The sequence below is a fragment of the Globicephala melas genome, chromosome 6 (assembly GCF_963455315.2).
Source record: "Globicephala melas chromosome 6, mGloMel1.2, whole genome shotgun sequence".
Taxonomy (NCBI): Eukaryota; Metazoa; Chordata; class Mammalia; order Artiodactyla; family Delphinidae; genus Globicephala; species Globicephala melas.
The window spans coordinates 90,775,791-90,847,879 of NC_083319.1; the positions used below are offsets into that span (position 1 = coordinate 90,775,791).

Sequence of the window (72,089 nt, forward strand, 5' to 3'; positions counted from 1 at the left end):
AATTAGTAAGACCTCTCTAATTATATAACTATATGATATATTCTAAATCTTTGGGCCTTAAACACAAGATAAATCTAAAAAACCTTATAATTTAGATAAAATACGTAATAACAAAAACAATAGCAAAGACAAACATTCCTATAGTTCCTACGATTTATCACACAATTTAAGAACTTTACTAATGCATCTATTTGACGGCAAACAAAAGCTTAACACTGACTCTTTCTAGTGTTATTACATGTAATTATTTCTCCTTATACTTTTTTGTTTTGTGCAATAATTTTGTTAACAAATATGTTACTTTGGGGCTGAAAATTTTTGCCTTTTATGCCTTTTTTCTTTATTTTATTTTTAAGAAGTTACTTTCTGTTTTTCCAAATAATTGTACCAGAGTGGGTTTTTCATACATTCTGATATTCAGTGGAGGAGATTCTCATAGACAAATGTTTTTTAATGATTTTATCTTAAAAAAATCTTATAGGATTTTTTAAAATTTGAAATATAGTTATTTATTTCTAAGTTAATCTCAAGAGAAAGTCAAAATAACTGCAACTATAAGATGTAAGAAATAGGTATACATGAAATGAAAGAGAAAAAGAAATTCTTAAAATCAGCAACTATCAAAAAATCTTATATATTTACTTATACCATTTTCAACATACATATAATCATATGCCTCATTTTATGGAAAAAGTTGGCAAATTATATATAGTAAAAATGTAAAAGCAGCAGCGAGTTCAATGTGAGTCTTCTTTATTTATAGAAAAATTTCAATGAAATGATTTCAATCTCATGATCTATCCCTTTAAAGAGGTTCTCTGGTACCACCTTATCCCCACCCCCATCTGTATATGTGTGTGTATTTGAAAAAGTTTTAGATTTTTATTTGGAAAAAATTAAAATGGTGTGATGTGTCTCTCTAATATGGGTCTCGTTTTTCAGACTTTTGTATACTTCAGTCTGAATGCAAGAATTAAGGTCACTGGTGTTATACTTTAAGGGTTTGGGGGCTTATTTTTGGATAACTGTGAGACTGGGCCCATTTTCACATTAGCAGTGACTTGAAAATTATTCCACTGGGTAACAGACATATTCAAAAACCACAATCAATAAAATTAATATTTTAGATACGATCATAATAAAATCTTATTAATAAGTGATTAGGTGTGGGGGGAAATATTTTATGTGCATTTTGTTAATAAACAAAATATAACATGCATTCACTTTTAAGTGAATAGCCGATAGCTCAAAGTACTGCCAGTATTGCAGTTTTGAAAGAAGAATTTCCCTTCACCAAATAAATGTTAGTCCTGATATATTTCCTGAAACAATCTAACTTTTTATTTTCCAAGTTAGGTTTTTAGCCTATGAACTTCAGCATATTTTTGAATGTTTCTTTCTTTTTTAAAAAAAAATTTATTTATTTAATTTATTTATTTTTGGCTGCATTGGGTCTTCGTTACTGTGCGCGGGCTTTCTCCAGTTGTGAGGAGCGGGGACTACTCTTCCTTGTGGTGCGAGGGCTTCTCATCGTGATGGCTTCTCTTGTTGCGGAGCATGGGCTCTAGGCACGCGAGCTTCAGTAGTTGTGGCTCGCGGTCTCTAGAGCGCAGGCTCAGTAGTTGTGGTCACGGGCTTAGTTCCTCCACGGCATGTGGGATCTTCCCGGACCAGGGCATGAACCCGTGTCCCCTGCATTGGCAGGAAGATTCTTAACCACTGCGCCACCAGGGAAGCCCAAATGTTTCTTTTTTTTTTTTCAAATGTTTCTAATAATGGTGTACCGTGAACTAATTCAACACCAATCATTTTCACATACTGGATTTTGTTGTTTCAAGCAATGAAAGCCACTTAACCACAAGGACATCCTTTATTGAGAAATAGGATACCACTTAGAAATGCATCACAATAGTTGCAGAATATATATTATCTAATATTCACTGGGCTCACTGTGAAACAGACTTGAGCTAGCAATAAAACAACCTATTTTATTAATTTTCATTTACTTAAGGGTCATTTAGTCCAAACTAAATATAAATTATCATTAATTCATTCAACAATATTTATGGAGCACTGATTTAGGGGCAGGTCCTTCTCCAAGCTATGGAATTTCTGTAAGTTTCCAAAAGACATGAGTCCTAAACTCATGGAGCTCAGTCCTATAAATCTTAATTACATTAAAAAGTCTTTTGTAAAGAACTTTTGTTGTTGTTTCTAAAACAGACTCAATTCAAAGAATTAAAGATAAATTATATACTCATATAAAATTTCAGGTTGATTTAAGTTAAGAAAAAAAACAAGAGAGAGAAAGTATATCTTTCAAATTTCAAAAACAAAATTATCCATTTCTCATTAAAGCATTTACCTTGTGTAAAATAAGGATGCTTCAGCTTTTTCTCTCACTTCCATAGGAAGGGATATTTCTTCTTTTAAGAGAGAATTTCCTGGCATTTTCCTTTTTTTACTAAAAAGAAACTATTCTTATATGTTTTACCGGGTTTTCACAGCACCAGGACCCGGGGTAATCAAAGTCATTCACCAGAATGACCGTGCATTGTAACAAGGCCTTCTACTGCGGCCGTCTGTCAAGAATGGAATCTTTTTTTTAATGTAGAGAAGCCAGGAAGAAATAAAATGAAATGTCTGCCCTTTAACATTTCAGAACTGGGAAACTGATTCACTCTGCCCTATTCCAGTTAACTGTAATAGATGTACTTGTTCAAACCACAGAGCTTCTGATGGGCATTCTTTTAAAATACTCCTATAGAGAGAATATATTCTTCCTCTCTGTTTATTTTCTTTGGAATGGCAGCTGCCTCAACTTAATGAGATTGAGACCATTTCTCTGAGGATCAGGTGCTAGTTCAGTGAGATTAATGAACAGTATGAAAGCTTAGTTTGATATTTGAAAAACTTATTTGTTTACTTATTTATGACCACTACTCATGGAATTCTGCTCCATAACCAGTGAATTCTAGTTCCTCAGGCCTGATTCAGGGTAACGTGTAGACTTTAAAATATGACCGATACTATCCTGATGATATTTTGACATCCTTGACTCTCTAGTAGAATCAGTAGATTTTTAGCAACATTTATTATTTGTTCAGAGATTTAGAGTTCATTCATTTGCATTATCTGTCTTATCACAGTGCCTGAGTGAAGAATGATGGTGATGGTTTCTATAAATACACATTCTCAGTTGAAGGAAACATTTTTCTAATCCTTTCCTATGGTCATTAAAAATATTTTGAAAGTAAATATTAAATATTTCCAATACCAGTTAAAATTAAAGTATTATATCTCTGTGTATCTATTAATATTGTAATTGCATCGTAGTAAGCTGAAAAATGTCTTCCCCCAAAATATTCACAACCTAATCCCTGGAACCTGTGAATGTTACCTTATATTGCAAAAGAAACAGGGGTATTTGCAGATGTGATTAAATTGAGATCTTAAGATAGAAAATTATGTTGGATTATCCTAAATGCTATCACATGTAACCCTATAAAAGGGACTCAGATTTTACACAGATGGGGGAGAAGGCAACGTGAAGATGGAGCAGAGAGATACTTAAAGACACTGGAATGATGGGGCCACATTTGACGGGATGCCTGCAGCCACCAGAAACTGGAAAAGTCAAGGAAAAAATTCTCCTATAGAGCCTCTAGGGGGCCATGGCCCTGCCGCCACTATGACTCAGATTAAGTAATACTGACAGAATTGTGAGAGAATAAATGGAACACATTTTGCTTGTTTTAAGCCAAGTATCTGCTGAATTGTTACAGAAACTTTTTATGACTTGGAAAAATTATTCTTATGTTATCTTCTTGATTGAGGGCTTAGCTAATTTATTTCTTGGTTTTTAGTTAATTCTTGAAACATCAATGTCTTTCTGAGAACTATTTTTATCATATTATATATTCATCAGCCCATAATCCATATGGTTGCCATTTAAGCAAATTTAGTGAGATTTTTCTTAGTGCCCATATTCTATGTCTGTAAAACATTATAGATGTTTGAATCGATTGAATGTTGTTCATATCGTAGACACATATATTATAGGTTAATATATAGAGGGGTATGGATAGATACTTTTTAATATCAAGTAAAACCAAGTTTTATTATGATATAATTCCTTCTTTGTTTTCTCCTCTTAGTTTTTTGCTTGCTTTGCTATATTTGAACAAAACTGTTTTCTATTGACTTATTACTTACACATGTCATACAGTTTGTAATGATTTCCTGTGAATTTAAAATATACATTGTTATATCTTTAATTAATAGACCTTTAGTTAACCAGTTTCTACCTATAGGTGATATGTTGTTTCACCTGTCATATAAGGTCTTTAAAACTGGCCTTAAAATGCCCTAAGGCCAACATTGTCACTGTTTTTTTAGCTAAAGACTTTTGTCTTGTGGTGGAAATAAAGGGGAAGCATCAGGATGCATATACTTGTCCCACCCACATGGCTGTGTTCCCCTCTCCAGTCTGCATCACTAATAAGCATTCCTAGTTGATCTTTCAGACCTTTACTGTGAGAGACCAATGGATTTAACGAAGAAAGAGTCCTCCAGGGCAAGCAGACTCCCCCAGTTTCTTCAGTGCAGGGTTGTTTCACATGGCATTCCCAGCCTGCAATTAACCTTCCTCAAATGTCTGTCCTTCTAACTAAATTCTTCTTACCAGCTTCCTGCTGTGTCTACCAATTTTGTTTACTTTTGTGTTGTTTTAAGAACTTGTTTTATCTGTATGTAACAGTACTATTGTAACAGTGAAGAGCTAAATTGGACTCCAGGTTAGATCTGTTTCTTTGAATTTAACCTTTGCTTTTCGTTGCTTTTCTTATTATATCATACATAATGGCCTGCCTCAAGGAACACGGCCCCTCTGCCTGAATGTTAAACTAAACTGCCTTTGTTCAGCTCCCAGGGAGCCGATCTGACCCTGCCCGCTTGTGAATGGCTGCAGTTAAGAAGAAATTAACACATCTCCTCCTATTTTGCAAGATAAATGGCCTTTTTTACTTTACTTCTTCACCTTCTCTCCCTGTCTGTTCTGTAAAAGAAACTGGCATCCAGACCCCGATAAGTTGTTTTTTTGGGAACCCCAATCCGACATTTTCTCGGTCTGCCGGCTTTCTGAATGAAATCGCTCTTCCTTGCCTCACCACTTCCTGTCCCGATTTATTGGCCTGCCGTGCGGCGAGCAGAGCGAGCTTGGACCCGGCAACACTATTGCATTATTTGGAACATTAGTTACCTCTTAGATGTCATTTTCTAAGAAAGACAGCGTCACATCTGACACTAACAAATTGTAAATTCTTAAGTATGTCTTAACTGCTAGAATTTTCTATTTCTTATTCCACTTTTTAGAGTATTTCCCTCATTCACATGCGTGTTATATTGTGCAAGTTTTACACACTTATGATGTTTCTCTGTTCTTGTTTATCATAATTTTTACTGATATAAAGCAAACCCCTTGATTTTTAAAGCATTTTTACCGTAAATTCTATTTTGACTGAGATTTACATTGAAAATCTTGTTTTAATCTTGCTTAAAATTTCCAGGTCTATAAATGGAGATACTTTTAAATGTCTTAAATTTTGCTTTTGATTTGTCTACTATAAATAATATAGTGATAGAATTTTAAGGAGTCAGTCTAGGAAAATTTGTCTTTTAATGCAAGCTTTATATCAATTCACAATTATTATGATCCATAATATACTTCATCTTATATCTGGTTTTCATTGAAATTCTTTTGCTTTTTCCCTTGTTTCTGCATTTTCTTGTATTCCAATTTAAAAACTTTTCTAGAAATAGTTTGTATTTTATATTTATGGTTCTTATTTTTCTCTAATACTTAAAAATGTCTATCCTCTCTTTATAAATGGTACATGTGAAACCGAGCAGGGCCCTTTTGAGGCTCCCGGGCACGGAGGTCTCTTTTTTGTCCCCTATTTCTTGTCGGCGAGACTCCAGCCTCCTTGACCTTCCCTGAGTTCCAAAGGGCAGATTCAAACAGTTGCTAATCAAGGGAGGAGGAGCCAAAAAACCACTTGAGGCAAGATTAAAGGGAGCAGAGAAGCTCATCTAGATTAGGAGACCCGCCACTGAGACCCTGCACACACCCTAATCTTGTCAGCAACCCCACCCTTGGGAAGCATTGTTATAAAACTCCTTATCAAATCCTCCTGGGTGGGGACACACAGTTTTTTGAGGCAGAAGCCCCCTGTGTCCCCCTTTGCCTGGCAAAGTTATAAAGCTATCCTCTTCTATCTCATCCAAAGCTCTGTCTCCGAGGTTCGATTCAGCACTGGTGTATGGAGAAGCTGAGCTTTCGACATCACAGGTAACTGAAATGACCGTATCTAAATGTAAAACAACTTTAACTGCAGCATAAACATCTATGTATATATCCCTGGTAAAACAAACAAATAACAAAAATATCACTATGCATAACTTCTCCTATAACATAGCAATACATTTTGCATGGAATTTCTTGATCCTTCTCCCCTCCCTACCTCTAAACCCAAGGGTTGGTCCTGCCATCTAAAATATCTCTTCTTGTTTATAAGTTTTTATATATACAAACAAAAACAGTAAACAACATGAACGTTCTTAAATGGTAAAAATGCTGAATAAATGATAGTACATATAAATACAGAAATATTACCGTTTTTATATGTGACTTTATGTCCGTCCTCACATGATATCTTGATTGATGTTTAAGTGGGAAATGCGGGTTTCAGAGTACTGTCCATAGTTTGCTTCCATTCTTTATAGAAGTAAACAGCAAACACATCTACATACGTGTTTGTGTGTATGTATGTTTTTGTATGGGTGCGTGGTATTGAAGCCGAATCCAGCCTCTGTACCCTGACACCGAATTGAATCTCAGAGACAGAGTTTTGGGTGAAGTAGAAAAGAATAGCTTTATTACTTTGCCAGGCAAAGGGGGACACAGCGGTATAATGTCCTCAAAACTCTGTGTCCAAAAAGGGAGGGGGGGTTGTGAAGAGCCTTATAGTCAAGGGGGCAGGGTTGCTGATAAGGATCGGGCTGTGCATTCCTTCAATCCAAATATCATCTGGCATCAGGTGGTGATGGGCAAACTGTTACCTTATCTGGAATGAAGAGTGCTTCATCAAGTAGTTAACATCTTCCATTTGGTGAGGGGTTTAGTTCTGCAGAAGAGCTCAAAGATATTGTTATGAATATCCTTTGCGGGGGGTGGGGGTGGGGGTGGGGGGGGACCAGGACCCTGCCCTCAAGGCTGTACTATTGTTTCTAGACTGCTCCTCCCTTGTCTCTGCATCCCCCCGTCTCCTGATTAGCAACTGTTTGAACCTGGCCTTTGGAACTCAGAGAAGGGGATACAGAAAGGCTTTTGTGCCCAGGAGCCCCATAGGGTCCTGCTGGGTTTCAGTATCTTTTTAAATTCATGAGGAAAGATGTAATAAGTTATACATTAAAAAAAAAAAACTCATTGCTTGAAGGAGCTAGAAAATGTTTTATTTCTGTGATTGCATTGAACTTGTATTATTTTGCAATACAAATATTTAGTACTTAAATTGCATTACATTCCAAAGTAGTGTTGTCAAAAAGTATTTATGTTTTAGTCAGTTTTCTCCAGAAAAACAGAGCCTGCAGCAGATATAAAGATATGCAGAGAGAATTTTTTTATGAAGGTGACGTGATTATGGAGGCTGAGAAGTTCTGCGATCTGCAGTTGGCTTGCTGGAGGCCCGGAACACTGGTGACACAGTTCCTCTTCAAACCCAAAGGCTAAGTGGAGGGGAGCCAATGGCGTAGGTCCCAGTCTGAGTCTGAAGGCCTGAGAACCGAAATCATTGATATCTAAGGGCAGAAGAGGGACCTCCTGGCTCCAACAGAGAGTAAATTCACCCTTTCTCTGCCTTCTTGTTCTATTCAGGCCCTCAGTGGATTGCGTGATGCCCCCCTCCATTGGTGAGGGCCATCTTCTTGACTCAGTCTACTGATTCAGATGCTAATCTCTTCCAGAAACACCCTCACAGACATACCCAGAAATAATGTTTCACAAGGTATCTGGGCATCCCTCAGCCCAGTCAAGCAAGTTGATGCATAAAATTATCTATCACAATTTAGCATAAGCTGTGTTTTGCTATTTACATATATATGTACATACATATATAGTTTTTTATATATAAATTTATTATCAGTTTTACTGACCTTTTCTATGTGATTAATTTTCTTTTTCTGAAAAAAATATGTATGTACTTTATTTTTTAATTTTTATATTTCTTCAATATATTTGTTTTTTTATACTTGGATAATTAGTTACAGAGTTGTTTTTGCAATATCTTTTTTTTTGACCACACTTGCACATGTCGCTATATTGTTTTGGAGAATGGGGTCATCTCTCAATACATGTTTTATTACCTCATCAGATAATAAAGAAAATGTGACTGTTTTAAAGTGTAAATATTCCTTTTCTCTAGGAGTTTGTAGCAATTTATTATTATTTTGTTTGTTCATTAATTTTGTCTGAATGTTTCAGATGAAAGCATCATCAATCTTAACAGGGTTTTGGGGGGTTGTTTTTAATTCAGTGATATGTTGTACTATTTATTTATCTAAATACCTTTTTCTCTTATATTCTCTCTATCCCTTAGTAGGATATATGTTACTGAGGTTGCACATGCATTTATTTTAAATTCCTAAGCTCCCTTAAAGAAAAGTTTCATATTCATATTTTACAGGAATGCTATCTTCTCAAACATTACTAAGCATATTTATGAAGTTATTTGTCTTTATTTTTCCATTAATTTCTTTCCTTAATAGATAGTTCTTTCATTAGCTCCAGCCAGTGTTCCTCTTCTATGTTCCACTCAGATATTTGGTCATTATGGATTTTTCTGTGTAAATTTATAACAGTAGTTAGCATTGATCAATAGTAGTTGTTTAAGTGGCTTCTTTTTATTCACTCAGCACAACACTAAATATTTTTCTTTTCCAAACAGCAGATGCACTTTTACTTTATGTGATTTCTAGCTGTGATTGTAATTATGAACTTGAGTCTGGTCTGGTTTTTCTGTTGAACAGGAAGAAATAGCCTTTTCTATGGTGATGACCAGAAGTTTTCCTCAGCACACCTCTCAGCTTCTCCTTCCAGCTTCAACACTCTGGGAACCTGCCATACTTGATCTCTTTGGAGAGGTATTCTGGGACAAATCCTCTAGATACAGAAAATGTTAAGAGGTAACTGGCACAGAATTAACAGCTTTCATACTTGGCTACAAGACAGTCTTCTCTAGTTTCCCATATATTTCTTGACCTGATGCATTTAAGGACGTTTGAAATCACATTATTTTGAAGTGTCTTAATTTTGCTTATATTGGGTTGTGGAAGTTTCAGATTAGGTTTATCCTCTCAAGGCAATCTGATCTTATTGGCTCTGTATCCTTCAGAAATAACTGAATAATTGATTTACTAGGGACTTCTCTTGGTTTTTTAGGACCTCCAAGTCTTTAACTATTTATTTACTATATTTTGTGATTTCTATAATCTCAATGGGATTTTTGAAGGAAGAAGAGATTAAAACATGCCCTTAGTCAGCCATTTTGAAACCCCAAGTTTCTTTTTTTTAGGTAGTATTATCACAGCGAGGGAGCAGAAAAAACAGTTAATACCAATCAGAGTTTAATACAGAGTACGGTTCTATGAGTTATACATGGACATATAAACAGCAGTTGAAATCTAATCCCTATTAGAAGGAAATGCACGTTCTTAAATGTGATTATTTTAACTTCATTATAATTAATTTTAATAAAATTACATACAGTTTTCTGGAATCCAGTTTATCATTAATTAAAATGAAAGGTACGATTAATACATCCACATTAAAAGTGTTTTTAAAAATTAAGCAAGAAAAAAATACACTAATAAAGTAAATGTGAATTTTATTACTAACTAAGGAAAGTTAATTGGTTTGAAATAATTAGAAATAGACATATCCTAGATTTAAATTGGGTGTAGAATAGAATGTATCCCACAGAGAATGTAACTTTAATTCAAAAGGTAATACAGTGAATTTTACAAATCATAACTTGAGTGTGGGTGGAAAATCACTTCAGTTTCTTTTTTTGTTTTTGTTCTTTTTTTGCGGTACACGGGCCTCTCACTGTTGTGGCCTCTCCCGTTGCGGAGCACAGGCTCTGGACGCGCAGGCTCGGCGGCCATGGCTCACGGGCCCAGCCGCTCCGCGGCATGTGGGATCTTCCTGGACCGGGGCACGAACCTGTGTCCCCTGCATCGGCAGGCGGGCTCTCAACCACTGCGCCACCAGGGAAGCTCTCGGTTTCTTTTTAAAGTGTGCATTCCTGGTCCTCATTTCCAAATATCCTAATGAGATTCACAAGAAACTAAATTCCTAACAAGAATCCCCAGGTAATTCTAATGAGAGACACTGTTCCAAGAGAGTACGTACTCATTTTACCACTCAATAAAAGAGCTCAACAGAAATAGTTAATCAGATTTGATAATGCTGCAGCAATGCTAACTATGAGAGTAATAGTAATAATTACAATTACAAGAGCAAACAAATTAATAGCTTTATAGTTGTCAGTCTGCTATGAACTTTCTTTTAATGGTTTCTACCAATCCTTATAAAAATCTGAGTTCCTACAAATTAAGTTTATACTTCTGATAAAGAATTTAGTCTAAGAAAAGAGAAGCTATTTGTCTATGTCCTGTAAGTAGCAAGCATCAGCACTCTCTCACAGCAGAGACTTCTCCCATACTCCTCCCTGCTAGGCACTTCTATTTAAAATCATAATTTTAATAGTGCAAGTTGAAAACAACATGTATTTATATAATTACTATGTACCATGTTAATGTATCACATGACTAATAGAAAGACACCTTTCTGATGTTGATTCTTCCCATACAAGAACAAGGTATTTACTTCCATTAGTCATATCTTTTTTGAAGACTCTCCATAATGCTTCACTATTTTATCTGTTGAATTTCTAAAATGTATTGAATGAGTTATTTCTAAATATGTAAATTTTTGTTCTATTGCAACAGAGTTTTTTTTTTCTTTCTATGATGTTTCTTATCAATTTTTATTAGGAGAAGTAATTTTGGTATATGATTAGATCACCAATTTAACACATTGCTTATTTTAATTTTTTGTTACATTACTAAAATTTTCTAGGTAATGTATCTGTAAATTGTTAAAATTTTATACCACTTATGCCTCTCATATAATCATATGATAATTGAAAAAATGCTTATTAATCAAGAACTGTGTCAAGCACTGCATTGAGTGTTGGAGTGAAAAAAACAAAAAGCAAAACCTTGCCTCATTAAACTTACAATTTACTGGTAATCTCAGGCATTTGCCAAATAATCATACAGAAATATAATTCCAAATTGGATAGGTTCCATTAAGAAAATACAGAAAGTTTTTTTTTCAATAAATTTATTATTTTATTTATTTAGTTTTGGCTGCATTGGGTATTCGTTGCTGCACACAGGCTTTCTCTAGTTGCACGCAGGCTTTCTGTAGTTGTGGCGAGCGGGGACTACTCTTTGTTGCGGTGCAAGGGCTTCTCATTGCAGCGGCTTCTCTTGTTGTGGAGCACTGGCTCTAGGAACGCAGGCTTCAGTAGTTGTGGCTTGCGGGCTCTAGAACTCAGGCTCAGTAGTTGTGGTCCACAGGTTTATTTGCTCCGCATGTGGGATCTTCCCGAACCAGGGCTCAAACCTGTGTCCCCTGTATTGGCAGGCAGACTCTTAACCACTGCGCCACCAGGGAAGCCCAAGAAAATACAGAAAGCTTTTAATGTATGCCACGGGGCATGTGATTAGCAGTTCAGATTTTAGAGAAATGCTGCAGTTAACTAGAAGTGTTATACGGAATATTATTTTACATGGGTGGCACTATTTGAAAGGTCCAGACATGAGGGAAAACAGGGCACAATGGAGAGCCTAGGGCCTGGTGACTGAGGCAGAGACCACAAAGGGGAATGAGATAGGAGAGTGTATTATCTACTGCTGTGTAAGAAATTACCTAATTTTAATGGTTTCTAACAATAAAAATGTATTTTCTAACAGTTTTTGGGAGTCAGGGATCAGAGTGTGACTTAGTTAAGTGCCTTTGTCTAACATCAATACTGAAATTATAGTCTGTAGGCCACCTGGGGCTCTGGTCACACCTATAGACTCAAAGTGAGGAGGGATAAATCCAGTTACAAGTCCATTCATGTGGTTGTTGGCAAGTCTCTGTCCCTCGACACATGAGCCTCCTACAGGGCTGCTCGACAAGGTGGCCTAACATGGTGATCAAATCCAAGAAAGCATGAGAGAAAGCAGCCAAGATGGAAGCCAGTCTTTTTACAGCCTAATCTTGGAAATGACAAGTCACCCCTTCTGCTATTCTATGTTACAAAGGACTCCATAAATCCAGCCTCCACCACCCACAGCCCCTCCCTCCGTGACCCATACCACCACACACACACATGCACACTCCATCCTTCCAATCTTCTCCATCTCACTGTCTATTGTTTCTGTTCCCAGGGTGACCATAAGCTGTGGCTGAACCATAAAAATCTTCACGTACGCACAAGCTGACAGTGCTTTGCAAAACGCCCATACTGTGCCCCTCTTACTCCCTGTCTGACGACTTCTTTGTTTGAGCCGTTACAGGACCTCTTTTGGCACGTTCCTTTGCACAACCTGAAAGTATGTGGGAGTTAATCTCCCAAGGGATAAACTTTGAACAGTAGGATTCAGTAATTTGTTGGTAAATTCAGTCCTATTTATCCCTTGCAATAGAAGGACCCCAAATGAAGCTAGTATGGATTTTTGAGAGTAATCATGGTATTCTGTAATTTGTCTTACTTAGTGGTAGGCAGTTCAATAATCTATACTTGTGTCATCTCTCCCTTCCTCCTTGCCACTTTGTCTTTCACTTCTCCCTAGAAATGAACATAACTCCTCTGCCTCAGGCTCAGCTTTCTGGAAAGACTAAGCTACCAGTTTGTACTTAGAATGCTAATCTTCAAGGTGGAATTTCGGAACTGAATTTTACCCTCAACTGAAAGCAATAAGAACACCATGTAACAGCACAATCACTAAAGATTTTATGTGTCATTTGGATGAGGTATAGGTGGAAGGTGAAGAGTTCAGATTTATAATGGCTAAGGCACTTGAGCAGTATGACAGCAAAAAATAATTATAAGAACTGTGAAGTGGGTTGGCTTTTTATAAACTGCTAACCATAAGAATGTACTGTAAACCGTTGTTATTTTTAACCCAAATTTTAGTATAAAAATATGTGACTTTCAAAAATTAGAAGTTTGCATTCCTATATCCCTTACCTAGAGTTTCCAGGTTTCATTATTTGCTATATATCTTTTATCTCTCACCCTCGGTCTACCTAAACATACACTCACAACAATACACATTTTGATTACATATTTATCAATTATTTAAAACTAAGTTTCTGATACTTCACACAAATATTTTAGCTTGTATTTCATTTTTTTTAAAAGATATTTTATCTAATTGTAATTATCACATCCAGAAAATTTAAGCCTGATATACAAAATGTTCTTTAATATTTATGTCATGTGTTCAATATAACAATTTTCCCCAAATATGCCACTGAATATTTTTCTAGTTGTTTTTATTTCTTAGTTCTGATCCAAGATCTAATAAAAGATCACATATTGAATTTTCTGGTCATCTAGAACAACCCATATTCCTTTTATTTTTATAACGACGTTTTCACAGTTGTGACTGAGAATTTTCTTCACTTACTTCCAAATACCAAGAATGAACTTGACTAAGGGCTCCAAATCCACCACTCTGAAATCCAACTCTGTGATAACACTGAGGTCACAGGCTATCTACGGGACTCCTCTTAGAACAGATGTTGCCAGTAACAATGTCCCTTTATTTTCCATTCTTGATATTGAAATTTTTCATTCTTATAGGAAGCTCTTCTCCCTTTTTTCTTGGTCACTGTAACTAGAAGTTTGTCAATTTTATTGAACTTTTCAAAGAATATGCTTTTATTTGCATTGATTTTTTTTTATTTTTCTATTTTCAATTTCATTAATTTCTTCTCCATTCTTTATTACTTCTTTCTACTTGCTTTGGGTTTAGTTTGCTCTATTTTTCTTTAAAAATTTCTTAAGATGGGGCTTCCCTCGTGGCGCAGTGGTTGAGAGTCTGCCTGCCGATGCAGGGGACACGGGTTCGTGCCCTGGTCCGGGAAGATCCCACATGCTGCGGAGCGGCTGGTCCCGTGACCCATGGCCACTGAGCCTGCGTGTCCAGAGCCTGTGCTCCGCAACGGGAGAGGCCACAACAGTGAGAGGGCCGCGTACCACAAAAAAAAAAAAAAAAAATTTCTTAAGATGAAAAATTAAATTATTGATCTGAGTCATTTCTTCTTTCCTAATATAAGTATTCAATACTATAAATGACCCTGAAAGCACTGCTATAGCTGTATCCCTCATATTTTGATGTGTTGTATTTTTATCTGTATTTCATACAGACTATTTTTTCATTGGTTTTAGACTTCCCCTTTAACCCTAGGTTATTTAGAAATGGGATGTTTAATATCTAAAGATTTGAGAATTTTTTAGATTTATTCCTGTTTGACTTATAGCTAAATTCTATTATGCTATTAAAATGTAGCTATGATTTCTACTCTTTTAAATTGTTTGAGATATTTTTATTGGCTTATTATATGGTCTATCTTGTTGAATATTCATATGTCTTTGAAAATAATGTGTATTCTACTGTTGGGTGAATTGTTCTATATGTCAATTAGGACTATTTGGTTGATAGTGTTCAAATCTTCTATACTCTTACTGTCTTTCTGCCTATTTGTTCTATCAATTACTGGGAAAGGATTTTTGATGTCTCAATTATAATTTTAGAACTGCCAACTTGTTTTACTAACTTCCATTTTTGTCTCATTTATTTTGATGCTCTGTTATCAGTAATATATATATATATATATGTATTTATGGTCATTATGTCTTATTGGAGAATTGACCCTTAATGATGATATACTGTCCCATTTTATTCTGGATAGTATTCCTTGTTCCGAAGCTGGCTTTTTCTGATATTAACATAGCTATTCAAGGTTTTGGGAGATATTTTCATGGCATATCTTTCTCCATCTTTTTACTTTTAACTTATCTTTATCAGTATATATTAACTGCATTTCTAATAGACACAGTAGAATTGGATCTTGCTGTCTGATCCAATCTGACAATTGCATTCTTAAGAAAGTTATATTTAAGCCATTCATAAGTAACGTGATTATGGATGTTGTTGGATAAAAACTTTACTAAATTGCTAGCTGTTTTGTATTTATTTAATTTATTATATACTCTTGCTCTGCCTTCTTTTGCATTAAATAAACATTATATAGTATATCATTTTACCTCCACTATTGACTTATTACTTATACATCTCTTATAAAGTTTGTAGTAATTTCCTGCTAATTTAAAATATACATTGTTATATTTTTAATGAATATACCTTTAATCAGGTTCTACCCTCAAATGATTGTTTCACCTATCATATAAGCTTGTTAAAACTGGCCTTAATATACCCTAAGGCCAGTAGTGTCACTGTTCTTTCTGATTAAAGCTTTTGTCTTGTGGTGGAAATAAAGAGGAAGCATCAGGATGCATATACTTGTCCCACCCACATGACTGTGTTCCCCTCTCCAGTCTGTATCACCATAGGCACTTCGTAGTTGATTTTTCAGACCCTTTGCTGTGAGAGGCCAATGGCGTTCATGAAGAAAGAGTCCTTCAGGGCATGCAGACTCCTCCAGTTTCTTCAGTGCAGTGTTGTTTCACATGGCATTGCCAGTCGGCAATCATCCTTCTTCAAGTATCTGCTCTTCTAGCATCCTACCAATTTTGTTTTGTTATGTGTTGTTTTAAGAACGTGTTTTTTTCTGTATATAGCAGTACTATTGTATTATTTGGAACATTAGTCTTCTCTTAGATGTCACTTTCTAAGAAAGACAACTTCACATCTGACTCTGACAAACTGTAAATTCTTAAGTATGTATTACCTGCTTGAATTGTCACATAATAGTAAATGTTACACTGAAAATATTTTATGATGAAAGACCTTTGGAATAAAATACCCTTGGAATATTGTAAACACAGTTTTAACATATTAAACAGGGAACTTTTTAAACAGAAGTACTTAGTAAGTTTCTCACAACTTGACATAACCTTAAATACATACCTTCCTTAGAATGATTGCTTCTATCATAGAACAGTCCTATGCTGAGATCTATACCATTATTGAAATAGCTGAAAATCAATGTGTTATTGGGAGATATATAGCCAGGTGTATATTCACATTGTCAGTATGCTTTATAATAAATGCTCAAGGACTTAAAATTATTATAGCTAAGTGATTTGCCCTTGAAATTCAGGGATTACTGTTATGTATTTTGATTCTTGCATTTTATATAATAGTAAGTTCATTTGGTTCAGAGCCCTAAATGTTTCCAAATGACTACAATTTTTTCAATGCCAGCAGTTTGGAAAATAATTGCTTTGAATCTCATTTTTTTTTTATTACCCATCATCTACACTATGCCACCCAGACAAGAGAACAGTGAAGTAAAAAAACATTGTTGATTTTTTTGTTACATTACAAAGTCTTCCCATTAACGTATATTGATATGGAGTTTTTTTAAGTGCAAGGACTAAGATCACTGAAAGTACAAAATAACATGCCTTAAATTTTGTTGTTTCTGGTAGATAGGCTCTGCTATAGAAATGCTGATTTGAAGGATAGTCACAAAAAGTCACAAAACCAGATATGTAAATTTTACATGGATTAGAATATATTAGCTCAAATTTAACTTAATCCTAATTTTAGAAAAGCTACAGAACTTAACAGATAGTCAAGTTAAAAGCTTATTTATTATAATTTGTGATAAGACAAAAGATCATATATTCATACCATTCCGCACTTCACAATATATAGGGCATGGAATTTCTAACACTCTTGATATCTTTGGCTTAATCCCATAAAGTTAACATTAAAAACTTCAATATTTTTTGAGAAAGATTAACAATTTAAACAAATATTACATATGGTTTAGGATTTACTAAATGAAAATTGAAATTCCATTCTGAAATTTAGTGATTATTGATTTCTTCAATCCACATAAAATTAATTTCAGGACACCAAGGCACAGTTCAGTCAGATGAGCACAAATTTCCTTATTTTCTCTGTTCAATGTTAGACAAGAAATATTCAAATATAAACCATGCTATCTTCTGTCTGATGATAGTGTGTCAGATACAGTGGTGTTCATCAACCCAATCTATTCAGCCCCACTGTTTTCCTAGTCTTCTTTCATCTAAGGAAAGCAATGTAGCATGGTTCCAACAATTAGATGGAAACAAGTCACTGAGTTGAGCTTTTGGGAATGTTTTGAAGAATGGTGAGGCTCCATAGGCTGGCAGTTATGCTTTTGCCCTTAGGCACTTTATGTTTTTTCAACCCTTTCTTCTTATTTATGCTTGGAATAATGGCAGGTTGTTAGAAGATTATCAACCATACTATGAATGGGAGAATGGAATCCACATGCTAAAAATGGCGAAGCAGGAAGATAGAATGTACCTGGGCCTTCAATGGCATTGGTCAGAAGCTGCATGTTTAAGAAAAACTTATAACAGCAACAAAACAACTAAGAGAGAAGAGGAGGTTGAGAGAGAATGAGAGAGAGAGAGAGACTTAGAATGAAGAATGTTCTTTTATGTTTTTCTCCCTTGTTTGTACTCTTTCTTTGAAAAAGAAAACCATCATAGGATAAAGTGCTAAAAAAATGCTCAATATTTACTTAGTTAACTTATTCAATATGCTTTCCAGAAGAAAAAAAAATCATTACATGAAGTGGTTGACAGAATTGTAAAAATATCTCCCCAAGATTTTTTGTTTCCTAGCTGTTCAGTAAAGCACTGATACGGGTACTGCTGAGAAGAGTCTTTCACATGGAATTAAATTAAGGTTACTAATCAATTGCTTTATATTAGGAAGGTTATCCTGGATTACCTGAGTGAACCTAATGTAATCATATGAGCCCTTAAAAGCTAAAGAGGAAGACAGAATCATCAGTCAAAGAGATGAAGCTTAAGGGACTTGACCCACTCTTGTTGGTTTGAAGATGGAGGAATGGGGCCAGGAGCCAAGGAAGGCTAGCAGCCTCTAGAAGCTGAGAAAGATCCCTGATGTCTAGCCAACTGGTAATACCAGCAAGAAAACAGGGACCTTAGCCCTACAACCACAAGGAAGTGAATCCTTCCAATCACTCACACAAGCCAGGATGTGGATTCTGCCTTAAAGCATCAAGAAAGGAACACAGCCATGTAGACACCTTGATTTTAGCCTTCTGAGACCCAAGGAAGCTAGACTTCAGACTGTGAAGGCACTGTGAGATAATGCCTGTGTTAAGTCTCTGAATTTGTGGCAATTTGTTATGGCAACATAATGAAACTAATAATCATAGTAATACAAGAGAACCTGTTTAGGACATTTGCAAAAAATGTCCTGACATATTAACCTTTCAAAAATTACTTTCATCAAATTATAAGGCACAGATCAGAGATCAAAACCCTGAAAAATTACTACTAAGAACTCAGTGTTTGAGTGGAGGCAGGGAAGTAAGGATCATGAGATGCAATCAGGGTAGATAGTGTGTGGCTCTGTGGATGGGCCTTTGTGATTGAGTTTCCAATTGGAAGTTTGAAAAATAAATGCCAAAAAACTACACTACTTCAGAGTTTTCACTAGTGTCAGTTTCTAAAAAATCTTACATGAATTACTATAATTTCAACAAAACTTTGATTTTACTAACATTTTATATTGTTGTAACTCTAAGGTTTGAACAATAATGTTTACTGTGAAATATAGGAAATTTATAATTATGTGTTTTTAAATTTTTTGCATGTAAAACGTAGGTTGATTGAGACTATGCAATCCCATCTATTCACTCTTTGTGATTATACTGAAGTGCCATTCTCTTCAAAAAAGAAGAAAATATAGAGAGCTCAACTGAAATGAAAGGATTATAGTAGTATGAATTACTCATTCATATTAGTGATATATTCAATCAATCCAAAATATTAATTGAATAACCATTATATCCAATGATTTTTATACATAAATTTACCTATATTCCCACAACACCATGCATATTTTGAATGCATTTAAATTATTTTACACACATATACAAAATAAGACTGCTGATGATTAAATTTCACCTCGAAGTATCTTATTAGGTGATTAAATAGTAGGTGGCACAGAGTACAGTGAATAGTACCAACTATTATTTCATCACTCACTTATAATAAGAAAACATTGAATAAAGAGTCAGTGTTGTATTTATCTGAGTTTCCCAAGCAAACAACAAAATACCTAATACGTAGGAACATAAAAATGCTGTTGGAGTGAACTGTATGTTAATAGTTACACGATTTAAGCAAGGACATGACCAAGGATAAATGTATAACTGAATAGTTATGTTCTGTCATTTTGATAAAAAATTTCAAAATAACACTAAAAAGTCAAGTTTTGTTCTCAATTATTTGCTATCTTTCATTCTCTAAACAAATATTACATGAGTACTTGCCATGTAGCAAGTATCCAAGACATTTAGGGAATGGAAACGAACAAAGAGAGTCTCCGGCTTTAAGAATTTCCTGGACATGTTAGAATGTCTGCCACATGCAATACCTGAAGATGTTTATTAGAGCTTTATTCGGCATGCAGCAAAGGGCAGAGGAGGAAGTGTTTAACTCAAGGTAAGTTGTTTATCTGCTGGGGGAAAATCAGTGAAATCAGCTGAGAAAAACTGTCATGTGATATTATGGTTTAGTTATTCTGAAATGGGAAATAAAAGAATATTTTATACAGAAATATTAAATTATTTTATGGTGTGCAAATTAAATTTTTTGCATTGAGGTTTTTTAAAATGGCAATGTTAATCATGAACTTAAGAAAAAATATAGGTGAAAAAAGAGAAATGAGTTATATTTTTCAGGATTGGGCTGAGGGGAATATACTCCAGGCAGTGGCAACGGAAGATGCAACTTGCAGGGCTATGAAAACTCATGGAACTTTTGAATGATGACAGGGCGTTCAGAGCCAGAGCAGAGAGGTTTTGTAGGCAGACAGGGATGAGTCTGAGAAGCAAGCAGGAGTAAGATCAAAAAAGTTCTCAAATATATTGCCAACAAGTATTTGACTTCAAGCTAGGCTCTGGGAACTCAATGACAGATGTGAATTGCAGAGGAATGACCATATTTCCATTTCAGAACAATCACACTAGCAACAATGTGGAGAGTCAGAAGGGAGGCCAGAATGTGAGCACTCAAATGAAGAAAAAATGAGCATGAGCCCAATGCCAGCAGAAATAGGGTGGAGGAGAGGGCTTCAAGAAAGGTTTAGGACGTAGAGTCTGTAAGACTTTCTGATTGATTTGAAATGAAGGGGAGGAACTGCCAAAGGAAGATTCAAGGACCACCCCAATTTACTGGTTAGCAAAACTTAACTTATCACACATACTTGTGATAACTATAAACTGAGATTTAAAAAAATCTTATTTATACTTGAATTTCAGAGTTAACCTAAACATTTCCTAATAAAACTTGCCTATAATTATGATTCCTTCTATTTTTTCCCTAATACTCAAAAGCAGTGATTTTACATTTCATGTAATCATGGTATAAGTGGCATGAGAAATACTAATTGCAGAATATTTACTTCAATAAGCCTTTTTTCTCATGTGTTTGAATATTTCAAAACATAGTTTGTGACATTAAAGAAAAAATAAAAAAGATATAGTTAATTCTAAAAGGCACCATGAAATGCAAAAGTGCAACCTATACTTAAAAAAACATTAAAACATTGAGTATTTGTCCACATACATTGCCCACTGATTTGCAGCAGCAGTAATTCATGTAAAAGCTATCATGTAATATACATGAGATTGCTTTTCTACAATCTTGCAGAAAGGATACTTGGAAGTATCCTTTTGTACCAAAACTGGAATCATTTTTCTGATGATAGGGTAAAGTAAGGTGAAGCTTTGCATTTCATGAGTAGTCAGTAAACGTAGGTGGGTGAACTCATTTATTCCTTTCAAACAGATCACAAAATGTGTTATTCTTGATGATTTCCAACAATATTATAAGTCCTTGAAGTAGCACATGTATTTGCAGAAAAAAAAAAAATACACATAAGCAAAGCAGGGTGAAAGAAACAAAAATTTACCCATGATCCCAATAGCGATTATATATATATATATTTGAAAGAGAGAGAGAGAGAGGATGCTAGCTAACTGACTAGGTAATCAGACTCCCTAAGCAAAGTCTACCATTACAGGGATTCTAGGAATCTAGGGGTGGGCAGGAATATAGTGATTCTAGTACGTCATAGTGCTTAGTCACTGGGGAAGCAGTCTGGCAAGAACACATTGGCCAATCTTGGGGCAGCTGGAGGCTGTCAACCAGCTATCCTTCCTGCAGAAGTCTTCCTTGAATAGAGATGTAAGCAAGACACCTCCCATCCATCCCTTGCTTCATACAGATTCTCTTCTCTGTGCATGAGGTTTGGAAAACAGCTCCTTCATCATTTTTTTTTTTTAAGCTTTGTATATGCATTTTTCTTTTGAACCAGAATCATTTTTTTAATTTAATTTTTTAAAAAATTTTTGGCCGTGTCCAGTCTTTGTTGCTGTGTGAAGGCTTTCTCTAGATGCGGCGAGTGGGGGCTGCTCTTCATTGTGATGAGCGGGCTTCTCATTGCAGTGGCTTCTCTTGTTGTGGAGCACAGATTCTAGGCACGCGGGCTTCAGTAGTTGAGGCATGAGGGCTCAGTAGCTGTCGCTCACGGGCTCTAGAGTGCAGGCTCAGTAGTTGTGGCACACGGGCTTAGTTGCTCCGCGGCATGTGGGATCTTTCCGGACCAGGGCTCAAACTCGTGTACCCTGCATTGGTTGGCGGATTCTTAACCACTGTGCCACCAGGGAAGTCCCTCCTCCGTAGTTCTTGTCCGTGTTTCTGAGGGGAAACTTATGAGAGGTTAGTGGGAAGAGGTACAGACACCATTGCTGCAGGTAGGTTCAGGATACCATTAATACTCATCCTCTCCCTCCTCAAACACCTATACTAATTTCCTCCTACCCTTAATTATTACCACAGGATTTGGTAGCTTACCTGGCTTTATGACCCAGGATTAGCTATATAATTTTCTGTGTTCAGTGCAAAATGAAATGTAGGACTCCTTGTTCAAAAATTAGTAAGAATTTCAAAACAGTGACAGCAGAGCAATAGACCAAGCATGAGGTTCTTTTAAGTATGGGGCCCTTCATTTGACCTGTGGGACTGCCCAGGTCAAATGCCCATGAATCTGGCCCTGTTGTGGCCCACACTTAAATTTCTAAAGGGACTGAGACCGTGGTAATCACCCCTCTGTCTGGCTGGGGTTGCTGCGTCCATCCACTCACAGGTACAACTGGGTAAGTTCCAAATTTCATAATGAGAATGCATAATCATTACTGAACTGAGCATGAGGAATTGGATTAATATCATGATTTTAGGTGTGGAAATGGTAAATAGGAGCTTAGAATTCACTAAATTATAAAACTGAAGAATGTTTCAATGTTTATGCCAGTTGAATGGTATTCTTTTAACAATGTTACTTTATTTTCATATGTGATGGGAACCTCCTAATTCCCGAAAAGACCTGTGACTTCTGAAAAAATAAACAATATCTTGAAGTTTTGTGACTTCACACCTACTTTATAAACTAATTGAGCTGAAGATTGGTGTTTAAAATTCTTGTGTTCTCGAGTGGACAGCTTGTGAAAAAAAATTGAGGAAAAAATAATACTTACTGGAAAATAAGAAATTTATTTGGTAAAGTATAAAAATATTCTATTGGAGAAGTGAATATGGCCTGTGCATTGCTTATTAATAATAATAAATATTTACAAAGCACCTTCTAGGCACTAGGAAAAGTTCTAATTGCTTTACATTTTTTTTATTATATGATAAATGCCCCCATTTTATGGATAAGGAAACAGAATAAGTAAATATAGGTAAAAATTTAAGAGTTACAGTCTTAATCAGTTTTTAAAATTAATTACAAATTAATAAAATTCATGTTCTGGTATAAATTAAATTGTGTTTTGAATCATTTACTTTTAAAAATTTTGTTTTAATTTTACTCAAAGAGAAAAAATATACTCCTGAGTTTGATTAGAGAGAAAAGTGGTCACATTTCAGGAACTAGGTAATATATGATCTTTATATACAATGCCAGCACCCAGGAAGAGACTGCCTATCATAAGCTGTTTTTTCTCAAAATAACAGCTTTATGGAAATATAGTTTACTTACCATACATTTTACCACTTTAAAGTGTGCAATGTTTAGCATTAGTGGTTAAGTGTTCATTGTTTGGTGTATTCACAGAGTTCTGCAAGCATCACCACTATCTCATTTTGGAATATTTGCATCACCCCAGGAGGAAATCCTTTAGCAATCTCTCCCCTGTCCTTCCTCTTCTTAACTCCTATTAAACTCATAAGTTTTTCAAAATTGAAAAAAGTCACATTGAATCCTAACCTGAGGCTCCATTTTTTGTTTGTTTGTTTTTAAGCTGTGAGAGACTTATTTGTTTGAAGTTTATGATAATTTTGTGTTTAAGAGATTTACAATGCCAAATTACTGAGTGATAGTAATGTTAATTTAAATGTGTTACACTAGATATAACAAAATTCAGATTTTTCCTTATGTAGTATGTTTAAGATGGGTTGCTTGTATATTTTAACCCCTTAACATGACTCTACATTGAATTTCTATGGTAACAGCATTTCTGCAAAAACATAAAAACGTTCAGAGGCTGTGCCCTCTCTCTCCTTTTCCTGTTGCCTTTCAGATCAGGAGAACATGTCTCTCCAGAAGTCACTGGAATGCCCTACATACATTTATTATTATTGCTATTTCCATCCCCCAAATTAATATCAAAACTACCATGATAGATTTGTAAAGAAACCATTTAGGACTACTCATGAGAAAGAAAATTATCTTGGATAATGACAGAAAAGAAAAAAAAAATACAGTTAGAAGATAGGAAGTCAAATTCAAACTGTTTGGCCTAATCCTGAATGTATCATTTTCATTATACAGTCAACTTCTGCTGTGCCCACTTGACTTTACGGCTTAACGATATGATTATGCCCAGTTGATGATGAGTGGCTCTGGTCATAGGATCACCCGAAATCCTAGTCATGTTTAAATAGAACATAGTGGTATGTGAGAAGCTCTTACTCAAACTAAGAGTAATTTACTGTCACAGCAACCAAGACTTTGTCCCCCAACTTCAATTAGGCTATGATGTTTTATCATAATATTTCATTCCTCTCAGATTTCCTATCTTTGGTTATAGGACCAGATGGTTTCACTGGTGAATTCTACCAAATATTATCAGAAGTCATACCATTCCCTCTCAAACTTCTCCAAAACATAGATGAGGAAAGAACACTTTGAAATTCATCTTACAAGGCCATCATTACCTGATACAAAAGCCAGACAAGGATATACAAAAAAATTAAATTACAGGTCAATATATGTGATGAACATAAATGCAAAATTACCCAATAAAATATTAGTAAATCAAATTCAACAGTACATTAAAAGGATCATACACCATGATCAAGTGGGCTTTGCTTCTGGGATGCAAGGATGGGTCAACACTTGCAAATTAATCAATGTGATTCACCACATTACAAAATAAAGGATAAAATCCTGTGATTATCTTAATAGATGCAGGAAAAGCATTTGACAAATTCAACATCTTTTCCTAATAAAAAACTCTTAACAAAGTGGATATAGAAGAAATTTATCTCAACATAATAAAGGCCCTATATAACAAGCCCACAGCTAACATCATAATCAGTGATGAAAAGCTGAAAGCTATTGCTCTAAGATCAGGAACATGACAAGAATGCCTGTTCTCACTATTATTTAACACAGTACTGGCAGTCCTAGTCAGAGCAATTAGTCAAGAAAAAGAAATAAAAAGCATTCAAATCAGAAAATAATAATTTAAATTGTCTCTGCTTGCAGATGATATGATATAATATTTATAATAGACTTCACCAAAAGACTGTTATAACTAATAAACAGTTTCAGTAAAGTTGCAAGATACAAAATCAATATACAAAGGTCAGTTGTGTTTCTATACACTAATAATACCTATCAGAAAGAGAAATTAAGAAAATGATCTCATTTACAATTGCATTAAAAAGAATAAAATACTTGGTAATAAGTTTGATCAAGGAGGTGAAGGATTTGTACACTCAAGAATTGTTCCAGATTGAATGTTGAGCATCTTTTCATGTACCTGTTGGCCACTTGAGTGTCTTCTTAGGAAAATGTCTACTTAGTTCTTCTACCCATTTTTTTAGTTGGCTTATTTTGTATTGAGTTGTATGAGTTCCTTATATATTTTGGACATTAACCCTTTACTCTGTATATGGTTTGCAAAATTTTTCTCCCATTCTGTAGGTAGCCTTTTCATTTTGTTGATTGTTTCTTTAGCTGTGAAGAAGCTTTTTAGTTTGATATAGTCCCACTTGTTGATTTCTGCTTTTGTTGCTTGTGTTTTTGGTGTCAAATCCAAAAAATCATTGCCAAGATCAATGTTAAGGAGCTTTCCCTACATGTTTTCTTCCAGACGTTTTATAGTATCAGGTCATACGTTGAAGTGTTTAATCCATTTTGAGTTAATTTTTATGAGGAGTATAAGATAGAGGTACAATTTCATTTTTCTCCATGTGGTTATCCAGTTTTCCAGACACCATTTGTCGAAGAGAGTATTCTTTTCCCAGCAAAATAAGGTATCAAAGAGGTATCAGCACTTCTGTCATTATTGCAACTTTACTCAGAATAACCAAGATATGAAAAAACTGAAGTGTCCATCAATGGATGAATAAATAAGATGTAAAATATATATGTATGTATATATATATATTTATATTATAATTAATATTATTATATATATATATATATATATAATTCAGCCATGAAAAAAATGAAATTCTGCCATTTACAACAACATGGATGGACCCTGATTTATTATGCTAAATGAGCTAAGTCAGACAGAGGAAGATTAAATGCTGTATGATATTACTTATTTGTGGATTCTAACAAAGATAAACTTGTAAAAACAGAGTAGAATAGTGATTACCAGGGGCTGAAGTTTGGGGGATTGGGGAGATGTTATTTAAGGATACAAACTTAAAACTAGTAGATAAATAAATCCTGAAGTTCTAATGTAGAGCATAGTAATTATAGTCACCAATACTGTATTATGAACTTCAAATTTACCAAGAGACTAGATCTTAATTGTTCTCATCACAAAGAAAGAAGTGATAATTAACTGACACATTAAAGGTATTAGGTAACACTATGGTGGTAATCATATTGCAATATATAAATGCATCAAATCAACACATTGTACACCTTAAAATTACACAGTGTTATATGTCAATAGTATCTCAATTTAAAAAAGCAAAAAAAGTAATTGGTTGAATAATTTAGTTATCAGAATTGATGTATGTGTAACTTTACCACCTCAACGTGAAGCCCTGATTTCTGTCTAGTCTAAGCTTCAGAATTCAGTTTTACAGTTGTAAATTAGAAATGAGGATTTTGAAAAGTCCTACACATAAATCCATGTAGATACATATAGCACGTGCACACACACACACACATCATACTTTGTATATTTATTTTGAATAGAAAATGGAATAAGCAGGTGAGTAGTTTCAAAGTTGAAGATTTATTCATTTTTGGAAATTTTTAGGTAATTTTAGTCAGTTTGATATAAATATCAATATACTATATGTTGGCTGCCATTGGTCTAAAAATCTACCAGATCTTCCAGCTCCATGCTACTAATAATATCTAGTACTGTTGTGAGCTGAATTGTGTCCCCCCAAAAGATATATTGAAGTCCTGAACCCAGGCACCTGTGAATGTGACCTTATTTGGAAACGGGGTCTCTGTGATTTAACCAACTTAAGGTAAGGTCATATTGGATTGAGGTGGGCCCTAAGTCCAATGACTAGTGTCCTTATAAGGAGAAAGAGACACAGAGAGGTAGACACGCAGGGTAAAGGGCCATATGATGGTGGAGACAGAGGTTGGAGGGATGAAACTTCGAGTCAAGGCACGCCAAGTATTTGCCAATGATCATCAGAAGTTAGGGAGAGGCAATGAAGGATTCTTCCCAAGAGTCTCCAGAGGGAGCCTGGCACTGCTGACACATCAATTCCAGACTTCTAGCCACCAGAACTGTGAGAAAATAAATTTCTGTTGCTTTAAGTCATATACTTGTAGTATTTTGCTATAGCAGCACTAGGATATTAATACACATACTATATACAGTAGTAGATAGTAGATTGGCCAGTGATATTCCAACTGGGTAAACATTTCTTTGACATGTTCTTACACAGATGGGCATTCACCATACCTTAATGACTTGCAATTTATAATTTTGCTTCTGTGACAGACCCATGATATGAACTTTGGAACAACAACAACAAACAAAAAGTACTGGGTGAAAGAACAGTATTGTTTCTCCTGAGAGACAATTAGAAACTGGTTTCAGACAGGCTGGAAGTAGAGAATGCAAATTTTCTGTTAAAAATCAGTGGAATAAAAGCATTTTATTTCAATCTCATCTTTTCGACCCCTGGCAAATGACTAAAAGAACAAAAGAATAGTAGAGCTTTTCTGCCTCCGCTGCGGCGATGGCGCCAGTGAAAAAGCTTGTGGTGAAGGGGGGCAAAAAAAAGCAGGTCCTGAAGTTTACTCTTGACTGTACCCATCCTGTAGAAGATGGAATCATGGATGCGGCCAATTTTGAGCAATTTCTTCAGGAAAGAATCAAAGTGAATGGAAAAGCTGGGAATCTCGGAGGAGGTGTTGTAACAATCGAAAGAAGCAAAAGCAAGATCACTGTAACTTCCGAGGTGCCTTTTTCCAAAAGGTATTTGAAATACCTCACCAAAAAATATTTGAAGAAGAATCATCTCCGTGATTGGTTACGCGTAGTTGCCAACAGCAAAGAAAGTTACGAATTACGTTACTTCCAGATTAACAAGATGAAGAAGAGGAGGAAGATGAGGATTGAAACTCAGTTATCTGGAGTATTTTGTATGAATTCTTAAATAAAATTTAGGAAACAAAATGGTGGCTTTCCTTGTATCTCTGCAGTGTGGATTGAACAGAAAATTGGAAATCATAGTAAAAGGGCTTCACTTGGGCTGCCACTCACCTACTTGTAATTAAACTTTTTTTCTGCTTGAAAATTTCAATTCTTTTGGTAGAAATACCAAAATGTGTAAGTCTCCTTCAAGGGAACTGACTACTGTTTGTCATTGAACAGGTGGATGAGGGCGTGGAGATGTGAGTTCAGTTAGTTACTATTTTACACAAAAAGGGGTGGGTCAGTTTCATCTGGTACTTTTCTCAAAGATTGAGGAATACAAATGTGGGAGCTCCTGATTCACTGAAAGCAGATCCAGTGACTTGTTTCTGAGGTTCTTGTTTTGGGAAAGTGGCAGTGTCGATAAAATGCAGGCTTCTGGGGCATTTGTCTTCATTTTCTGATTACAAATTACTCTTGATGGACACAGTTATTACTATGTATGTTAATCCTTTTTCTTCCTGTAGAAATAAAATGTCCTTTTGCTTCGCATATTCTACTACACCTCTGGAAAGGGTCTGGAGAGCGACTGTAAAGGTCACAGGTGTTCAATTAAGGAAAGGTCTACAAAATACGAATTTGTAAATAAGCATTGCAAGTCCTTGCACCAAACTGTCACTTTGGACCCCACCAGGGGGAGCTGGAGATGAGGAATAGTGGAGCTTCCAAAGGTGGGTGTCGGTGAGGTTGCCTGGGGTCAGGCTCAGAATCCCAGAGTTCTGGAGTCTTACCCCGGGGGCAGGTGTGGAAGAGAGGGGCCTGGGAGACAGCTCAGACTGAAGAGAAGTCTTGAGATGCCCAGGGAGTAGTCCCTTTCACACCATTTAGGCCACGGCTGGGCTAAAAAGTCATTCTACAAACACGTTAAGCAGGGCCAAACTGAAAGGGCTTCCCACGATATTGGGGGTTCTGCTGTACGTGTACAGGCTAGAGATCTGTGAAAGGTCATTAATGAGATCATAAAGATGTGATTGTTGCTGACAATATCAAGAGTGACTTTGAGAAGAGATCCTGATGCCTTATGGTGCCCTCTAAAATTTAAATTTTACAGGAATGTCTGCATTGATTTAAGGTTACGTTGTATCAAATTCATGTCTTTCAAGAGCGTGCCTAGGGTGCCTTTCCACACCTGAAATTCTTGTGATCTTGCTAGTTGCATAGCTGGAAATTAAATGTTTTGAGTCATACCTTGGCTCCAATTTAACATTTGGTGCTCCTTGGGTTGAATTTAACATGTTGAGGCTTTGTAATTTCATTTGTGGTAAAGGCTCTAGCATTTTCTATTTCTATGCAAATTTCTTGAAGCAGAATTGTTTGCATGTTTCTCTGCCCTAGAGAAGGCATTGTTTCTTTCAAATTTAACTGAGGCATCAGTTGCTCTTTGGTGCTGTCCATTACCATGATTATTAACTTTGTTAGCAAGTTTGTGACTTGGGTTTGCAAATTTTACTTCTTTGTTGCATTGATGTTCCCTCGTAGTAATTCTTAGTTTGGTTGTAAAAAAATTAGCCCTGGGCTGAAATTAGCATATAAGTTTTTTTTTTTTAAACTATTTCCAGAATCTAAAACTTGTAATAAAACTGAAAATTTTTGGTTTTTCTATGCCTTTTGAACTCTTGTATTTTGACTTTTGATCACATTTTATATTAAAGTGGCTAACGCATGGCTACTATTATTGTACAAGGCTTTTTTTTTTTTTTTTAAAGGATTGGCATGTTAATCTGTTTAGCAACAATAAATTGGTTGTTTGTCCTCACTGATGAATTGCTGTACCAACAATGACCTTGGACTTCATTAAAAAAAAAAAAAAAAAGAATAGTAGAAAATTCAAGATTTAATATAATAGAAAAAAAAACTTCAATATACAAATAGAATTATACTAGCCAAAAAATGTGAAATATTAACCTAAACAAGAGTGCATGATATTTATTTTCACAAACTTCCTCAGTCTCCAAGATATTTGTACATTTCCAAAAAAATATTAAGTATCTTATTCTGCACAACCTCTACAAAATGACAGTTAAGACATCAAGAGTTATAGGAAGGCTCTGGGTACTATGGAATATATCCTGTTGGGACCCAGATATTTGCGACAGAAAAGCAGATACCTGGCAAATAAAAAACAAATAAATAATAAAAATAAATAAAACCATCTGTACACTTTCTTTCCTAGCCTGAAAGTTACTTCACTGAGAGCTGAATAGAGAAGGAAAAGCATTGCCATAGACTAAATGTTAGTGCCCCCATTCATATGTTAAAACTTAATTTACAGTGAGATGTCATTTGGAGGTGGGGCCTTTGGTTGGTGATCAGGTCATAAGGGCAGATCCCTCATGAATGAACGACACCAAACCTGCTGGCACCTGATCTTGAATTTCCCAGCCTCCAGAAGTGTGAGAAATAAGTTTCTGTTGTTTATAAGTCACCCAGTCTACGGTAATTTTTTTTTTTTTTTATGTTATAGGTGCATATACTTTTTTTTTTTTTAACATCTTTATTGGGGTATAATTGCTTTACAATGGTGTGTTAGTTTCTGCTTTATAACAAAGTGAATCAGTCATACATAAACATATGTTCCCATATGTCTTCCCTCTTGCGTCTCCCTCCCTAGTCTACGGTAATTTGTTATAGCTGCCTGAATGGGCTAAGACAGGAATAGAGGAGGCAATCCATGATTTTATAAGTTGAGGGGTGCTCTGGATACTCTAGCTTTCAATATGATGGGCTCTCAATATTACACTTTCCTTTCTGCACTTTCTTCTGTACTTTTGAGGGATAAACATGCAAACCACATATTTCAGACAACCTAGCTTTCTGAATTTCTCTTGGTTTCTGCCAATTGGAGGCACTAGATGGAATTTAGAAGGAAGAAAGAAGAAACAGAATATTACTTTGCTATTTCAGTTTCTTTCAGCACCTAGGGGCTGTGACAGTAGCAGGACCATAACGACAAAAGAAGGCATCTTGCTCATGGTCTTCTTGGCATGGAACCTCCATTCTAGGAGAAGAGCATGCAGGGGTGGAGGCAAAGAAAGGCAGACCAGCTCTACAATATACAAAAATTTATTGAATTAAATGCTCGCGAAATGGGTGAATTTTATATTTAACCTATATTTTATAAAGCCATTTTTTTAAAGGTGATTTTAGGCAGCAGTGAATGTCAGCAACTTTGAGAATAATTTAGCAGCAATGGTAGAGTGGGCTCCTGGTTTTTGCTTAATAGCAAAATACATTTCTAACAGTAGCAGACACAGACAGAGAGCTTACCCCTCATACTGTCAGCAGCTCTGGGGCGAAAATGGTCACATGAGCTGTAGTCTAAGGCAGTGACAGTTTCTTGATCTATGAAGAACAACCCTCCTCTTCCCTTAACGCCTTTAGCCATTCCATCACTCTAGTCACCCGTGATCAGCTATAAATTTCCCCATCCTTAAATACTGAATGGTTTTCACATCTGCCAAATGTACGCTGAATACCAAAGAAGATTTTTCTGTCACCCAAGCAATTTGTTGAGGAAGAGTTTGGAGTCAACACCTCTGAATCCACGCCCCAGATAGTCCCAGTTACCATAGTTGTCAACATCTCTGGCAAGCAGCAAAAATAATTCAAAGATGGATCATACTTAGAAAGGAAATGATATGTGCTCTATGCGCAAAACAGTTTTCTTTAAATCAGTAAATGGTCATTTCTGATAAAAAGATGGTTACAGCAAAACAAAGGAATGAAAGAAATGCTTCTCATTATTCTCACAGAATTTATAGATAATATCATCTTTATAAGTAATAAGTGAAATTTGAACAATGAGAAAAAAGTATTCCAAAGAGACTGTATAGGATGTCCAAAGAATATAGAATTGAGTTGCAAAATGTCACAATATGACAAAAAATGAAAAGCCAGTGTAGAGCATAATGCCCGTTATAGGTGGAAAAAGGTAGATGTTTATAAGTAGTTATGAGGGTGACTCAGAGAGAAAGAAAGAGAGGGAGGGAGGGAGGTGGAGCAGGGAGAGAGAAAGGGGAATGTAAACATGATCACAGAAGGAACGCTAGACTTTAAAAAGGTATATCTAACATGCATTATTGATATTTTTAAGAAGAACTAAGCAAATGAAAATATAGAAAGAGTCTAAAGTATAATTTTTTCAACATTTTTTCTGAAATAAAAACAAGTTGAATGTGTAGACTGAAGGGGCTCATAGATTTCCAAGAAATAATGAAACCTAACATTCATACCTACCATTCCAAATCAAAGCATATTCTGGTAAGGATGTTAAAATTCAGGTACAAAGAAAGAATCCTAGGAGTAGGAGGGGAAAAAATCATGCCCCCTACTAGTGTGAAATATCAAGATGGATTCGACATCTTCACAGTAATATTCATGCAAGGAGACAGTTTGATCAGTATCTAAAATATACTGAGAGGAAGAATATGTGATGCAAGAATTTTATAATCAGCCAAGTAATCCTTTGATTTTAGAGAAAACTTTTGAGTAAAAAGGAAAAGGGTGCACGAAGTTATGCCATTTATGAATAACAAGGTCTGAAACTCCTAGGGGACAAGGTTAGGCAGTGATAAAGAAAGAAAAGGGAGAAAATGGAGCTGAAATCAACTGATTAGGTGATGAGAACTAAAGGATATTTTTTAATCCTTGACAGAGTAGACATCCATGCCAACCCACCCCCACTCCTGCCCAAATATGTTAAGATTAATTTTTATTTAATGAAAGTGACAGAAGCGTGAGATGGTCACATGATCAGAGCAAAGGTAGCGGGAATATTCAGCCAGCCTCCTTTGGGTTGCAGAGTCTGTTAATTTTGACCCTGTCCCCATGTGAGGACTCTTGTCAATACGCAAAGCTCATTTTTTCTAAGCTCAAAGCTTTTGCAGAATCAAGTCACCTAACGCCATTCAGAAAGAACTTTAAGCAGCATCTATGTCCTTCCTGTGAAATATTTATGAGCAACTTGGATTCTGACTTTCCTGTCAAACCCACCAAAGCCTAGTCTACATTCTCTTTTAAGGACATGATGGATGTTGGAAGTGGAAATCCTGTTTATCCCCGGCCCACATCTATCTTTCTATTTTTTTCTATTTCTATAGATGATAGATAGAGAATAGAGATACAGTTAATTTCTCACCGAGCTTATTAAAAAATCTATGTTCTTACAAGATGTTACTTATATTATTTCATTTGATTTCCCCAATACTGTTAATAGTTGGCATCATAATTCCCATTTTACAGCACAGAAATTTCAATTCCATTAGGTTAAATCAATTTGTTCTAAATTACACAGAAATTCAGTTTTGTGTCTGGTATTAGAAGAATCTCTTTGTACTTCCCCACCACCCCTTACTGTAGTTGTAAAATTCACCTATTGGCAATCACATATGATAAATGATCATATGATTCCAGAGAATAAATTACAAGTATTAAACTTAAAAATAATGGCTTGTTAGTTCCCTATCCCCACATCTTTAATGACAGAAATCACAGATCTTGTTCATGAGGATCACAGTTTTTGAAGTAAAATACTGGATTTTTATTTCTATTGCTATGACGGTATTATTATAGTAATACCAAAACAAGAAAAAGACAATACACAAAAAGAAAACTACACACCAATTTCCATCATAAAATAAATGTAGAAATCCTTAGCAAAGTATTAATAAATAGAATTAGCAATATATACAAATAATTATACACCATTACCAACTGATATTCATTCTCAGCATGTAAAGCCAGTTCAATATTCAAGAATTATCAATGTAATTGACCCAATCCTAAAGAAAAAAAAATTGCATGGTCATATAATTCAATGCAGAAAAAGGGTTTGACAAATTTCACAACCATTCATGTTGTAAAAACAACAAACGGACAAAAAGCTCTCAGAAAAATAGGAATAGAGAATAACTTCTTCCCCTTGATAAACAGCATCTATGGAAATCAAAAACAAAAAGAAAACCAAAACCAAAAATCCCAAAGTTAACATTATACTTAACGATGAAAGACTGAATTATTTCCCTCCTCAAGATCAGGAACAAGGCAAGGATATTCACTCTCACCGCACTCATTTAACATAGTATGAGGTGTTCTAGCAAGTTCAGTAAGGCAAGAAAAATAATTAAAAGACAGATATGTAGGTAAGAAAGAAATAAACTTGTCTCTATTCGCAGATGATATGATTGTATACAAACTGAAGTCTAGGAATACACATATACTCAAAAAAATACCCTTTTAGAATTAATAAGTTAAGCAAGGATACAGGATATAAAACAAACATAAAATATTAATTGTAAACCTATTTGCTAGGAATTAACTATGGGCAGTGAGATTTTTATAATCACTCAAAAATGAAATATAGAAATATATCCAAATAATCAAATATTTACAAGACTTGTCATCAAAAGACTATAAAATGCTCATGAAAAAAATCAAAGAGGTTCTAAATAAATGGAAGACATTCAGTGTTTATAGATTGGAAGCTTCAGCTTGGTAACCGTTAGTTTTGCAAGGGCCATCATAATAAAATAGCAAAGGCTGGGTAGCATAAATAAAATAAATATATTTTCTCACAATCCTGGAGGCTTATTAAAGTCCATGATCAAGATGTCAGCAGGGTTTTATTTTGCCTAAGGCTTCTCTTCTTTGCTCCTAAATGGCCATCTCTTCTCTGTACCTTCAGAGTCTTCCTCTATGTGTGTCTGTCCTAATTGCAAATCAGGTTGGATTAGAGCCCATCTTAATTACCTCATTTTAATTTAAATACCTCTTTAAAGACCATATCCCAAATATAGTCACATTATCATATTGTTAAGTCTGGGGTGTTAAGACTTCTACACATAAATTTTGGGGAGAGTCAATTTAGCTCATAACAGTAAGGATTTCAATTATGCCAAAATTGATATATAATTTTAAAACTATTCTCATCAAGACATCAGCAAAAATTTTTGTATAGACCAGATTATTTAAAAATATATATGGAAAAGAACAAAGGAACTAGAAGAACAAAAAGAATTTGGAAAATGAAGAATATAGTAGAAGAAGCCAGTCTACCCAATTTTAAGCCTTATTTTTTTTTCTTTATCTTTTTTTTATTACTGCTTTATTTATTTATTTATTTATTTATTTTGGAGTATAGTCACTTTACAATATTTTGTTAGTTTCTACTGTACAGCAAAGTGAATCAGCTATACGTATACATATATCCTCTCTTTTTTGGATTTCCTTCCCATTTAGGTCACCACAGAGCACTGAGTAGAGTTCCCTGTGCTATACAGTAGGTTCTCATTAGTTATCCATTTTATACGTAGTATCAATAGTGTATATATGTCAATTCCAATCTCCCAATTCATCCTTATACTATCTTTAGTAATCAAGACTGTGTAGTGTGAGTGGAGGAATAGACACGTAGGCCAATAGAAGAGAACATAAAATTCAGAAATAAACTCACAAATATGCCCAAATGATTTTTGACAAAAGTGAAAGGAACAATTCAATGGAGAAAAGATAGCCTTTTAAACCAATGGTACTAGAGCAATCTGATAGGTTAAAAAAAACTGGGCCTTGACTTTTCACACATCTTACATAAAAATTAATATTCTGGTTGTGATATTGTACTATAATCTAGGATGTCGCCATTGAGAGAAACTGGGAAATGAGTACATGAGACCCCTCTGCATTATTTCTTATTACTGCTAATGAACCTACAATTACTTCAAAATGAAACTTTTTAAAACATTTAAATAAAACATTTAAATCCTAAATAAGATCAATAGTCTGAATGTTGATTCATAGTAAAGCCTTTGTCAGTTTGGTGCTTGTGCTATCAACAGCAAGGCAGACTGCTATGATCAGGTGAAAAAAAGAGATTACTGTGTGTAGCCTCTCATCCTATAATACCCCACTTGAGTACAGACCTAAATAGAAGACAGTCTTATTTACCAATCAGCTGGGGGAACACATACTGTCTATATATATGTATATATTTCATTTTTAGGAGATTAAAGAAATTTCTAAGCTTAAAATCAACACTATAGTGCTTAGGACTCAGAAATGTTATCTGCTAACTTCATAGTTTATGAAGATCTTTCATTATGAGCTTAAGGGAAGAAAAGAAACTAATATGTAAATTAAGCAAAAGAAAGTTATAATAAAAGAAAAACAAAGAGAAAACCCAACAGAGAAGGTAATAAAATTCCAGTGGAGATCATTACAGGTACTTTTGAGAAATAAAGGTAGTAGAACATAATGATAAGCATGATTTAGAACTGAAAAATGTTGAGAATAAAAGCAGTACATGCAATTTTTAAATGGCCAATATAACCTCCAAAAATGACAGAAACTGAGGATGGAAATTATTTTCCAAATATAATTTTAAATGATGTTTTACCAACTGAGGAAATTCTTTCAGCCTAACATTCTCCCTCAAGGGGCATTTGGATTTGAACTCCTAAAGATGGGAAGACAATTGGTATTTTATTGCTCAATATGTTTGCAACCATAATGATGAAAATATTGTTTATTTACTTTCAATTTTGAGTCGATCTTCAGGCCACGGAAAGAAGATGCTATGTTTAAGGATGGAATGAAAATCCAAGAGCTATGATAAAAATGTAACTTACACAAAGCAGATTGTGAAGAAAATTGGGTAGAGAAACAAGGGCATTAAAATTGTCGTATAAAGTATGAAAACTGAATTAAAGGACTATAGAAAAATGATTGAGTTTAATTACATTGTTTATACTAAAGATAATTGACAGAAAAACCAAAACAATAACATAATTGACTAAAACAGTTGGAGAAGAGGACTTGAGTGAGTTAAATATTTATATTTGATATTGGGGGAATAATAAATGTTATCTGATATTAATAAATTCAGAAAATATATATTGTTTGAGAAGGGAAATAACCAAAATATAAGCAATTGTGAAGAACTTGTCTGGAGAGTAGACTTAGAAGTGAAGAAGTGATCTGACTCTGTTGACATTTAATATAAAACATTCTTTAACATGTGATTTTTTTAATGAGCATATATTACTTGATAAAACCAAATACTTTAAAACTACAACCCTACTTACTTATAAGTGATAGTGATTTATATGATAGGAAGGTGCTTATTGTTGAATTGATATGAAAAAATTTAGAATAGAAGCAATTACCAAACTAGAATCATGCATGTAAACATTTTTTCTAGCATTTTTTATGTGTTAAAATGTGTTATTTTTCTTTGCTTTATACTGTTGAATTTGAAATATCACCCACCCAAGGCTCTTTGTTTCTCCCTAGTTACTTGGCTAGCGGCTGCTTCTATTTGCAAGGACATATCATGTGAATTACTAGGAAGTAAAATAATTGGCCTTCAACTAGACTAAATTTTCACCAAGTGGATTATTGTGCCCTGATAATGCCCACAGTCTAAATGACAACACTCAAAACTCAAATGTGTTCTTAATTTAATTAATTATAATTTCCAAGTTAGGAAAATTGTGTTTTGTATAAAATATTATTTCATTAAATTAGCCACAATAAAAAATAAGAATCACCTTTCATTGGGAATATACAAGAGTAAGTTTCAAATAATTTTATCATGGAAAGTATTATAATAATCATTTCTAATATTTACAGTTAAGAATCTTAAAATCCTTCTGGCTTTACTTTCAAGAAAAGTCATCAGCAACATTTAAAAATGTATGCTTATGAAATAAATCATCCAATTACTCTATTTCTATGTTTAAATTCCCCAGTTCTTCTGGCAATAGAATATAAGTCACTGAAGCTTTGTTTCCAGTGGAAAGTGGCTGGTACCTCCAATCCTACCCCAGAAACCCACATTTATATAATCTGCAATAATTATCCAGGTATTTTTAGATCACTTCCATGGCTTTAATATTTACTTGTCATGTTACTTATTTTCACAGCTAGGCATCACATCACCCATCTTTACAAATAAATTTATTACAAATTAAAGGATATAATCCTTCTTCTCTGACTAGTTTTCTACAATTTTTTTTTCCCAGCAACAAATATAATTAAAAATAATAATTGGTCATTTGTTTTAACTTGTCAGTAGAACTTACCATTTCCTGGTAAGGACATCTTTGTTAAAATTGGATGATTTTTAAATGTGTCAAAATGATCAAGATAATAAAGGTCTTGAAATATTTGCCTTTTTGAATTTAGAAATGTAAGCTATGACAGAATACAATTTCTTTCTGTAAAACACATACAAAAATGAATAGCACATTTCAAATAGTTAACTGTTATTTCACAAGGATCATAAAAATTAAATAATTAGATGAGGAACTCTGTTCCATTATTCAACAGGACAATTAGTTCTATCAACATTTACAAGTTTTAAATATAGATTTATAATGCAAATATATTTATAATGTATTTTTATTTTTTATAGTGTATTTTTAAAATCTTCAATTAAAATCAGTAATCAAAAGAATTTAACATTAATGATAATAAAGCATTTATTATAATGTTTCTTTTATTCTTCAGTTATACTATTTCAATACTTTAAATACATGTTCAATTTTATTACCATATTTATGAATTAAAAATCTTAGTTTTGCTTAATGTCCTCCACTAGCAAGAAAACAAAAATTGAATGATACATTTCCATTTACTTATAACTTGAATTCTTTATAAATAATTTTATTTATCAAATATAAATATGATTATAAATATAAGGTTTCAAAAAATGAGAAAAACGAAGATACAGTTCATGAATTTGTGCTAATGACAGTTAATTATGCTTAAAATTTATTGTCAATTTGAACAAAAAACTATCACAAAAACAAAGTAGGACATTATATAACGATAAAAGGTCAAATCACTAGGAAGATATAACAATTACAAATATATATTCATGCAACATCAGAGCACCTAAATATATAAAACAAACACTGACAGAATTGACTAGAAAAATAGACAGAAGTGCAATAATAGTAGATGATTTCAACGTCTCACTTTTCAGAATGGAGAGACAGTTACCTTATAGGGAACAATTTTTATGAGTTTTTCTTCTCTCCTTCCCTTATTTATTTTTGCAAATATAAAAAAAAAAGCACAAACTGTGAAATAATAAAGAAAAGAAACAGAGATGAAAGAGAGAGAAAGGGGTGGAAGGAAGGATGGAAAGAAGGAAGGAAGGAAGGGAGGGTTTCTTACACAAAAGGTGACATACTATACACAGTTTTCTGCAACTTCCTTTTATCACTTAACAATTTATACTCCAAAATATACAATATATAATCCATTTAATCCATTTTGTAGAGATCTTCCCAACTGCTTTGCGCAAGTACATAGTAATCTACTGTGTAGATATATTGCAGTTTATATAACTGTTGGATTTTGGTGTTAGAATTTTGGATTTTGGGGGTGATTTCAATTTTGTTACTAGTACCAATAATGTTACATTGAAGAACATTTGATACATGTCATTTCAAACTAATGTCAGTGTACTTTTGGATCTTTGGAACAGATTCCTGGAAGAGGGATTGATAGATCAAAGGCCAAATACAGCTATGATTTTGTTAGATATTGATAAAATCTTCTCCATGGATGTTGTCCCATTTTACATTTTGAAAAACAAAATATTAGACTGCTTTTTCCTCCTTAGCCTCACCAACAGAGTGTTATCAAACTTTTCATATATTTCAAATCTTACAGGTGACTAATGGTTTTGGTTTTAACTAGCATTTTTCTCATTATAAAGATTATAATATGAAATATATTTTCTAACAAACATTGTTCCATTGAAAATATGAAATCTACATTTGGATCTGAGTAGCCCAGGGAAGTATCCCGGGTTAATGACATAAGTGGCTTTTTAGTTGTAATTAATTAGGTTAATCTGAAACCATCCATTTTACTCAGGACTGCAGTTTAAAGACATAGGAGAAAGAAAGGCAGAACAGAAGAAAGGGAAGGAAAGATGGAAGGAAGGAAGGAAGGAAGGAAGGAAGGAAGGAAGGAAGGAAGGGAGAGAGGGAGGAAAGGAGGGAGGGAGGGGTGAATTAAGCTAGGTCTGAATTAAGACAAAAAAATATATGAATAAATGGGAAAGAACTGCTTAAATCAATGTAATTACCCTTGTTTGCTTGAAATCTGTGTTATAGTTTGAAGTCTGTGCCATACCTACCTTGTTAAAAAAACACTAAATTTACCTATCTTGCTCATATTCATGTTTCTCATAAACTCTGACCAGAAATTACAAATTTTAAAGTTTTACCGCATTTCAGCAGTAAACTACGTGCATAACCTCAGAAATGGATTGATGTCTCTTGTTAATACATATTTTGTTCATCATATGCTGGGTAGGAGCTACATATTAGTATATATGCTCAAATTTTTATTGCATTTAACACACCAGAAGGGACATTATACAACTAATAAGAAGTGAAGTCCATGTTAAGTTATTTGATCAAATATGTTTCATGAAAACTGCCTAAGAACATCAAAACAATTAGTCAAACCCAAAATTCAATCTGAGTTAGCATTCATCTTCAAAGATTTGAATTCAAAAGTAAGTTCAGAGACCAAATATTATATTTTGATTTGTTCTGAAGTGGCCATCTGTCCATATGTAAAAGCTACTGTAACAGTTTGGCAGGCAGTTTAAAGAACCAAAATAACTACTCTGTGCAGGTCAGGTTCACAGGCATCTGGGTGTTGACTTGGAAAGCACAAAACGTAATAATCACAGCATGTGGTACTTTACCGAGTAGCCAGCCAAAAGTGTCTGTCTAAATAGGCAAAAATTTTAGCTGTCATAAGAATCCTTTGAGGAAACTTTATAAATACCTATCAAATTTCAAATATCAGTGGCCAACATTTTTAAAAACACCATAAAGATCTAATAAAATGTTATAGAAAAGTTATAATAATCCTGAGGTACCCATAATTTACATCCTGGCACATTTAAAAATGTTCCTTTTGTTTAAAAATGGGCTTCAAAGATATCAATAGTTTTATTTGTATATTTTATAAATATTTGTGTGCTAGTCAATAGTCTGATTTTTAATTGTTTAAAGCAAATCCAATGCCACAAAGAGCTACTTTAGTCATGCCTTGCAGGAGTTCAAGGGGACTATCCTCTATCTTCACCCCTCTGCCCCTCCCCTACCTTCAAGTCTTCTCCTCACAGGTCTCTGCCTGGGAACTGTGGACCTTTGCTGCTCCTTTTCTTGGAAGAGTGGCTGTTGAAAGGAGTTAAATATGGCTCTTGGGTAAGTAAGTCTGGGTTGGAGGGCCATGAAGAAGGGTCAGCAAGAGGACAATCTCCCTTGGTGTCCGGAACTTGTAGAATAGCCTGCAATAGAGTGGACCACCAGCTGAGCTCCTTGAAGTGAGAGCTACAGGCTGGCAGGGAGAAGGGTGACCCCAGTGTCAACCAAGAAAAGTTAGATATGGCTGTACTTCAGAGAGCTCACCAATCAGGTGATGGTCACCAATAACAGCAGGAGGATGCTCCCAGTGCTGAAATTGAGTATGTCTGGCCTGGACCCGAACACCATGTGTTGTTTTATCTTGGATTTTGTGATGGAGAGCAACCACTTCTGGAAGTATGTGAACAGAGAGTGGGTACCTGGGGGGTCAGTCCAATTCCTATGTGCATATTGAACTCCTTACATAAATAAAAGCTCTAAATTCATATAGTATGAGTTGAGGGTCTACAGGGGATGACTACCAGCCACGGCATTCTCAAGACTCAATGCATATCTGTCAAGGCTTACCAGAAAGAGATTACAGCTCTTAAAACTACATAAAACTGATTTGCAAGGGCTTGCCGTGATGCAAAAAGAAGCAGGGATCACAAAGATAAGATGGAAGAACCCAGAGACAAACAGCAACCTGGGTATTACTAATGGAAGTAGCTTATCCCTGGACTCAGTTCCTTCTACCTGCTGTCAACCCCCATCCTCAGTTTGGAGGTCCTGTCTCACTTTTCTCCACCCATGGCTGTGAAAAATGCTCTATGCTGAGGAACCACAGTTCACACATCCCTGTCCCTGTCCTCAAAGCCGTGCCTAGGACTCCTCCTCACTTGGACAAGCTCATACTTAGCCCATACACTCATTGGAAAAATTCTCCAACCTATTCTGACAATTCATTTGCAAGTTGTCCATGATCTGATCCCATGAACTTAGCCCAGCCTCAGCATGTGTGTACATACTATCATGTTACTCCTGAGCACAACAGGACTGCATCAGTACCCCAACCTGTGGTCAGCTAGCAGAGCACCTTCACACCAGGGTCTCAGACAGCATAGCTACCTAATGGGCTGGGAGTCCAGACCTTCCCAGTGAACACTATCTTACCCAAATAATCTCAGGTCCCTTCTCCTCAGGATTCTCACTCTATAAGAACCATGTCGTGGCCACAGATATTCCTGACAGCCAATATCACACCTTGGCCTCATAACCTCATGGATATCCCTGTCACCACCTTCCATGTAAACCAAAGCCTTTCCTTAAAATATACACTATTTTTTTTTTATGTCTACCAGTTTTACTCAGGATTTGATCTAGGTACAAAATGACAGTCTCATAGGTCAAGAAAGAAAAAAAAATCTTATTAACTTCACTTTAAAATATGAAAAGGAATATATGTCCTGTTGTTCATCAAAAAAGTAACCCCACCCATCATCTGCAACACAAGTGTTGTCCTATGTTGCGTTTATATGCTACAGATGAATTTAAGTATGGAAACAAAACTCAGTTGGACTATTAAATCACCATTACTTGATCATAATAAAATTTTGTTTGCTAAGATCCAGAAACTTATTTTTTTGTGTCTCTTACAGAATATAGAAGATTTGACACACTAGAATTAATAAACTCAACTCGTCTTATTTAGTGAAATAAAAAGCATACTTTCAATTGCATCCCTTGTTTCTTCAGAGTAGTTTTCAGGTCCCTTTTGTGACAGCTATCATACTTATAGTTAAGCTGTTAGGGACAAAATAATAAATTCATAGTTGAGGACAACAGACTTTAACTGCAATGGAAATTTCACTGTTCTGCCCAATAGAATGTGTTTATTTTGAGCATATGTAATTGCCTCTTGTATTGTTAAACATACAATGGCAATATTTTTCTTCTGAAAAAAATAGCCAAAGACAATGAGCAAAACATTTTCTGCAAAATAAAGGTAATATGCAAAAAAAAAAAAAAAAAAAAGAAACAACAGCAGCAAAAAACTAAATAAGTTCTAAAAAGATCTAGTGAGAGGATTCAGTACTAGAAATTAGTGACAAACATAATCCACTAAAATTTTCAAAATTTACATAGCTCAAATTCTCATCTTTTGCTAACTTACTGTGCATCTAGAAATATTTATTTTGGAAAATATTGAGCAAACTTCTTTTGCCCAGAATGAAAAACTTTAAAGTTTAAGATGGATTACACAAAAGAACACATGCTTTCCTTTTCAAAGGAGAGTGATTTTTTTTTTTTTTTTTTTTTTTGGCGGTACGCAGGCCTCTCACTGTTGCAGCTTCTCCCGTTGTGGAGCACAGGCTCAGTGGCCATGGCTCACGGTCCTAGCCACTCCATGGCATGTGGGATCTTCCCGGACCGTGGCACGAACCCGTGTTCCCTGCATCGGCAGGCGGACTCTCAACCACTGTGCCACCAGGGAAGCCCTAAAGGAAAGTGATCTTAAGAGCTTATAATTACTTAGTAAAGGTTTTCTGAAGATCAAATGCTTTTTAAATGCCCCTTTTTTGGTAATCTCTAAATTAATTGGAAGCATGTAAAATTGTTCTAAATTAATGATAAAAAATCAACTTCATATTTTTTAACTGGCTCTTTAAGTTTTATATTAACAAATTGTAGTTCATGATATACCTTAAAATATTCTGATAAAGTATCCAGATTAAGTTCATCCAAAGAAGAGATAATGCATTTCTACATTTGTTTGTGATAATTGGAGCAAAGACTTTATTAAACTAAATAATGATACTTTGACAGTGTAAAGATGCAAATGTACATGAAAGTAATATTTTTCCAAAGGTGAGAGGATGTATTTTATACTAGAGCTGACTTAAGTCTTTTGCACAGGATATTTCTTTGTCTGGAAATGGCTTTCCCCACATTATCGCCTGGCTTACTCCTTCAATTTCATTCCTCACAGAGGCCACACCTGACCACTCCACATCAACTGCCCCAATGTACTATGAAAATTCTTGGTCTGTTAGATTTTTTTCATAACATGAATTTTTATCTACTATGTTTATTCTTTTATTTTCCAAATATTTTATTGATTGCCCCCCTTGCCCCTGTCAGATTCAAGTTCCTCAAGTGTAAGAACTCAAGTTTTTCTTGCTAGTTGATCAGTCCCCAAGACCTAGAATCATTTTTGGAAAATAAGAGCCCAGTACATATGTGTCAAAAAAACACTCAATGACCTAGGAGGAATTTCAGGAAAACTTTTGTTGTCATAATCACATAAAAATACATAATGTCTATAAAACAGCAATAACTAATTAGATGGGAAGAACAGGCTGGAATGAGAAAGGAATAATGAGGCAAAAATGGGTTTAGGTGAGATTAAAAAATACTGCTAAGAAAGTAAAAAACAAAATCTAAAAATTACAGCCACACTAGAGGCCCTAAGACAACAAGAAACATTAATCTGATTATAAATGTCACAGCAATAATCCTTTTTTGGGTTAAATTCCTGAATCAAAAGCAAAGTATAAAGTCTGAGTTTTAAAGATGCAATAACTACATGTACACAGAGAGAAACAAATTACCCAAATGTTTGATAAAAATGTTAAAAAAAAATTATATACAAAAACTATTTAAAAAGTGATGAAGAATGAAAGAAATGTCAATTGATATTTACAAATATACCAGTCCAAATTAGGGATATGATTAGTCTGAAACCATTGAGTGTTAGAAAAAAATGATAAGAAGGTAAAAAAGAAGTTAATAAGAAATCAATGACAGTATGTAAAAGGAAAAAATTTCAACATAACAGGAAGATAATAGAAAAAGGAAATTGAGGTCATTTAACTACTAAACTGTAGACTGTTCTTTCTATGTAACTATGTTCTCACTCTATCCACTTTCTGTCTCCTATTTTTCCAACATACTTTGGACATTTTAAAATAAATTGCAACACACTTGAAAACAGATAAATTATAAGGGTTTACATCACATTTTCTTACCACAATGTTATAAAACTAGTAATTAAAACAAAATGTGATAAAATATTTTGAAGTTAAAACACATATTTCTGAAAGTTTGTGTAAATAGGAAAATAAAAGCTGAGTTTTTAGATTTCTTATAAATATCAAAGTAAATTATGTACCTCAAAACTCAAGCACAGGGGAGGAGTCAAGATGGTGGTGTGGGAACACACAGAGTTAGCTTCTCCCCACAACTAGGGTGTCTGCCAGCCACTGGTAGGGGACTCTGACCCCCAAGGAGACAGGAGGAACCTCAGAGTGAACGAGTAGGATGTAGGAAGACCGATGGGGGAGAAGTGGAGCCCAGACAGCATTGGTGTCCCTTGGGCTGGGGAGCTTGCTGAGTTCCCAAGCCAATTCCCCCTCCCCTCAAAGCCTCATCCAGGCCGCATGGGTCCTGGGGACATAGGAGGGAGGCTGGGGAGATCAGGAGTGGCAGATAGGAGGGGCCATCCAGGAGGATCAGGAGAGGAGCAGAGGGTGATTACCCTACTCACTTGGGCACAGGGAGCCTGCTGAGCTCCCAGGCTGGTCCCCTGCCCTCCAAGGCCCCCTTTTCCCCCTACTGTATTGGTCCTGGGGACATAGGAGAGAGGCCTGGGAGATCAGAGAGGCAGGCAGGAGGGACCCTCCCGGACCCCAGACCAGAGGAGCAGGAGAGGAGAGGAGGGCATTTGCTCTGCCCCTGCTAGGCTCCCAGGTGAGGTCCCCTACCCTCTGAGACCAGGGGTGGGTGGCACGCCTGGGTTCCTACTGTTCCTTGAGTATAAGCCCCATCTCCCACAGCCCTTAGGACATTTTCCAGCCCTGTGGGTCCTGAGCATTGGTCCCATACACCACCCAAACCTCACCCTTGCTTAGGCCTCGCTCTCCACAGCCAAGGCCTTCCCTCCCCCACTTTTTTTTTTTTTCCTTTTCCCTCCTCCTCTTTTTTACTATAGGGTACTGATGTACACTCCAGTTGTTGATTCATATATATTTTTATTTTTACATTCTTTCTAATAAATCTGTTAGTTTCCTAGTCTAATTTTATTTTTACTTTGTTACTGTTTTTTTTTTTTCTTTTTTTTGCTGCCCCACATGGCTTGTCGGATCTTGATTCATGACCTTGGGGTCGGGCGGAAGCTCTTGCAATGGGAGCTCCGAGTCTGAACCACTGGACTAACAGAGAACCTCAGACTCCAGGGAATATTCTTCAGAGTGAGGTCCTCCAGAGGTCCTCATCTCAGCACAAAGACCACCTCTACTCAATAGCCTACAAACTCTAGTGTTGGAAGCCTCGGGCCAAACAACCAGTAAAACAGGAACACAACCTACTCATTAAAAAAAAAAAAAATGAGATGGCAAAAAAATATGTCACAGTTGAAGGAGCAAGGTAAAAACCTACAAGACCAAGTAAATGAAAAGGAAATAGGCAATCTACCTGAAAAAGAATTCAGAGTAATGATAGCAAAGATGATTCAGAATCTCAGAAATAGAATGGAAGCACGGATTGAGAAAATACAAGAAGTGTTTAACAAAGACCTAGAAGAACTAAAGAACAAACAAACAGAGATGAACAACACAATAACTGAAATGAAAAATACACTAGAAGGAATCAGTAAAAGAATAGTGGAAGCAGAAGAATGAATAAGTGAGCTGGAAGGCAAAATGGTGGAAATAACTGCTGAGGAGAAAAATAAAGAAGAGAAAAAAAGAATGAAAAGAATTGAAGACAATCTCAGAGGCCACTGGGACAATACTAAATGCACCAACATTCAAATTATAGGCGTCCCAGAAGAAGAAGAGAAAAACAAATGGTCTGAGAAAATATTTGAAGAGATTATAGTGGAAAACTTCCTTAACATGGGAAAGGAAAGAGTCAGCCAAATCCGGGAAGCACAGAGAGTCCCAATACAGGATAAAACCTAGGAAAAATACACCAGTACACATATTCATCAAATTAACAAAAATTAAATGGAAAGAAAAATATTAAAAACAGCAAGAGAAAAACAAAAAAATAATATACAAAGAAATCCCCGTAAGGTTATCAGCTGATTTTTCAGTGGAAACCCTGCAAGCTAGAAGGGAGTGGCAGGATATACTTAAAGTGATGAAAGAAAAAACCTACAACCAAGATTACTGTACCCAGCAAGGATTTAATTCAGGTTTGATGGAGAAGTCAAAAGCTTTTCAGACAAACCAAAGCTAAGAGAATTCAGCACCATGAAAACAGTTTACAACAAATGCTAAAGAAACTTCCCTAAGCAGGAAACACAAAGAGAAGAAAAAGACCCACAAAAACAAACCGAAAACAATTAAGAAAATGGTAATAGGAACATACATATCGATAATAACCTTGAAAGTAAATAAACTAAATGCCGCAACCAAAGGACACAGACTGGCTGAATGGATACAAAAAAAGACCCATATATATGCTGTCTACAAGAGACCCAATTCAGTCCTAGGGACACATACAGACTGAAAGTGAAGGGATGGAAATAGATATTCCATGCAAATGGAAATCAAAAGAAAGCTGGAGTAGCAATACTTGTATCAGATAAAATAGACTTTAAAATAAAGACTGTTACAAGAGATAAGGAGGGACATTACATAATAATCAAAGGATCAGTCCAAAAAGAAGATATAACAATTATAAATGTTTATGCACCCAACATAGGAGCACTTCAATACATAAGGCAAATGCTAACAACCATGAAAGGAAAAATCGACAGTAACAAAAGAATAGTAGGGGACTTTAACACCTCACTTACACCAATGGACAGATTATCCAGACAGAAAATTAATAAGGAAACACAAACTTTAAATGACATAATAGACCACATAGATCTAATGGATATTTATAGAACATTCCACCCAAAAGTGATGGAATACACTTTATTCTCAAGTACTGATGGAACATTCTCCAGGATAGATCACATCTTGGGTCACAAATCAAGCCTCGGTAAATTTAAGAAAATTGAAACCTATTAAGCATTTTTTCTGACCACAACACTATGAGATTGGAAATCAATTACAGGAAAAAACCTGTAAAAAACACAAAAAAACATGGGAGTTAAACAGTGCGCTCCTAAATAACCAAGAGATCACTGAAGAAATCAAAGAAGAAATAAAAAATACATAGAAACAAATGACAATGAAAACACAATGACCCAAAACCTATGCATCACAGCAAAAGCAGTTCTAAGAGGGAAGTTTACAGCAATTCAATCTCACCTCAAGAAACAAGAAAAATCTCACATAAACAAGCTAATGTTACTTTTAAGACAACTAAAGAAAGAAGAGCAAAGAAAACCCAAAGTCAGAGGAAGGAAAGAAATCATAAAGATCAGAGCAGAAATAAATGAAATAGAAATGAAGAAAACAATAGCAAAGATCAATAAAACTAAAAGCTGGTTCTTTGAGAAGATAAACAAAATTGATAAATCCTTAGACAGAATCATCAAGAAAAAGAGGGAGAGGACACAAATCAATAAAATTAGAAATGAAAAAGGAGAAATCACAACAGACACTGCAGAAATACAAAGGATTATAAGAGACTACTACAAACAACCATATGCCAATAAAATGGACAACCATGAAGAAATGGACAAATTCTTTGAAAAGTACAATTTTCCAAGACTGAACCCAGAAGAATTAGAAAATATGAACAGACCTATCACAAGTAATGAAATTGAAACCATAATTAAAAATCTTCCAACAAAAAAATGTCCAGGACAAGATGGCTTCTCAGGCGAATTCTATCAAACATTTAGAGAAGAGCACATTTAGAGAAGAGCAAACACCAATCCTTCTCAAACTCTTCTAAAAAATTGCCGAGGGAGAAACACTCCCAAATTCATTATACGAAGCCACCAGCACCCTGACACCAAAACCAGAAAAAGGTATCACAAAAAATGAAAACTACAGGCCAATATCACTGATGAACAGAGATGTAAAAATCCTGAACAAAACACTAGCAAACAGAATCCAACAGCACATTAAAAGGATCACACACCATGACCAAGTGGAATTTATCCCAGGGTTGCAAGGATTCTTCAATATATGCAAATCAATCAATGTGATACACCACATTAACAATTTAAGGAATAAAAACAATATGATCATCTCAGTAGATGCAGAAAAAACTTCTGACAAAATTCAACACCAATTTATTATAAAAACCCTCCAGAAAGTGGGCATAGAGGGAACCTACCTCAACATAATAAAGTCCATATATGACAAACCCACAGCAAGCATCATACTCAATGGTGAAAAACTGAAAGCATTTCCACTAGGATCAAGAACAAGAGAAGGATGTCCACTCTCGCCACTCTTATTCAACATAGTTTTAGAAGTCCTAGCCATGGCAATCAGAGAAAAAAAAGAAATAAAAGGAATACAAATTGGAAAAATAAGGATTAAAACCATCACTATTTGCTGATGACATGATGCTATACATAGAAAATCCTAAAGATACCACCAGGAAACTACTAGAACTAATCAATGAGTTTGATAAAGTTGCAGGATACAAAATTAATGCACAGAAATCTCTGGCATTCCTACACACCACCAACAAAAAATTAGAAAGAGAAATTAAGGAAACACTCCCATTTACCATTGCAGCAAAAAGAATAAAATACCTAGGAATAAACCTGCCTAAGGAGGCAAAAGACTTGTACTCAGAAAACTATAAAACACTGATGAAAGAAACCAAAGATGACAAAAAACAGATGGAGAAATATACCATGTTCTTGGATTGGAAGAATCAATATTGTGAAAATGACTATATAGCCTAAAGCAATCTACAGATTCAGTGTAATCCCTATCAAACTACCAATGGCATTCTTCACAGAATTGGAACAAAAAATCTTACAATTCATATGGAAACACAAAAGACCCTGAATAGCCAAAGCAATCTTGAGTAAAAAAAAAATGGAGTTGGAGGAATTAGCCTCCCCGACTTCAAACTATACCACAAAGCTACAGTAATCAAGACAGCAAGGTACTGGAACAAAAACAAATATAGATCAATGGTACAGGACAGAATGACCAGAGATAAATCCATGCACATATGGACACCTGTTTTATGACAAAGGAGGCAAGAACATACAATGGAGAAAAGACAGCCTCTTCAATAAGTGGTGCTGGGAAAACTGGAGAACTACATGTAAAAGAATGAAATGAGAACACTACCTAACACCATATACAAAAATAAACTCCAAATGGATTAATGACTTAAATGTAAGACCAGACACTATAAAACTTTTGGAGGAAAACATAGGAAAAACGCTCTGACATAAACCACAGGAAGAACTTTTTTGACCCACCTCCTAGAGTAACAGAAATAAAAACAAAAATAAACAAATGAGACTTAATTAAACTTAAAAACTTTTGCACAACAAAGGAAACCATAAACAAGACAAAAAGACAACCCTCCGAATGGGAGAAAATATTTGCAAATAAAACAACAGACAAAGGATTAATCTCCAAAATATACAAATAGCTCATGCAGCTCAATATCAAACAAACAAACAAGTCAGTTAAAAAGTGGGCAGAAGACCTAAATAGACATTTCACCAAGGGAGACATACAGTTGGCCAAAAGGCACATGAAAAGATGCTCAACATCACTAATTATTAGATAAATGCAAATCAAAACTACAATGAGGTATCACCTCACGCCAGTCAGAATGGCCATTATCAAAAAATCTAGAAACAATAAATGCTGGAAAGGGTGTGGTGAAAAGGGAGCCCTCCTGCACTGTTGGTGGGAATGTAAATTGATCCAACCACTATGGAAAACAGTATGGAGGGTCCTTAAAGAACTAAAAAAAGAACTACCATATAACCAGCAATCCCACTACTGGGCATATACTCTGAGAGAACCATAATTCAAAAAGAGACATGCACCCCAATGTTCATTGCAGCACTATTTACAATAACCAGGACATGGAACCAACCTAAGTGTCCATCGACAGAGGAATGGATAAAGAAGATGTGGCACATATATACAATGGAATATTACTCAGCCATAAAAAGGAACTAAATTGAGTTATTTGTAGTGAGGTGGGTGGACCTAGAGTCTGTCATACAGAGTGAAGTATGTCACCATATGTTAATGCATATATATGGAATCTAAAAAAAAATGGTACTGATGAACCTAGTTGCAGGGCAGGAATAAAGAGGTAGACATAGAAAATGGACTTGATGACATGGGGTGGGAGGGGGAAGCTGGGGCAAAGTGAGAGTAGCATTGATGTATATACACTCCCGAATGTAAAATAGTTGGCTGGTGGGAAGAAGCAGCATAGCACAGGGAGATCAGCTCGGTGCTTTGAGGTGACCTAGAAGGGTGGGATAGGGAGGATGGGAGGGAGGCTTAAGAGGGAGGGGATATGGGGACATTTGTATGCATACGGCTGATTTGCTTTGTTGTGCAACAGAAACTAACATGGTATTGTGAAGCAATTATACTCCAATAAAGATGTACTAAAAAAAATGGTATCAATAGAAAAAAAAAAACCTCAAGCATAAGGACAGTTTGAAAAACTGCAGTATTTACAAAAGCTGAAGATACACAGTTCCAAAGATAATCAGTTCCACTCCTATATATATATACCTAAACCCAACAGGAGTGCATTCATAAGTTCACTGAAAGGCATGCACTAGAATATTCATTATAGCATTATTTGTAAGCCCAAACTGGGTGCTACCCACATAAATATCCACTCATAGGAGAAGCCGTAAAAATTGTGGAATACTCACACAATGGGAATTGATCGTCTATAATGTGCACAATGCATAATTTATCAATACTAAGTACAAAAAAAGACAGGACAAATCTCAGGTTTTAGAAGTCATGAGAGCAGTTAACTGGAACAATTTTTACTGAGATGAGAATGTGCTAGGTTATTGGTATTCTGTTTTTGATCTGAGTCTGACTAAGCAGGTATCTTCTGACATGTGAAATCAATCCATTGAGCTGAACTCTTTTGATGTGGTTACTAGTCTTTACCGATACTATGTTCAATAGACACTTAAAAGGACATAGAAATTAAAAATATCATTCCCATGATATTTTTATTTATTAATTCATTAAAATAAGTAGAAACACATTTTAATCATGACATGCTTTGCAAAACAAAAGAAAAAAAAGACCCCTAACTTTCAAAGACTTTTATGATCACTCAAGAAAGCAAAATTACAGAGACAAAGAAGCATCAGGAAATCAGTAAGGAAAAATAAATGACAAATTAAAAAAAATGATTTAAACATCAGGAAGTGTTATTTATACTGGTTCTGTGGGCTCCATGACTATGAATTCTTCTGTGAAGTGGATGAAGACTCCATCCAGGACAAATTTAATCTCAGTCAACTCAATGAGCAGGTGCCTCATTGTAGACAAGCTCTAGACATGATCTTGAACCTGGAGCCTGATGAAGAGCTGGAAGACAACCCCAACCAGAGAACCCTGATTAAGCAGTCAGCCAAGATGCTGTATGGGTTCACCCAGACCACCTATATCCTCACAAACCATGGCACCACCCAGATGTTGGAAAAGTACCAGCAGGGAGAGTTCGGCTACTGTCCCATGTGCACTGTGAGAACAAGCCAATGTTTTCCAATAGCCTTTCTGACACCCCAGGTGAGGCCCTGGTGAAGCTCTACTGCCCCAAGTGCATGGACAATTCCACACCTAAGACACCATCGAGGCAGCACCACACAGAAGGCCCCTACTTGGGTACCAGTTTCCCTCACATTGCTCTTCATGGTGCATGCTGAATGCCGGCCCAAGCAGCCCACTAACCAGTTTATGTCCAAAGTGTACAGTTGCAAGATCCATCCACTGTCCTACCAGGTGCAGTTCCAAGCTGCCAGCAACTTTGAGTCTGTCAAGACCGTTCACTTATTCCCAACCCCACCTGTCACTCTGTCTTTGACAGTTCCAGTCCTCCCCTGCCACCTTTAAGGAAATCTCTATGGTTTATATTTTAAATTAGAAGAGTCATTATTGTGGTGTGAATATGAAATAAAGTAGAAAAAAGGCAAAAATAAGCATTTACTCAAAATTTATATAAAATCTTGCCAGATCTCTTCAGGAAAAATATTTTAGAGCTTGATGACTCCTAATATAAATGTTGTAAAATCATAAGGTATTTTAAAAATAATTCTATGGTAATTTATTTAATTACTAAATAAAATTGATTATTTATATTAAGATACATTAGCATCATTGATTAATGTATGAGAAGAATACTGAATAGTACCATAATAATGAAGAAATTTTTTAAAAGATCTACAAGAACTACCATGTTGAAAGGTACAAAAATCACAGGTCTTTAGAAAGGAAATTTTCATATACCTAAAATCAACTAATTCTCATATTATTTAAATAGTTCTGGGCTATAAGTTGAAATGGACTTTGCTGTGTCAAACCACAGACTGACTCGCATTATTTTAAAAAAAGCAAATCTCAAATATCACTAGTAAATAGCAATTAAATCTTAAGAGAGAATATATTTTTATACTTGATAAAATCAATTCAATGTTTAATAAAATTCAAAGAAAGCATAAGTACCAACAGACGTATCTAAACATGACAAGAATGTGTATCTCAATCCACCTATATTCCAAAATGTTCTGGAAATTAATTTAATAGATTTATGATTATAAATGTGAAAAGAAGCTAAAATTTAGGTATATGATCTAGCAACTACTATAATGTACTATAAAACCTTTTATTTTTCCCTTGGAATAGAGAGTCAAGTCAAAAATAATGAATAATCCAATGAAATCAGAGTGTATACAAAATTTATGAACATCAGTGGGGAGAGATTGGATGACACATTAAATTGAGAATTGGCTAATTATGTCAAGTTGGGTTGATAAAACATCTCTTAGTTGGAGAACTGAAATTCCAATCCCATCTCAGTGGAAAAAATCAAGATGCCTATTTGGAGAGTGTTCTTAGCCATCAAAATCTAGTTAGGCTAATTCAATGACTAATGATAACACCATACTTCTATGTGAGTGACAACAAATATAGACATTGTAATATTCATATTCTTCTCAGTATATTATTTTGTTAAGCACTGCATGTTGTTCTAGTTTTTTTTTTTTTTTCATATTATAAGTGTTAGTTTTTGTTAACTTGATCTTTCTACACCTATCTATCCTTGAGGTGCTTGGATTTATCCTGTAGATACTGTGTTGGAATCATGTTAGCCACCTCAGGGTCAGATATTATGAAACCTTTTTGTAATCCACAATGGAGACTTTGTAACAAGCTATAGCAGTGGGGAGAAGCAATTTGTTTAAGTATAAGGTATAAATGGGGCAGCAAAATAATAACATTAAAATTCAAACAAGACCCTTTCAAATAAGCATATTTGTTGAAAATATTTAATCTAAGAGGCAAGTAGACAGATGAGTAAGGACAAGGAGCAGAAAACTATGGTGTCTTGGAAAGCCATATCCATGTGAAAACTGAATACTGTCAGCACCAAGTTCTTTCATGTAGTCTTGAATTCAACTGTAATTGAAGCACAGATCATAAATGAGAAAGGTTTTTCAATCTGACACCCTTAGAGGAAAAAAGTGACAAATGTAATTTTCAGATTGCAAAGCATTAGTTTATCATTGCACGTTGTTGTGAAGATATAGAGCAAAGTTGGAGAATATTTATATACCACATCCTAATGACACATGGAATAAGAAAGTTGAGCTCATCATTCTGAAACTTAATATCTCTTTTGTTTACTAAAAAAGCAAAAAGCAAAACTGTGATAATCGATATTTTTCACTTATATCTAGGGATAGTTATATTAAGCATGGTGTTTGTAATAAGAAGCTGCTGTTGCTCAAATGGATATTGCAACATATTTTTCTTGTCTACTCAAATTTATAATCTATGTTAGACAGAACATTTAGCTTACCAACTTACTCTAATTATCCATATGTATACCCCAGTTACCATGTTTTAATTAATGTGAACATTATATAAATTATATAAATCATCTTGAATTATGAAAAACTTTTACAACTATCTTTTTAGCATATTGTTAAGATAAAATTAAAATTTTATTTACAGTCAATTCACTTAAAAACATTTTATCTGAAGCTTTTGGGTGGAAAGAAAAAGCGTTTACCATTACCTGTACCCTCAGAAGGATTGACTGAGTCTCTTAGTATCAAATAACATATACATAAAGTATGAGATAACTTGTTTCTTAATCATATGCATTAGGAAGTATATACTGCCTTGCTAAATAAGGGTTTGAAAACTCTTATTCTGATGCTTTCTAGTTTCATAATCTTGAGGAAAGATACCTAATCTGTATTAAACTCAATTTATTAATCTGTGATGTTGACAAACATTGAGTGACTCCTCATAGATTAATTGAAGAGATTAAATAACATAAGCCACATAAAGTATACTACTATACATAGAAAACGATCAAAGTGTATTGACTATTATTGATATTAATTTAATGTAAGTAAGTGTATTTGGTAATTCCACCCAAACAATCTCTCTATAGTGCTCCTGGCTTCTGGGATATTATGGAGCTATTTTCACTAAAGATGGGAGATGATTCCACTTCAAATACAGCATATTTCTTTCAAACATATCTTCGATCCTGTTTCTATTTAGCATCCTTTGAAGTACAAATAAATTTCCAAAGGGAGCCAACCCTCTTTTGCTGAATGTTGTAAACAGATTTTTTTTCTTATTTATTTATTTATTTTTTGTAAACAGATTTTAATCTCAGTACCTGACAGGACAACACAGCTCTTCTCTTCAGCACACCATGAATTTGTCACTCTACTCAGTGTATCCAGTTTTCTGTGCACTGTAGATCAGTAGCTGTATCTCCATCTCCAGGCATATTTATTTCTGCACTTTTTGTATCACCAAATAATCCTAAGTATGCATTGATTGTTTCCTGAATTTTATATTTCAAAGGCACTAGTTATTGATTGGACAGCTCCGGAAACCTAGATTTGTGCCCTTGTCTCCAGTCCCCATTCAGGGACAGCTAGAGCAGTGGCCCACATGCCATTCTTCTCAAAAGCCTAATTGCTTCAGGTGACTATCCCTACTATTTGAAACTATTCTGAAACCTCTGAGACTGAATTCAGAGAGTTGAATTCCGTTCTTTTTTGACATGTTCTAACTACATTCATGGAAGGAAACTTGTACACATTTTCAATTTTAAAAATTACCTAAAATAATAAGACTTTAACTCCCCCTGGATGCCATGCCTCACAATCATGGTTGTTTCTTTGGGACATCAGTCTGGGCAGGAATCTCCTCCTCCTTCTTTGTCAGGAGGTGAAGTCATATCTTTGTGCTTGCATTTGTTCAGTTTCTCCACACTAAGTTTGGAAAGGCTGTTTTGATTATTTTACAATCCTGACATTCAATTGTGATCATGACTAACTTATTGCAGCCAAAACTATTAAGAATCCAGGAATAAATCATCATCTTTCTGTTCTCAGAAGGACAAAGCATGCCGCACTTGAAAGGAAAATTGTTTTTAGTAGACCTATTCAATTTTTCTGAAAGGATGCAATTCAAATGTAGACTACAAACACACATTGTACATATTTTACTGCATTGTGTAAGGAAATAAAAACACAGGTAAATAAAAGTAAAATTTCCTTCAGTTTTGCAATTCACTAAAATAGCACTATAAAATTTCTTTGTAAAAGAAGATAATAGGTCTGTTGTTGGTTTCAAAACAGTTCTAGTAGGGTAAAAGTATCTTGAACTGTCAACAAATGTGGCATCCATCTTATCTATTAATGGTCTTGGGAAGACCGTTTTCAGAATGCAAAAGTTTAAAACTGAAATTCACTCCATGGGGTTAGAGCTTTTAATGGACTGTCACTGATAAGGAAATGATGGAGACCACAATGTTTCTGCAATCTCATTAGCTGGATGTGTTGTGTGAAGTTGAATTTCCCAATCTCCAGAATACGAACATATACTACCAGTGAGGAGAGAAGAAAAGCAATTCAAAGTTCTATATTTAACTTTTATTCTTTTGAATACAGCATTAAAATAACAATTTCCATGGCATTGTATTTTCCTTAGTTCTTTAGTGGGCAATAAAAATAAATCTCATATTATTTTAGCATAATATCATCCTTCCAAAGGAAATCTACTTTGAAATAACATCTCATGTGGTCAGAGAACTTCCCTTAGTTCATATAAAGTTGGCAACTACACTGTTTTCTTCATTAGAAAGAGACAAGATAATATATCCAATCATCAGTGTCACGGGGCATGCTTCACGAGTATTTGCTTAAAACTTTTAATGCTGTGCAAATGTGACATTTAAGAAATATTTATTTAGAGTAAGCCAAATAAATTTGTTGACTCATTCATGATGCCCATGGAATATGATTTTCTATCGATCATTTATATTAAAATGTCAATGTGTAAAACTAGATCTCAAAATGCAGGAATATCTGTATATGAATGCAAACTATGTCAATCATGTAGAATTGGTTGACAGGTACACAGATGTTTGGCATACTGCAGCTTAATTGACAAAATTTCCCTATAAAAATAATGGTTTTCTCTTGTTAATGTAGCCTTTTCTTTCCAATTTAATGGAGAAAGTCTATGAATTAAGGCATTCAAATTTTTTTAATATTTATAATTTCAACTTAAATATATTTAGATAGAAATATATAATGAAAGCAAAACAAAGAAACACAATTTTAGTCCCAGTTCTGCCACTTTCTTATTTATTTATCCCAGGCAAATCAGTCAGTCTCTCTGAGTTCCCATGTATTGATACTTTTGTGTCTAGTAACTAGATAATTGTCAAAGACACTTATAATTTTATGATAACTTTATAAAGACCAGAAACGGGGTAGAGTGATCTCAAAAATACATTAAATATGTGCAGCAGTGAATAAGAATTCTGTTTTCCTCTATGAAGATGGTTGCTACAAATGTGCAATGTTTCAGGTGGGAGAAAAATGTGTCTTCTGACATCTGCAGCAGTATTTCCATGTAAACCAGGAAAAAAGAATGACTTCAAAGGACATAATGATAACTAAGATGTATGGAACACTTTCTATCACTGATAGCTTTAAAGATTTCCTTACAAAATCCTCATAGTAAGCCTCTGAAGTTGATCCCAAAATGACCATTATTTTCTAGATGAGGAACCTGAGACTCAAGAAATTTGGGTAAGACACACAAGGTGAAGTAGCTAGCAACATCAGAACTGGATTCAGAATATGAGAGTCTGGCTATAAAGGTGATATAATTTAACCATGCTTACAGCAACAATTTTGAAAAAACGTGAGAATTCGTTCAGAGATTTGGAAGAGATATGGAAAGAGACCATCTATTTTAGGCAAAAAATGTATTGAAAGCAATATCCCTTTGTTTCAAAAAATACCTGTATTGCTGTAATTTAAAAATAACCTTTTAAATACTCTTCCCCTTTATCAACTGAGAACAATTATTTGATTATTGGGAAATATATAAACAATCATATTAGCCAAATGATTAGAGTTGCTTGGTCTTCAACCAATGGCTTTTGGAAGGAAATACATTTTTCTCTTGATGCTCCTCAAGGAAAAATTGACATAAGAAATAATTGTCACTTAAATATTTTCTAAATGCTTTTAAGGACTTTGATTAAAATTGGGGAGGGGCAAGACCAAGGTCAAGTACATAATGCTTTTTCATTTAACAAGGAGGAACTTCCTGACTTATTTGAGTCAGCTCACAAAAACTTATTTTTTGTTAACATCAACACTCAAAAATTTAGAGAGCTCACATTAAAATATGAATTTCTTTCTTTTCCACAAACACTGGAATATCTGCCAAACCTGGTTCTGAATTCCAATGTGGCAATGATCCATGGTTGCTGGGTAGCAGCTGCCACCTTTAGGCGGGCCATGCACTTTGCAATGCTTCCAACCACCCGGGGCCTGCTTCACTCAATTACATTTCCAATCTGGCATTAAAAAAAAGAATATTCAGTGCTTTACAGTCTCCTCCTTAATGCCACCATTTAATACTTTTTTTTTCCTTCCCAATACTCATTAGGGTCTTGTGAAATGCCCTGAGTCCAAAGCAGTGAATAATTTTTGTTACCAGTGGAAAGAAGGATGGATTAATTTGATTAATTTCCTCTGAATGCTTTGAAGTAAGGCATCAAAGAATCACTGTTTACCTCTTGAAATGCTCAGATTTGATTCTATAGTAAAGAAAATGTGATTCAACTTTCATCCAAAGGACAATTGGAGAGCTTTGGAACTTTGTGCTTAAACAAAGACATATCATAGTCCATTTTATTCTTTTCTTAAAAGGTATGCATTTAGCATTAATATTATTTACCCCCTGGCATGTATCAGTAAAAATAGTTTCCCTTTAATATGATTTTTAAGTGTAGATTTATAATTAAAATACATTTGCACTGTAAAAGAAGCTTTTGTCCAAGGAAAATAAAATTTGAAACTATTTTAACATACTCAAATTTGTGCTTTCGGAAAACTTCCCGAATTATTGCATTACAATTAGTTGCTATGAAATCATCTAGTCCTTGCTGTTCTGAAAAGAACCTTGCATAGTAGCCCTATAATTATATGTGCATTATCTGAGTGAATTGAGAACAATAAAAATAATAAATTATATTAGGTTTATGAATTATAATTTGTATCATTTAGGGCATAATTTTGATTTTTCAGAATATAATTAGTACTTTGATTCTTTATATAGCTAAAAACTGAAAATGAGATAGAGTTGTGCCACCTTTACAATCCTTAGTATCTCTCTGTCTTTGTCTCTGTCTCTCTTGCTCTCACAAGCACAGAAAACACACACACACACACACACACACACACACACACACACAACTGCAATATCTTTTCTACTCAAAGTCTGAAAAATTATACTTACATGATGTTTTGAAACAACAAAAAAGAAAACTTAATGCTAAGGCATACTCTCAGAGATAGTCTGTGGTATACTCACACATACTGATGGTTAAAGTGGAAAATATTTTTAAATGATACACAAGACAGCAATTTTCTATGAGCTTTGATAATGCATGACTTTTGCCTCTCAGTTCAACTTTATAGACACTATATTGAAGAATCTTAAAAACAGTTCAGATCACCTTTATGCATAGAACTGTTCATCATAGTTCTACAAAATGAAAACATGGAAACAGAATTTCAAAACTAGGAATTAGTAATTTTTTATTTCACAAAGTATATTATTCTAATGCTATTAAAGTAATATATAAGGAGTGTGTAAAAAAACAAAGTCCATCAAAAGTATTTCCTTTAATGTTGAATGACCAAAAAGTGCCAGACATTTCAAAATCCAGTTGTGTTTGCGTGTTGGTATGTATGAAAACTGACAAGTAGAATATAATATTTATATTAAAAATCAAGTAGGTGAACATAGCCAAGACTACCTTATTAAATAGAAAAAATGGAATGACTCACATTATTGAATATAAACACATATCGTGTTACCATCCTCTAAAATACAATTTTTGTACAATCTATACAATGTACATGTAGGATATATATACTCTGTAAAAGTTGCTTTTAAATGCTTTTGAGAGCTGTGGTTTTCCCTATTTTATCCTATTCTGATTCCACATTTTCCAATATTGACCTCATATTGCATTTGTAATCAGAAATAAATTTTTAAATAATAAAGTTGGAGTGAGCCTTAGTGCATCCTGCAGGCAGTTTCCCAGCAAGTACTGTGGACCTCAGTTAAGCAACATCCCAATGGGTGTTCCAGCCACTTCCCTGCGAGTTCAGGACCCACTCCACCTACCCCAAATGTAGCTCCCCATGAGTTTCCCCTACATATAGGAGGCAGCTCTCTGCTTGCTGGCATCCTCCTGTGGAACTTCAGTGAACTTCTCCACTATCTGCTGGGCTACAGCCATGTGCCACCAGGGGGTTCTGAGCCTCAGTTTGGGGTGGGGAGTGGTGTTTTGGGGGTGGGAGTGAGGGAGGAACTTTTGCACTGATATCACCCCTAAGAGTAGTGGCTGCTTTCTCTATTAGGTATTACTGCATTCTTTACTCCATTCACCTGTTACTAGGTATGAATTCTTTTGATAAACTGCACCCATTCCACGTACCGCATGGTTTATCTCCTGACTGAACCATGACTGAAAAATCAGCATTATTTACAGAAGAAGACAGATTGAAAGAATCCAACTGGTAAAATGTAAGGGTAATATTTAGGTCAAATGTGAGACACAGGGTAACATGAAAAAACTGTAAATGAAACCTTCCTCATTTGAGAAGAGAGTAAAAAAAATGTGACTTTGGATCTAATGACTAAGCTTCTAAAGAGGAAGAAAAAAAATTATCTTACTGAACTAATTATACAAATCATTGCAACAGTTAGGCATAAAGGTAGTTTTTTCTTTTTTTTTTGGAGTATAGTTGATTTACAATATTGTGTCAGTTTAGTTTCAGGTATACAGCAAAGTGATTCAGTTATACATATACACATATCTACTATTTTTCATATTCTTTTCCCATATAGCTTATTAGAGAATATTGAGTAGAGTTCCCTGTGCAATACAGTAGGTCCTTGTTGATTATCCATTTTATATATAGTAGTGTGTATATGTTAATCCCTACCTTAAAGGCAGTTTTTGAATCTACTTTTTTTAATGTTTGTCTTTTTTAACATGTTTACTAGAGTATAATTGTTTACAGTGTTGTGTTAGTTTCTGCTGTATAACAAAGTGAATCAGCTATACACATAAATATATCCCCTCTTGCGTCTCCCTCTCAACCTCCTTATTCCACTTCTCTAGGTGGTCGCAAAGCACCAAGCTGATCTGCCTGTGCCATGCAGCTGCTTCACACTAGCTATCTATTTTACATTTGGTAGTGTATATATGTCAGTGCTACTCTCTCACTTCGTCCCAGTTTACCCTTCCCCCACACCATGTCCTCAAGACCATACTCTACGTCTGTGTCTTGATTTCTGGTCTGCCCCTAGGTTCATCAGAACCTTTTTTTTTTTTAGATTCCATATATATGTGTTAGCATATGGTCCTTGTTTTTCTCTTTCTGACTTACTTCGCTCTGTATGACAGACTCTAGGTCCATCCACCTCACTACAAATAACTCCATTTTGTTTCTTTTTATGGCTGAGTAATATTCCATTGTAAGTATGTGCCACATCTTTTTTATCCATTCATCTGTCTATGGACACTTAGGTTGCTTCCACGTCCTGGCTATTGTAAATAGCGCTGCAATGAACATTGTGGTACATGACTCTTTTTGAATTATGGTTTTCTCAGGGTATATGCCCAGTAGTGGGATTGCTGGGTCATATGATAGTTCTATTTTTAGCTTTTTAAGGAACCTCCACAGTGTTCTCCACAGTGGCTGTATCAATTCACATCCCCACCAACAGTGCAAGAGGGTTCCCTTTTCTCCACACCCTCTCCAGCATTTATTTGTTTGTAGATATTTTGACAATGGCCATTCTGACCAGGGTGGGGTGATACCTCACTGTAGTTTTGACTTGCATTTCTCTGATGATTAGTGATGTTGAGCATCCTTTCATGTGTTTGTTGGCAACCTGTATAACTTCTTTGGAGAAATGTTTGTTTAGGTCTTCTGCCCATTTTTGGATTCAGTTGTTTGTTTTTTGGATATTCAGCTACATGAGTTGCTTGTATATTTTGGAGATTAATCCTTTGTCAGTTGCTCCATTGGCATATATTTTCTCCCATTCTGAGGGTTGTCTTTTCATCTTGTTTATGGTCTCCTTTGCTGTTCAAAAGCTTTGAAGTTTCATTAGGTCCCATTTGTTTAGTTTTGTTTTTATTTCCATTTCTCTAGGAGGTGGGTCAAAAAGGATCTTGCTGTGATTTATGTCATAGAGTGTTCTTCCTATGTTTTCCTTTAAGAGTTTTATAGTGCCTGGCCTTACATTTACGTCTTTAATCCATTTAGAGTTTATTTTTGTGTATGGTGTTTGGGAGTGTTCTAATTTCATTCTTTTACATGTAGCTGTCCAGTTTTCCCAGCACCACTTATTGAAGAGGCTCTCTTTTCTCCATTGCATATTCTTGCCTCCTTTATCAAAGATAACGTGACCATAGGTGCATGGGTTTGTCTCAGGGCTTCCTATCTTGTTCCATTGATCTATATTTCTGTTTTTGTGCCAGTACCATACTGTCTTGATTACTGCAGCTTTGTAGTATAGTCTGAAGTCAGGAAGCCTGATTCCTCCAGCTCCATTTATCTTTCTCAAGATTGCTTTTGCTATTCGGGGTATTTTGTGTTTCCATACAAATTGTGAATTTTTTGTTCTAGTTCTGTGAAGAATGCCATTGGTAGTTTCATAGGGATTGCATTGAATCTGTAGATTGCTTTGGATAGTATAGTCATTTTCACAATGTTGATTCTTCCAATCCAAGAACATGGTATATCTCTCCATCTGTTTGTATCATCTTTCTTTCATCAGTGTCTTATAGTTTTCTGCATACAGGTCCTTTGTCTCCTTAGGTAGCTTTATTCCTAGGTATTTTATTCTTTTTGTTGCAGTGGTAAATGGGAGTGTTTCCTTAATTTATCTCTCGATTTTTCATCATTAGTGTATAGGAATGCAAGAGATTTCTGTGCATTTATTTTGTATCCCACTACTCTACCAAATTCATTGATTAGCTCTAGTAGTTTTCTGGTAGCATCTTTAGGATTCTCCATGCATAGTATCATGTCATCTGCAAAGAGTGACAGCTTTACTTCTTCTTTTCTGATTTGGATTCATTTCTTTTTTTTTCTCTGATTGCTGTGGCTAAAACTTCTAAAACTATGTTGAATAATAGTGGTGAGAGTGGGCAACCTTGTCTTGTTCCTGATCTTAGTGGAAATGGTTTCAGTTTTTCACCATTGAGAATGATGTTGGCTGTGGGTTTTTCATATTTGACCTTTATTATTTTGAGGTAGGTTCCCTCTATGCCCACTTTATGGAGATTTTTTATCATAAATAGGTGTTGAATTTTGTCAAAACCTTTGTCTGCATCTACTGAGATGATCATATGGTTTTTATTACTCAATTTAGTAACATGGTTTATCACATTGATTGATTTGCATATATTGAAGAATCCTTGAATTCCTGGGATAAATCCCACGGGGTCATGGTGTATGATACTTTTAATGTGCCCTTGGATTCTGTTTGCTAGTATTTTGTTGAAAATTTTTGCATCTATGTTCATCAGTGATATTGGCCTGTAGTTTTCTTTTTTTGTAACATCTTTGTCTGGTTTTGGTATCAGGGTGATGGTGGCCTCATAGAATCAGTTTGGGAGTGTTATTCCCTCTGCTATATTTTGGAAGAGTTTGAGAAGGATAGGTGTTAACTCTTCTCTAATTGTTTGGTAGAATTCATCTCTGCAGCCATCTGGTACTGAGATTTTGTTTGTTGGAAGATTTTAAATCACAGTTTCAATTTCAGTGCTTGTGATTTGTCTGTTTATATTTTCTATTTCTTCCTGGTTCAGTCTCAGAAGGTTGTGCTTTTTTTAAGAATTTGTCCACTTCTTCCAGGTTGCCCATTTTATTGGTATATCGTTGCTTGTAGTAATCTCTCATGATCCTTTGTATTTCTGCAGTGTCATTTGTTACTTCTTTTTCATTTCTAATTCTATTGATTTGGGTCCTCTTCCTTTTTCCTTGATGAGTCTGGCTAATGGTTTATCAATTTGTTTATCTTCTCAAACAACAAGCTTTTAGTTTTATTGATCTTTGCTATTGTTTCCTTCATTTCTTTTTCATTTATTTCTGATCTGATCTGTATGATTTCTTTCTTTCTGCTAACTTTGGGACTTTTTGTGTGTGTGTTCTTCTTTCTCTAATTGCTTTACGTGTAAGGTTAGGTTGTTTACTTGAGATTTTTCTTGTTTCCTGAGGTAGGACTCTATTGCTATAAACTTTCCTCTTAGAACTGCTTTTGCTGCATCCCATAGGTTTTGGGTCATTGTGTTTTCATTGTCATTTGTTTTTAGGTAGTTTTTGATTTCCTCTTTGATATCTTCAGTGATCCCTTGGTTATTTAGTAGCATATTGTTTAGCCTCCATGTGCTTGTATTTTTTAAAGTTTTTCTACTGTAATTGATATATTGTCTTATAGGGTTGTGGTAGGAAAAAATACTTGTTATGATTTCAATTCTCTTAAATTTAGCAACATTGGAGTTGTCACTCATGATATGGTCTATTCTGGAGAATGTTCCATGAGCACTTGAGAAGAAAGTGTGTTCTGCTGTTTTGGGATGGAATGTCCAATAAATATCAACTAAGTCTATCTTGTCTAATGTGTCCTTTAAAGCTTGTGTTTCCTTATTTATTTTCATTTTGGATGACCTGTTCATTGGTGAAAGTGGGGTGTTAAAGTCCCCAACTATTTTTGTGTTACTGTCAATTTCCTGTTTTATGGCTGTTAGCATGTGCCTTATGTATTGGATTGATCCCTTGATCATTATGTAGTGTCCTTCTTTGTCTCTTGTAATAGTCTTTATTTTAACGTCTATTTTGTGTGATATGAGAATTGCTACTCCAGCTTTCTTTTGAATTCCATTTGCATGGAATATCTTTTTCCATCCCCTCACTTTCAGTCTGTATGTTTCCCTAGGTCTGAGGTGGGTCTCTTGTAGATAGCATATGTACAGGCCTTGTTTTTGTAACCCTTCAGCCAGTATAGGTCTTTAGGTTGGAGCATGTAATCCATTTATTTGTTATTGTCAATATGTATGTTCCTATTACCCTTTTCTTAATTGTTTTGTTTTTGTCTTTGTGGGTCTTTACTTTTTCTAGTGTTTCCTGCCTAGAGAAGTTCCTTTAGCATTTGTTGTAAAGCTGGTTTGGTGTTGCTGAATTCTATTAATTTTTGCTTATCTGTAAAGATTTTTATTTCTCCATAGAATCTGAATGAGATCCTTGCTGCATAGAGTAATCTTGGTTGTAGGTTTTTCCCTTTCATCACTTTAAATATGTCCTGCCACTTCCTTCTGGTTTGCAGAGTTTCTGCTGAAAACTTTGTTGTTTCTGTTGAAAAATTTCTTTGTTTCTGCTGAAAATTTGTTGCTTTTCCCTTGCTGCTTTTAATATTTTTTCTTTGTATTTAAGTTTTGATAGTTTGATTAATATATGTCTTGGTGTGTTTCTCTTTGGGTTTATCCTGTATGGTACTCTCTGCTTCCTCGATTTAATTGACTATTTCCTTTCCCATGTTAGGGAAGTTTCGACTATAATTTCTTCAAAGTTTTTCTCAGACCCTTTCCTTTTCTCTCTTCATCTTCTGGGACCCATATAATTCGGTCTGTTTAATGTTGTCCCAGAGGTCTCTGAGACTGTCCTCAATTCTTTTCATTCTTTTTTCTTTATTCTGCTCTGTGGCAGTTATTTCCACCATTTTATCTTCCAGCTCACTTTTCCATCTTCTGCCTCGGTTATTCGGTTATTGATTCCTTCTAGAGTATTTGTAATTTCAGTAACTGTGTTGATCATCAGTGTTTGTTTGCTCTTTAGTTCTTCTAGGTCCTCATTATATGTTTCTTGTATTTTCTCCCTTCTGTTTCCTGGATTTTGGATCACCTTTACTATCATTACTCTGAATTCTTTTCAGGTAGGTTGCCTATTTCATCTTCATTTATTTGGTCTCGTAGGTTTTTACCTTGCTCCTTCAACAACATATTTTTTTGTTGTTTCTTTTTTTTGGGGGGGGGGTGCTTTTGTATTCCTGTCTTACAGGTTGTTTGTCATGAGTCATCCAGCACTGGAGTTTGTAGGCACTTGGATAGAGCTGGGTCTTGGTGCTGAGATGAGGACTTCCGGGAGGCCTCACTCCGATTGATATTCCCTGGGCTCTGGGGTTCTCTGTTAGTCCAGCGGTTTTGACTCAGAGCTCCCACCACTGGAGCTCGGGCCTGACATCCAGCCGGGGAACCAAGATCCTGCAAGCTTCATGGCACAGTAAAAAAAAAAAAAAAAAAAAAAAAAAAAAAGGAAGAAAGAAAATAAGGAGCAGTACAATATCAAAGAATAAAAAACAAAATAAAATTAGAAAGATAAAAAATCTATTAGGATAAATAAAACTATAATTGAAACAACTGCAACAAGGTAAAATAAATACACAACAGAAAAAAGAAAAAAAAAGGGGGGGGGGAACAATCCAAAAGGAAAAATCACTAACAAAATAAAATTAGAAAAATAAAAGATTTATTATGAAAAATAAAAATATAAAAGAATCAACAATAATGAATCAACAAGGTAAAACATAACCCCAATCTGACAGAGCAAAAAGGAATAGAAGAAAATAAAAGAAAAACAGCCTTGGCTATGTGGGTGGAGTTTGGGGGGGGAACTTAGGCTGGGGCGGTGTTTAGGGTGGGGGGGTGACTTTTGAGTGTGGGGCGGGACCTATATGGGGCGATGTCCAAGTGTGGGACGGGGCCTAGGTGTGTAGGTGGGGGGTGACTTTCAAGCGCGGGGTGGGGCCTCTGCTTAGGACCTGAGCAGAAGGGGAGAGGCAGCGCGTGGAAAGGAGGGCCTCTGGACTGTGGGCTTCCGGAGTTTGGAGGTAGGACCCTGAGTGAGGGTGTGTGGGTGGGGTTTAGGCCAAGCTCACTGGAGGGGGTCTCTGAGTGTAGAGGTATGGCCCTGGGTGGGGGTGTAGGGGCGGGGCTTGGGCTCTGTGCTGCAGGAGGGAGGCTCCAAATGCAGAGGATTAGGCCTGGGAGCCCAACAGGCTTCCTGGTGCTTAAGTGTACAGGGAAAGCACCAGCCGTGTTCCCTTCCCTTCCTTCGTGCCCCTCCCCCATGGTCTCCCCCAGGGTCTCCCCCCATCGCTGCTGGACCCCTATCTGTGAGTGGGTCTCGCTGGGTGTAGGAACTCCTCCCCTCCACCATCCGCCCCTCAGGGGTGCCAGTCTCAGAGGTCTGGCCTTTACTTTTGATCGCCCTTCCCTCCCTCCCACTCCCTCAGGACATGCGTGGCTGGAGGGGCCCAGGTGGTGGGCAGGGGAAACCTGGCCATGCTCCCTTTTGATCTTCTTCCCTCCCAGTGGTCCTCCAATTTCCCCCTTCTGGCATGGGATCCCTTCCCCTCCCCCAGCCACCCCTCAGGGGGGCCAGTCCTGACTCGCCTCCACTTCTCCTCCTCCCTCACTCCCCCCATGCCCCACATCCTACCCAGTCACTGGGGGTTCCTCCCATCCCCTTAGGTGTCCGTGGCCCCCACCATTGCCTGGTAGGTGCCCTAGTTGTGAGGAGACGCAAATTTTGTGTCCTCCTAGTACACCATCTTGACTCCACCCTTCTCTCATATCTACTTGATCAATCTGTCCTGCATGAAAAAAAATCACAACTCCATAAAAATCAAACTAACAGAAGAAGAAATTTATTAATATTGAATTAGAGTAAAATGGTTGAAACACCAGCTCCAGTTCCAGGGGTCAGGGATCACCAAGGCACGTGATGCGCTGGTGTTGAGGCCACGTGTGCATTTACTTGACAACCAACAGCTTTCAAGATCTTTCTGAACATCCCTTCCGCACCGTTCATCCCTAAGTCTACCAAACAACCAATTCCACTGCCCTACGCGGGGCAAAAACTGTCTCTTCACACATTACATTTTTTTTTTTTTTGCGGTACGCGGGCCTCTCACCATTGCGGCCTCTCCCGTTGCGGAGCACAGGCTCTGGACGCGCAGGCTCAGCGGCCATGGCTCACGGGCCCAGCCACTCCGCGGCATGTGGGATCCTCCCAGACCGGGGCACGAACCCATGTCCCCTGCACCGACAGGTGGACTCTCAACCACTGTGCCACCAGGGAAGCCCACACATTACATTTTAAGGCACAAATTATTCATTATAAACTGGAAGCCACTTCAAGAAATCTATCAAAAGATAGATTTTATGGTTGAAAATATGTCTGTGAATTTATACTAGGTCTCCAAAGTAATCAAAAAGAAAGAGGATGTCAAGTGAGTTCTCAAAGAAACAATTTTTCTTGTCATTCAAATTTTCAAAATTCATGTGTGTGTTCTTCTGAGCCAGTAAAATAAGTAAAATAAATTCTCCTGTTCCATTTATGAATCTCTTCCTCAAATTTTGACATAATGAATTAATTTAATTCATCCTCAAGGCAATTTCAAGGTTTTCACTGTAAATTCCTTAAAGCAGAACTCAAATTTCATGGATTTCTATAAAACAAGGACTTTTTTTGGATCAAAATACTCCTAGAGCTATATACTAGTACAAAGCATTACACATTATTTGTTTATATACACTTTCTATACAGTGTCACTAAAGAACTTTGAAATCGTGGTTTCCATATTTCCCATTTTATTTAATTTTTCCACAGTTTCACTGTTTGTTTTTTCCTGAGTGTGAATTTTACATAAATTTTATTGAAAAATTATTTTAAAAGGAATTTAGAAAGAATTCATTCATGCACCTCCCACTCCCAACTGTACAAAGAAAAAATTTTTTTCTCTTGATTTGATTCTAAGAAATGGAATGATAATCTTAAACGTTTCCTTTCAAATCCAGTCCTTGTGCAAATTCAAGCTCAATATATTTACAACATGAAGCAAGATATGAACTAACTTCACATTTTCAAAACAGATAATCTTTTCTGCATGGTTTTTTTCTCTGTAAGGATTGAGTTAGTACCCATGATCATTAAAATATATATATATATATTTGTGTGTGTATATATATATATAAATTTTTTATATATATACAAAAATATATATTTGTATATATATATTTGTATGTGTATATATATATATGAAACTCAGCATTCTTATTCAAAAAAGTGTTCATACAAAAACCTGCCACTCAACTAGATGACAGTTTTACAAGTCATTTTTTTTTTTGACAACCTATTTATCCTACTATTTAAAATCCTTGAAGGAAGGCTTGCCATAAATGATAGTGTATTTCAAAGGTCATGTAATTTGCAATTTGTCATTCTTCATTTTGCAGGAAATGGTTCATGATGTAAACACCACATGAGCAATATATTAACATGTTTTGCTGTCTTTCAGCGTGAATAGATTTTTCTCTTAATTTTGATGACAGTCAAGGCAAACTATACATTGTTCTGGTCAACCATGGGTTGTAAAGAAGAAGATATGTATTAAATTGTATATGTTGTTATGCTTTGGTATCTCTAATTGTTGTGCCTTGTTTGTTTGGTAGAGGTAGATTCTAAACTTCTAGAAAGAAACATACTTTTGATTATTCATTTATTCATTCATTCATTCTTTTAAATACTCATCAATTCTGTCAAAGTGCTTATATTAAATGCCTAATAAATTCAAGAAAGAAATGATTTAGGTAACAGATGATGAAAACTGTGGAATAGTTTCTACTTTTGTGAAACTCATGGAAAAGCAAGAGAAGCAAACAAGCAATCATGTGAATGTGAGTTTTTTTGGTATGTGTGCTGTCAGGATGGCCTGCTTGCCAGACACTCCTCTATTACCCTGTTTGTGGTGCTGACAGAGGAGGATTCCCATGCCCATTTTATATTTCTCACCTTAGTGCCTCATATGAAGTAGAGAGGGCAGATCCTTCTTTGCGGGCTATGGTCAGACATGTGACTCAAGCTTAACCAAATGCACATTCACCCTTTCTATGTGGCTTTTCAAAGTGGGACATTTGGCTCAAGAATTGGGAGAGTTTTGTTTTGTTGTGTCATTACTATCATGACAGCAGTAATTGCCCTGGTAGCTCTAGCATGGCACCCGTGATCTTGGCAGAGGGACCGCTGGTGACATCTTGAATAGTATAAAGCTGTTGCATGTCCTTACCCTTAATTTCTGCTTTCCAGCATCCATGGACATGTGCCTTGTTATAATTTCAGTATTGCTGTCTCTCATTGATTCTATGAGGCTTTAATTTATATCTACTCCTAATGTATCTCCCTCTCCCACCTGCCAAAACACAAACAAACAAACACAGCTAGGGTCAGAAAGAACAGCTCAAATGTCCTTCACAGCTTAAAATAAAACTTATTGAACAATAGTTTACGTCCCCAAAGAGTGAAATTAAGATAAAAAGAACAGAATTTCTGTCCATGTGGGTACAGCATAACAGTCAAATGCACTTTGATTTCATTTTTTTTTTTTTGACCTATTTTGTCTTTCATTAAAACATGTAAAACACTCAGAGTAGGGCTTGGTGAGTAGTAATCATATGTCAGTATGAGCTATTTTATTATACAAAGGGGTGGAGCATAGAGGTTAAGAGCCCAGGTTATGGTTCTACACTGACTTTATTCATAAACTAGCTCTTCCATTTACACATCTGTGTGACCTTGGGCAAGTTACTTGGAAAGGTTACTTAACATCTCTGTGCCTGAGTTTCTTCATAGGTGAAATAAGGCTCATAATAGTATCATTCAAGACTGAGATTGATAATCCCAGCAATATTTATAGAAAAGTCTTGTCATATATTAAGCTCTCATGGAGTGTTATGTTTCTAGCTTCATCTAATTTCATGTCCATTTTCCCAATAAATCCACTGAAATTTAATAATGTTTTATA

The 72,089-nt window shown here is 35.3% G+C and overlaps 3 pseudogenes; all 3 read left to right on the forward strand.

The window, feature by feature from the left end:
- Positions 1-27,866: 27,866 nt before the first annotated feature.
- LOC132597423 (large ribosomal subunit protein eL22 pseudogene) lies at positions 27,867-28,574 on the forward strand (annotated as a pseudogene).
- Positions 28,575-32,232: 3,658 nt separating this feature from the next.
- On the forward strand, positions 32,233-42,659 carry LOC132597536 (T-box transcription factor T pseudogene; annotated as a pseudogene).
- Positions 42,660-47,177: 4,518 nt separating this feature from the next.
- Positions 47,178-53,477, forward strand: LOC132597537 (casein kinase II subunit beta pseudogene; annotated as a pseudogene).
- The last annotated feature ends 18,612 nt before the right edge of the window (positions 53,478-72,089 follow it).